Genomic DNA, 72,089 nt, shown 5'->3' on the forward strand with positions numbered 1-72,089 from the left:
GTTACAACCCCAGCCCCTAAAATTTTTAGTTTTGAAAGCAGGAAAAAAAAAGCTTATCCAATGCATGTCTTGGAAACCAATTTCTATATTCAGTAATACTCATTTGAAAGCTAAAACCTTAATTCAAGTTAGTTTTTCTTTTTAAAAAGAATGTGGTTTATGACATATTTTATGACACTTTGGATTATTTCTGAAAGGCAGAAGGCCCAAATTTTTACCAATCTTTGTTCTTTAGATATATGAAGCTTCTGTTTAGGAGGCAAACTAAAATGGTCATATTCATTTGAAACTTTAGAATAATTGTAATATCCAAGATCTATTGCTATATTAAAAAATTCACTCTCCTTTGCCTTAAATCACCATCATTGTTATCATCAAAATACCAATTAAGTATACTTTTCCTTGACAGAAGATATAAGAAGATCTGGTTAGTACTTAGTTTTTGTTGAGACTCTAAGAATAACTGTGATTTCTAGAATGAGGTAGAGGTGTGTGGGTATTTTTTATAATTCATCTGACTGCCCATGAACATTTAATGATTCAAGAAATATTTATTGAGCTATTGTTAAAGTGAGATTGCAATAAATCACCAAGTGGATCTTAAAGCAGGAGACAGAAACCTTATTCATCAGCCACTGGTTCAGATCCACTAGCTGGCAGGCCAAGGGGTAGGCTGCAGGTCTATACCTTTTGACTCCCTCCTGGGATTTGAGGACACTTTTTGTAGTCCAAAACTATACTAATCATAAGTAGCTGTTGCTATGATTCCAAACAAATGTCATGAGATCTAAAATCATAAGCAGAAGGGGGAGTGGGTCAAAATGTCCCTAGTTGAGTACAAGTTGAATGGTTACTCACATTTAGACAATCAGTCTTGGAGAGGGTACATTGTCCAAGAAAAATGAGAATCAAAGGGAGAACAATTTTACATTGTATAAGAATTGCCATTTTGTGTTGCCAGATATGCTTTGCTAAGCAACTATTGATGGATACAGAAGTGAGGCTTTCCCACAGGAGAAGCAGTTTTTACATGACAGGGAGTCTCAGGGGAAGATGGAGTCTGGTCTTTGCCTGTATAACGTGGTCTAGAACACTACCACAAGCCAGGACATGCTGTCAGTCCTGGTTTTACAGTAAAAGACAAAAGTGACAAAAATTTCTGCCTTCCTGAATCTTAGTCAGGAGAGACTCCTGCTTCAGTAATAAACCAAAGGATAGTTTTATAGTGGTGACAGAAATGATGGAGAAAAACCAAACAGGACAGGAGAATGGGTATGACTGATGGGCTTGGCACTTAAACTAAGATCGTCAGACATGCCTAACAAGGCAGGGAAAAGCTTTCCAACTGAGGGAGTGAAAGAACAGAGGGTTTTCAACCAGCAGCAATGTGACCCATGGTTTCATGTGAACTGAGCAGGAGGGAGAGTAAGGAGATAAATGAGAAGTAGGTGAAGGGAGGAGACAGCAGACCATGCAGGGCCTTGGAAGGCACTGTAAGGATCTGGGCTTTTATTCTGAGAAAGGCATTGGAATCTCTTGAGCAAATCAGACTACTGTTAAGACTTAGGTTTCAAAAGGCTGACTGTGTAGAGAAAAGATTTGTGAAGGGGCACGATGGGTGGGAAGCCCATCAGGAGGTATCATGCAAGGGGTGGTAGAGGTGGAGGTGTCTGGATGAATTCAAAGGTGTAGCTGAAAAGGTTTGCTGACAGATGCAGAAGATGTGCTTGGGAAATGACTGCAGTTTTCCAAGGATGCTGATTAGTGATTAACTAAAAGGGCATGCTGAAATTTGAGGGGGAGGGCTGATTTTGTGTTTTGACTTTGTTGTATTACTTGTGTGTGTAATATTTGGTGACCAAATATCTCATGTCACTGTATCCTCTTCCCACCAAAGCCATCTGTGGAATTTGAAAGATAGGAAAAGGAGGGTTCCTTATCCATGTAAGAAAATAGGTATATTCCCCTTTAGATGCTGAAAAAGCTTTTGTGTTCTTACATCAAGGGTTATGGAGTATGAAGGTGGCTTCAGATCTTGAATTCTAGTTTAATTCTAATTTACATTAATGGATGTGGCAAGGGAAAATATTGGAAGGAAACAGGCTGATTCTTACCAATTAGTGTCTGCCCTATCATCACCCACCTCAATACAGGTGATAGCATGGGATCTTTGAGGAGTGAAGCCAGATAATTTACTTATTCATTACCTATCCTTTCTAGTTGCCCACTCAGATCCTTACCTCCTACTCTCAAAGCTTTCTGCCTTCCTGTTTTACTGAAATACTTAACCATCATTAATGACAACTACACTCAAAGACCCTGGACTTAGTTTATGCTTCCTTGACCTCTTGCCTATTTAGTGCCCATTACCCACAATAGACTTGGATGCTTGCCCTGTTAGGCTCTTGGGTGTCTCCTCTTTCTACTGGCTCTTTGTTCTACTCTCAAAATATTCTTTTCAAAACCTTCTCTGGCCCCTCAGGACTCCTTACTAAGGAATACTCTATATTAAATTATTTTCAGAATGTTTTTTGCTTGACTTTCTTAGTCATACCATTCCTACATGTACATCAGATAGATTTTCTAAAGAAAGTTTCTCCAGTGTCAAGCCCTGAGCACTAGTGAATTTTCCAAGAATTCCATGGCATGTGCATGAGGTTTGCAGTCATTACTAACTCAAGGTTACTTCACAGACTTGGGTTTTTGTTTGCTGGACTCTTTGAAAATGCAGACCTTCCTTTCCTCTGAACGGAGCTTTCGCTGCCATGGATGAGATGGAAAGCCTTCCAATATGCTGGGCCCATCGACCTCGGATTGATCTATTTTGACCCTCAGCAAGCAGCAGATGCAGGAGCTGGAGGCACACTTCCTGAAGGACCCCTTTCCATCCCATGGTACCACGGTGAGCCTGGCCTCCAGCCTCGGCCTAGAGGAGCAACTGGTGCAGAATTGGTTTACGTGCAACAGAAGATATAAGTCTGAAAGAGGCTGTCACCCATTTGCACGACGCCTCGGGAGGCCTCGCGCTCATCCTGGGCACACTCCACCTGGGCAGGCCCATCCTGGTCTAGCTTCTGTTGTCCATGCCCATCCTGCAAAGATGTCCACTACCCAAGCCCAAGAAGAACCAGAAGCTTCTCCATTCAGGCCCAGGAGAGTGCCTGGCCCCTCATGGGAGAGGATGAGGAACTAGAAGCCGCCTTGAATAGACTCTTCACTGCAGAGCCTGAGGAAGGTGACCTTGAAGACCCAGACAAATCATTATATCCAGCAGATTTCTGAGTGGATGGGAGTTCTGCACCTGCCACCTTCCACAGGTCCCACAGGTCCTCCCTCCGGCTACTATTCCATCTAATTGTTGTTCCCACCTGTCATTTGAGTCACCTGGAAGTGTCTGAGTCTCCAGTCCAGGAGTGGAAGGGGTGTTCCTGGGTGCATTTCCTTCCCTTGATGCTGACCCCGCCCATAGCCAATTTTATCACTCTTTCCTAATTTATGGGGATCTTTGCCCTCAGCCCAGTGCAGCAGCTGCCTGCATCTCCAGGAATGAAGGACATCTGCTTTCCCCAAGGATTTTCCCACAGTCCTCTGCTGACAGCCACACCCATATCAGATCCCATCCCCCACTTCCATCTTTTAGATACCATATCCAATATAATTTCATCATTTTGAAATAGTTTGGAGCTTTGTCTTAATTTAGGTATTTTTACTCTTATTTCCTTTTAGTCTTTGCTTTGTTACTTGTTTGAGGTTATTTTTCTGTTGGATTTTCCATAAATTTTCTACTTTTGCTTCAGTGAAAAAAAAAGAAAAAGAAAATGCAGACCAGTTAGACACTCTAGGTTGGGCTATTTCAGAGTCTTGCTAATACTGTTTTAACTGGAATCCTCTTTTATCCTCCCCTCCCAATTCTAATCATCAGCATTAAATGATTAAATGTGTAGATCACTTTGGGTCATATGGACATTTTAACAATATTAATTTTTCCAAAACATGAAGATAGAATGTATTTCCATTTATTTGTGTTCTTTTCAATTTAGTTATCTCTCTCTTTTTTTCTTTGAGTTCCTTATATATTCTGGTATTAAGATCTTGTTGGGTGAAGAATTTGCAAATATTTTCTCCCATTTTTTGGGTTTTTTTTTCTTCACTCTTACTTATAATCTTTTGCTGAAAATGGTCTTTTTAGTTTTATAGTATCAGATCTTACATATGTAAGTCTTTAATCCATCTCAAGTTAATTTTTGAATGTGGTGTGAGAGAGGAATCTAATCTCATACATCTATGTGTGGACATCTAGATTTTTCAACAGCATTTACTGAAGAGGGTAATTGCCCAAAAGCATGATCTTGGTGTCTTTGCCAACAATTTGATTTTAAGTGCATGATTTTATTTCTGGGTTTGAAAAATCCTATTTTATTAGTCTTTGTCTATATTTGTGCTAGCACCACAGATAGTTTGAGTCACTATAGTTTTATAATATATTTTGAAGTTGGATTGTGTGATGCCTCCAGCTTTGTTCTTTTTGCTCGAGATTGGCTATATGAGGTCTTTTGTCATTCCATATGAATAGGACTACGAATTTTAGGATTTTTTCCTATTTCAATTAAGTATGACTTTAACATTTTAATTGCATTCAATGGATACATCATTTTGGATAGTATGGACATTTTAGCACTATTAATTTTTCCAATCCATGAAGATGGAATGTCTTCACTTATTTGCTATGTTCTTCAGTTTCTTTCACTAATGTTTTATGGTTTTCAATGTAGAGATCTCTTGCTTCTGTGGGTAAATTTATCGCTAGGTATTTTTATTTTATTTGTAGCTACAGTGAATGAGATTGACAAATGATCTGAGCAGACATCTCAAAAGAAGATTACAAATGGCTAACAATTACCTAAAAAACTGCTCAATATTACTGGTTGTCAGGGATATTCAAACCAAAACCACAATGATATCTAAAAACCCAGTTAGAATCACAATACTAATAATAGTAATAATAATAATAATAATAATAATAATAATAAAAATACTAAAAAGGCAAATGCTGATGAGATTGTGGAGAATAGAAAACTATTATACACTATTGGTGAGAATGTAAATTAGAATAGCCACTATGAAAAATGGCATGGAGTTTCCTCAAAAAACTAAAAGCTGAACCAGTACATATAATAGTAACCCCATTACTATTAGCTATATATACATCAAAAGGAAATGAAATTAGCATATCAAAGAGATACCTACACTTTCATGTTTACTAAAACACCATTTACAATACTCAAATATGGAATCAACTGTGTCCATCAATGGATGAACTGATAAATAAAATGTCAAACGCACAAATGAAATATTATTCAGCCATAAAAGAAAGGGATTCTGTTATTGTGGCAACACAAATATGTTGGACATCATGTTAAGTGAAATAAGCCATGCATAAAAAGACAAATATTGCATGATTTCACTCACTTATGGAATCTTTAAAAAGCTGAGCTTATAAAACTAGAGGGCAAAATACTGTTTATCAGAGGTTGGGAGAGTAGGGGAGATGTTGAGGAGGAGAGATTGGTTAATGTGTACAAAGTCACAGCCAAACAGGATAAATATAACTACATATCCTTAGTTATTTAATACACAATGTATCAATGTTCCAAACACCCATAAAGATGTACAATTATAATATCAGTAAAAAGAGCATAAAGTAAATATAAAACTACAACAAACCCAGTCTAAATATTCCTTAATATTTTTATGTAATATTTCTCTAACCCACAGAGCATTTTCTTCCTATTACTATTTTGATTTCTTTATCACAATTATGTACATCTTGTTTTCATCACTAGACTATCTCGTTTGAAGGGCGGGTATGTCTTTAGTTCATTAGAGTACCCAACACGGTGCCTAGGACAAATAGGATCGGTACTCTGACTATTTTGAATCGATAAAATCCAAAGGAATATGAAAATGACCTACCATAGAATTTTAGGGTTGTATAATGTAATAGCCAACTCAGAGATGATGCAGTATCTGAGGGGAAGGGGGCTGTGGGGAGTGTAGTTAAGAAAATCATTTTATGGCAATTAACTGAAATCTTTTTTTCATTTTTTTCCCTAAGAAAACAAAATACTCCTCACAAATTTTAGGACAAACCATTCTCTGAGCAGTCAGTATTTTAATAATTTTAAATACTGATGAATTTCTAGGCCATGAAAAGTTATGAGAAATTTATGATTTATAAATCTGAAAATAGGACTAATCTGATTATTATACATCCTATTCACGAAACACATAACACTAAAATTTTGGGTGAGTAATCAGTGTGGATACCATCATAGACCCATCAGAATAAGATTAACTTTTGTATCCAAGTGCACCCTGCTTGACTAGTACCCTCTGTGCCTTATTTTGAAACTTCAAAGATTTGTCATGTTACTATTTTTCTCTCTGATGGATATAATTCCTCCTACATCCTGTGTCATGATCAGTGAAGCAGATTTCCTACTTCCCAAAACCTGCGTGCTCCCTAACAGAGAGATGATGCTAAAAACAGGAAGTTTCAGGTGAGGCTGTATCCATGCAAGTTTCTGTATGGACTGGTAACTGTCGTCTACATGTAAACTTCATTTTCTTTAAATTCTACTAAAACTACAGAGAAGGCACAAATCTCAATTAGGAAGTAAACTTCCAAAAGAAAAACACAGAGAACTCTATCTAAAGCTTTTGGGGACACGTCATCCCCTCATTACTTGGCATGTTCATCTCAGTTATTTAGATTTTATTTTTGGAAAGTGACTTCTGGTTCCCTTCATGCTACTTTTATTTCTTCTTCCTCCTTTTCTTTTTATTTTAGCACGAAAGAGGAGATATACATAAACCATAAATTTCAAATTCAGAAAAACTTATATTTTACTACTTGTGACAATTAAAAAATATTTAAAGACCATTCATTCAGGAATCACTTTTCAAAGACAGAATTGCATTCCACTATAATGTATACTATGTGGATGTTGAACTTTAACAACATTTTAGTTTCAAACCATATTTTTCCAAAAAGGAACTTTATGGACATAGATATTTCTATGATTATACTTGGAAACCTACCTGTGGAAGTGGATGATAAAGACCAAAAATTGTCTCTACATGTTATTTCATGAGTTATAACTGTAGTTTTCTCCTTGCATAAATAAATAGGTCAAAAAGAGAAGTAGTCTTGAAGTAGAAGAGAAAGAAAAAGAGGGCAGAAGAGGAAAAAGGGATAAAAGGGAGAGAAGCAGGAGAAAAACCTGAATCAGCCAGAGAAGCAGGAGAAAAACTTGAGTCAGCTTGTCTTGAAGTGGCACTCTATATATTTTATTTCCACCAGTATTATATCTACCTTTTCTAAGATCAGTATATTCTTTTATTTTTTTAATTGTCATTGGACTCTGAAATATAGTTTTACATCATATATTATTAACATTTATAAGAAATTCTTGAAATCATTTCATTGTGATCAGATCAAAGTATAAATTTTGCTCACAAGACACACTGTATATCACCTCATAGATTTATACATTGTATGATACAGAGTTAAAATCCTAACATGGTCACACCTCAATGTAGTTTGTCTTTAAAAAAGGAAAAAAAAACAGTATTCATGTAAACAGTACATTATGAGATGTAAAATTTGATTGATAACTCATATAACCTCAAATATACACAAATTATAAGATTATTCTACATGATCATTCATTTTACATGTAAAGAAAGAAGACAATATTATAAAAGGCAACATTTGTTAAAAGGCCACTGTGGCTAACTTGGTGTCACTGGAGTCAGTACTGCAGCCACTGTTAATTTCCTGGATGTCTTGAGGTTAGGAGTTGATTCTGTCAAGCCAAACATCAAGTAATTCAACTTTGTCCAGATGACTGAACAGCCAGATTCCTTAACAAATTCCTCCAAATGCACTGTTTGGGTCAGGTTATTGTATTGCCAGGTCAGAGAAGGCATCAGAGACCTCTCTGTGGACCTGCATGGAAATGCTTGCTCGTGTGACGTTGAGGTAAATGTCATACTGCTGGTCCAGACCAAGGTAGCAGTCGCTCATGAGTTAGAGAGTGTAGATATACCTAGAATAAGAAAACAGAACAAAAATGTAAAACGGTTTTCCTAATCAGAGTCACACTTAATTCTTTTATAACTCTAGTGGTAAGATTCTGCTTACCTTCCATGTATTTCAGTGGTGAAAAAAGAAAGGGAAGCAATGTGATGATTTCGAACATATCCTACTCATCTTAAAACAATAAGTTCTCTCTTGTCCACTTCTCCAATATCAAGAACCATCCTTCATCTTTTGATTTGGGAAATGGAGGGGTAACTGCAGAGCTCTCTCGCTTTCCCTATAAACCACAGAAAAAGATAAACTATTGACTACTAGACGTAGTAAATAGATAAACTATTGACTACAAACTTTTCACATGGTTTGGAGGTGGTTAAAAGGCAGTGCTCAGGGCTGGGATTGTGGCTCAGTGGTAGATCGCTCGTCTAGCTTGTGCAGGGCCCTGGGTTTGATCCTCAGCACCACATAAAAAAAAATAGATACAATAAAGATATTATGTCCAATTACAACAACAAAAAAGGCACTGGGGTCTTACTGGAAGGCCATAAAAAAGAGTTCAGCACTTCCATCTGGGATGTCTTTAATTCCCTTCCTTTGTGGTGATTGATATGTTTTTGCATGTTTCTTCTGTACATACAGACAACCCTTTGAGCTATTACTACGAGAATATTTGGCTCAGAAAGAATAAAGCTCTGAATCCTGACATCAAATTAGTAAAATCTCAAGCCATTCCTCCAATTAACATTAATACCCCACTTATAGACAAACAAACAAAGATATAGCCATGTGAACCAAATCTTCCCAGTCTTATTCACAAAGAACTGATGCTTAGGAAAACAAACAAAAACCAGTCAAGACTAGACTGTAACTCAAGATAATAAACAAAATATCAGATCAATATCTTCTTTCCACCCAAGAATAAAATACACATAAAAAAGCACATAGTATATCAAAAGTTCCTTTCTCTGAGGAGTGAGGAATGATAAGTCATGCAATTTGTAACACACAGGAATCACCACAATTTAACACTAGCACCAAAGTTGGAGCTGGGGGTTGTAGCTCAGTGGTAGAGCACTTGCCTAGCTCGTGCAAGGCCCTGGGTTTGATCCTCAGTACCACATAAAAATAAGTAAATAAAATAAAGGCATTGTGTCCAACTATACCTAAAAATATATTTTTTAAAAAAAATTAAAAACAAAAGACTAGTACTAATGTAATGACAGAATCTGGAGTCTTTATCTTGGACCAACTTTTACAAAAACAAGGTTATTGTAATGTGTCTTTAAGACAATGACTTTATGGCATAAAACATATTAATAATGACATGTTCCTATTGAGATTTCACTCTGTATTCCAAGGGGAGATGCTTCAGTTATAGCATTTTAAAACAGAGCCAGAGAGTAATAAAGTTCCATAGCAGTTAGGAATAAAATCTACAATTTTTTGAACATGATTAAATCTAATTTTAAAGTAGATTTTGAAGGTTAAAAAAAAGAAATCTACCTTTGCTCCATGATTTTATCTTTATTATTATGATTTTTATAACTATTTCTATGATTAGTTTATGATTATTATTATTTTTTGGAAGCTGGAATTTAGTAAGTCATCTAGAAATGCTAATATTGAAGCTCTGAAATGCTAGAGGCCTATCAGTTCATGTTCATATTGGCTGATATTTAGTATTAGAAATGAAATGAAGTGAGACCTGTACTGAAAGGACATTGTAACAATACACATGACTATTCTATGAAAACAGAGGGGCTTACTCATCGCAGAGGGTTACTCTAGATATTAAAAACCCTGAATCCACTAGAATAAAAAGAAAAAAAAGGACAAATTCTTTCTTATTTCAATTACTATGGTACTAAAAACCAATCAGCTCACGCTATGTGTACTAATATTCTTAGAGGACTAAATAATTAATTTTGGTGTCAGAGGCTAAAGAAAAGAGCATAGTAATTTAAAATAAAACTACTGTACATTTTTGGTCTGTATGAAATTGACAAAGCTCTCTCATGTGCATTATAATGAAGGAAGCAGCTAGATGTGGCAACTGAGTCTCAGAAAAGCTTAGCTTCTTATTCAAATTCAATAGAGCTAAGAAGGAAAGCTTCAATTTCATCTGCATCTGGCCTAATGTGGTTCCTATACCAAAGTACCTCTAGTGCAGTACTTCTCAAACTTTAATGTCCTTAAAAATCATGTGTACATGGGGGGACTGAGGACGGTAGAGCATTACCTAGTATGTGTGAGGCCACTGGATTCAATCCTAGGTACGAGAAAAAAACAAACCAAAACAAAAAAGGATCAAGTGGGGCACCAAAAAGAGCTTCAATTTTGCGATTCCCTCTGACCCTGAGATTCTGATTCAGTCATTCAGGAGTGGGGCCAAGAATCTACACTATAAAGGCACTCCAGGAAATTCTGCTAGACTGAGTGTGTAAAGCACACTTTGAGAATAGTAGTCCAGGCAATATATAATTATGTAAGGTGGATATTCTGGGGTTGAAAAATGACACATGAGAACTGACTGACTACTGTCAAAGACTGACTCTTGCTGGTTAAGGCCAGTTGAGAAAGCAGGATTCATGAATGACACAGACACATTAGTAATAGAAAAGATATGTGTGGTGGCTCATGCTGGTAGTTGGTGCCAAATATTTGAGAATGGAGACCAAATACTATACCTTGTGGAACGCAAAGTGGACTCTCTGCAAGCTGACTTGGAGCACATACTCCTGAACAGCATGCAATCTGATCCATTTGTTGTCATCTCGTTTGTCTGTAGTCAGAGTTGAGACAGAGTTCATTGTGTCCTTCAGCTAAGTCATCCCATGAGCCTTTAACACTTTTGCCAACATCTATCACTGGCAAATGAGATAAAAAATTTCATGCCTAAAAAGAAAAAAGGGAAAACAACAAAAACTGTCACATGGAGTAATCAACTAAGAAATAGTGTAATTTTAGAAAAAAATCAAACTTTTAATTTTGAGATTAATTCTGAATTAAATGCAATTGAAAGAAATAATGGACATCTTTTTGCATCGTTTACCCAGTATCATGCAATGGTGGCATTTTTCAATACCAGGATACTGACATTGACACAATCCACTGATTATTCAGGTTTCCCTAGTTTTTCTTGTACTTGTACATAGGTGAATATATGCAGAACAGTGCTTTTTAAAATCCTCTTTAAGTTTTTTTTTTTTTATAAACCAAAAAATTATTATCTAAACTTTTAACTTATTATAAATGCCTCTTCATATTGAGTGGTTATTGACTGTACTAAAAAAAGAGGGATTAAAAGTGTTTATTGCTATTTTTTTAAAGATAAGCATCTATTTTAACGTTTATGTGACTTTTAAGGTAGAAAACATTACTTAGCGATATAAAGGAAATCTGAAAATAAATCTGTGATGCAATTGTTGATGTCAGTATAATCCATTGACACTTGTTATATAACACAGGGAATCCTGTAAGACTAGGGTTCCTTGTAGAAACAAATAGGTTTTTTTGGCGTTATCATGCTGAAAGTACCAGTTAAAATCACACATATTAAAAGAGTAGAAATATTTTACCAACTTTATTCTTGTCTTTTAAATTAAAAGATATTTTTGAGTAATCAGTATTCCAATAGTACATGCTTAACAATGCTGAAAGAACAAATGAAGGAGTGAATCTTATATCCACAGAAAGTATATAACCCAATTAACTTTAGGACTAGGTAACTGTAACCTTTTTTTAACATTTACAATTATGTGGTAATGTAACTATTGGTCAAGATAACTTCTTTTTTAACATTTATTTATTTTTTAATTGTAGTTGGACTCAATATCTTTATTTATTTTTATGGGGTACTGAGGATCGAACCCAGGGCTTAGCACATGCTAGGCGAACGCTCCACTGCTGAGCCACAACCTCAGCCCAAGACAACTTCTTAATAGCTGTTTTATCAGTTGTTACCTTCTAAGGTCATTTTAAAGTTACACAACAAGTTTAATTTTAGTTTTCCTTTTAGTTCTTTTATATATGATATGGATTTCCTTATAAACTTTAATTTTCTGTTTGCTAAGACTTTAGTGTTGCTGGTATATGTAATCAAATGCAGTAGCCCTGATGAACCAAACTATCACTTAGGAATTAAAAAAAAATAAAGATAAAAAATAGATCCAATGCAAAATTTCAATTCAACTCCAATCCTGTAACTTGTCTTGTGAATTTGAAATTATGCCTACAACTAGACTTCTGAAATTGAAATTGTCAGGCTACAAAATGTACTTCAAGTACAAATGATGGTGTATCTCCTACTAGAACCAAAAGTCACTGAGTTCAGAAGCTGCACCAATTAATATTCTAATATTGGCCGACACAGAAAAGTGGTCGAGGGAACACTTAAATATACAATTTCTGCAAAACATTTAATTTTGTGAAACAAAGCAAGTAATATTTACCACACAAAGCAGGACTTCATATGCTTTTGTACTCATACCATTAAATTAGTCACCAATATGAGGTTTTCTGATATTAGCAACTCACTGATATTTTTCTTTACAAAGCTTCCAAATGTCTAACTGGCTTATATTTACATATGACATCTTTTTGTAGGACTTATTATTATGTTTTAACTTATAATGTGTACACATATATTTATTTGGTATATATGTATATTTATGTATATAAAACATGAGCTTTTTTAAAAGAAACTGCTAAGATATTTCAATACCAGCCAAACATATCTATCTGAGGATTAATCTTCATCTATTGAATCAGGCAAGAGCACTGCCATGCATACAATTATTTAATTAGCAGCCAAATCCTCTGCCAGTCAGCAACTGTTCCAGGCATACTGATGGGGTAGGAGATGCAAATCTCACAGTTGTACTGCTTTTTCTCATTACTACTGCAATTAGCACTTAAATTGATGCTTTAAACATACTAATTTCTGGAATAATTCAGGATTCTATGTTACCTGGGATCGCCTCACTGCAAAGCCAACACCAGATTGCTCTGCAAATTGAAGAACTTTTGAGCCAAATAACCATCATCATATCAGACAGAGCCAATTTGCATTTGGTTTTAAAGATAACAGAATGGAAATTTATGCCAATAAATTAAATAAGTTTACTTGTGAATTCTCCCTGAACTAATTATAACAAGTCTTGTTCAAAAAAAAAGTTTTACTTGGAAAGATAAAGAGACATGCTTTAAAAGTTTCTTTAATATGTGTAAATACAAATCAATATAATCATGTTATAAATCCTGAACATTCACTTTGACACATTTAGGGTAAAACTGCTTAAGACTTAAAAGGCTAGAAAGCCAAGTATCTGGCATTGTTCATTTGGTTTTTGGCCTTCCAAAAATTGTTTAGATTTAACTTTCCTTATAAGTTACATAGTGAACAAATAAGGGGTTTATTTGAAAGAATCTCTTTGAATATAGGAATAATAATGTAATTAAAATAAGAGTGGAACATAAACAAGTAATTGAAGGAATTAGATGAAAATATACCCTACCATAAAAAGGGCAAAACTCCCTAGAAGAGTTGGAGTAAGGCTCATGGGTAATGCAATCTGGTGATGGAAAGGCTAAATGGAGCCTTCCAAAGTGAGCTTGAAAGCCTTATGCTGAACAAGTTCTCATAATGCCAGTAATGTTATTAAGCACTATTACTATCATTTGTTCAATTATTATTCTATGTCAAGAACTATATAAAGCAGTTTACACAATACTATTTTGCTTAACTTTCACAAGAATGTCATAAGATATATATAATGTTTCCATGGTTAGTAAATGGCAAAGACAGAATTTAAACACAGGTGGGACTGACTTCAAGCCCTAAGTTAGAAAACTCTTGGTACAACTTCACAGAGTAAGGCGGCCTTACCTGCTTTGTTTTGGTGGCCTGTAGCTCCTTCTCGACCATGGAGCTGAATATATGGTCTTTCCCTACACAGGCATGAATCAGTTCAGGGAGGCACTCAATGGAGGTATGGCACCTAGCACGTGAGCACTTTATAACTGGTTTCCATTTCCTTAGAAATTATATCAACACCAACAAAATAACTCTTTCAAAGCACAAGTAAGATGTTCTGATAACATTGGTGTGTATGATATTAACAATTGTTAAAAAATTATGATATAACTCTTTATAGGCCATTATATTAAGTTTTAAATATTGGCTAACATTCTTTATATCAACCTAAGGCAGTATCACTATCCTTGTATGAAATCTGTAAACTGTAAATAATGTATCAGGTTCAGTAAATACTTAAAAGAGTTCATATGCAGTGGATGTCTTTCTATAGGAAGCACTGATGTGAAACAATGTTTCCATGGAGATAAAAGTGCGGATGTGAAACCCTGACATGATTTTGGTGAATGTGTGCAAGTGTCTACTATAATTACTTGAATAAAATTTTAAATTTTAAGTTTGGGGAGCACAGAATTTAAAGTACACTTTGGAGATCTTTGAGATAATTTTAAGTTGTGCCAGATCACAGGAACACGAGCCACCTAAATGTTATAGTAAGAAGAAAATATAGTCGAAATTATATTAATATTGAATTTTTAAGTGTGATAAGAAAATTGGACCAAATCTCCTACACCCTCCAGCAGATTCCCTCATAGATGATGCTGTGTGAGGTTGTGCCTTTAATGTGCTTTCTATACTGCTGAAATCCAACTCACATAACCTTCAGAACCTTACCAGAAGAGCTTCTGACAAGTTGTAGATATATCTACCTTCTCTCCCTGTCACCTGTTGCTGCTATGGCTCACTCTCTGAATGTGTCTGTTAGTTTCCAGGGACATCCTATGGTAGGGACTCAAGCATATCTGTCACCCTGTCACCCAGTACACTTGATTCAAATTAGGGATTTTTCTTAGGGGACCCCAGGTGTTCCTGAGGTTTTTGTTGGCATCTGTACTTGGATGGCTTAAATAACTGTGATCCTCATGCAGCTGACAAGAGGTAGAGGGTGCATGATGGCAAGCCAGACTATTTTGGTTATCTCCATAACTTTGAAATAACATTCTGGCTGCAAGGTATCTCAACTGCTGTGAAACATTGGTGTGAAAGGATATTTTCATTTAAACACTTTCAATCTAGCTTGTAATGTTCTTTTCCTTGTTGAAACATTTGCAGCCATGTATGTGAGACCTAAGTGTTAAATTATTTGATACTATTATAAACTCAGTACAGATTATATCTTGAACTACCACTACACCTGACTATCTAGTTTTGGACATTTCAGATCCATAATTTACTATTTTTTAAAAAAACATTTTCTTTTAGTTGTCATAGGACACATATCTTTATTTTATTTATTTATTTTTCTGTAGTTCTGAGGCTTGAACCCAGCACCTTGCATGCGCTAGGTGAGCCCTACCACTAAGCCGTAACCCCAGCTCCCCATGGTTTACTTTGGACAATGGATTTCAGATCCCTCAGTCTCTTCTACTTAACAGAAGCTGCCAATTTATCTTGGTTTTAGATCACAAAGCACTTAATAATGTTTTCTTAAATAAAGCTGATAATGTATAGAAATAAATGCAGTTAAAATAGAAACATTTAATATTGTAAAGGGAGAACACACAATTTAGGTAGGAGAAGGTTAAAATGAATTGTGGTTCATCTTGGTACTGAGGGCAGGTCTCCTTCTGGGAAAGGGGCATTTTTACTCCAAAGAATCAATATTGTAGGCACCACACGAAATTCCAGTGTCTATATGTATTTTAATAAGGGAATTTGGGGGAATCTGGGGGTATAGCTCAGTGGTACAGCCTAGCATGCATGAAGCCCTGGGTCTGATTCCCCAAAATACCCACTCCTCCCCCCAAAAAATTCATTAAAAAACTTTTAAAAAATTACATTGCAAATTAAGACAATTACCTGAAAAGGTGAAGATGGTGCTGTTCTATGTTTGGTAGGTAAGAAGAGAAGAATCTTTTAACCACCAGCCCTAGATCAACATCTGAACGAGATTGGTGGTATTCAGGGCAGTCACCAGCCAACCTTGGTTTGCAGCCACATCCACCATTGCCTGAATAGGCAAAGAGCACATGTTACAAGAACATCAAGGCATTCACCCTCTCCCATTGGAAATCTTACATTAGCTTTAACAAAACAAACAAAAACAAAAAATCAATCATTTTATCACTAAATTACTATTCATCCAAATAAAAACAGAATAAACTACAGTTGGATGAGGAAAGCAAAATGAATTTCCTGTAACATCCTACAAAAAGTCAAACCCTAAGCTAATTTTAAGAGTAAAACCTCATTGTACTTTGAAAACAAATACTTAATAATTCACTATATCAAGAATACTAGTAGTTGCATTTCTTCTTTTTTAAAACAATTCGTTTTAGTTGTTGATAAACCTTTTTATTTATTTATTTATACACACTGCTGAGAATTGAACCCAGTGCCTTATGCATGCTCGGTAAGTGCTCCACCACTAAGCTACAACCCCAGGCCCTTCACAGAGTCTTTTAAATTTGAAAACTATTTATGATGGTAAGGAGAGAGAAGGTTTTCTTGTGAAATACTCATTTTTCCCAAAAAGCAAGTTAAGAATAGAGTCTTGTTCTCAATGACAATAATACACCACATCCTAGGCAGAGGGGCAATTGCCAGTGGTACATGTGGAATGATGGAGAGCTATTCATATCAGTCTATACATTTAATCCAAAGTTTTATGAACAAACAAAATGCTGCATTTGCTTAAGGCAAAACTAAACAGTGAAATCTTATTAGTTTAAACAGTGAAGTCTTAGAAGTTTACACAGGCAAAGCCATTTCAATTAGATTCTGGAGAATGCTGTTTTAAAGACACATAAGTTAATATTATGATCTTAGGCAGTTATTTCATACAGTTTTAAGACTCCACTCTCTTATTTTTGGATGTACCTAGCAAAGCATTACAATGATACTTTAATGGTAAATATCTCACTGACAGCAAAATATTTAAAAAATATTGAACAAAAATCTATTAATTTTGAAATAATTTTAAGCTGTTCTAGTAAAATCAATTTCCTGTACTTCTAAGAATTTTGACAGAAACACATTCTTCTAAGTTGCAAATTTCCAATTCTGTGTTTTCTAATTTACAAAAAGTAAACTATTTTAATAAATTTGGTTAAACTAACCTATGATCTCTTTATATACATTACAGGGAAATAGAATAAAGTTTTTGCATACCCTAATTAGTGTTAAAGGATGGTCAAAATGATTTTTAGTACCTGCTAACCTGCTAGTTATACATCATAAAGCCTGAATGTTGGTGTAATAAATATATGTGTCTTGGGCTGGGGATGTGGCTCAAGTGGTAGTGCGCTCGCCTGGCATGTGTGCGGCCCGGGTTCGATCCTCAGCACCACATACCAACAAAGATGTTGTGTCTGCCAAGAACTAAAAAATAAATATTAAAAATTCTCTCTCTCTCTCTCTCTCTCTCTCTCTCTCTCTCTCTCACTCTCTCTTTAAAATAAATAAATAAATATATGTGTCTTTATGTTCATGTATGACTGTGTGTACACATATGAATGTACATATTTATGAATCCAGAGAAGACATATTTATATTTTTTTTTAAAAAGAAGAAAAATGCACTTTTTCTGTGAAGTATAGGAAACAAGCAGGTTATGATGAATATATGCTACATACAGAAAAAAGTAGTTCACTAGTTGTAACTTTTAAGACTTGCTAAGGGAAAAGGAAAAGAAAAATGAAAAATTATACCTAATTCAATATCATAACTTGTAATGTGGAGTAAGTATGGCAATTTTATGTGTGATTTTACATTACAACTTGACTGGAAATAAATTCCAGACCAAAAATTCACATACTAAGACAGCTGGATGAATGAACCATATGTTCTTAACTTTGAAGTTTTGACGATAAAGTTGAAAGATTGCATAAAATTTATGAGTCTTCCCCAGAATTTTTTATTTTATGATCTAGATGTGAAAATGTAAAAAAAAAAAAAGCAAAATAAGTGCTTATCATGTGGAGTAAATGAACGGCCATATCACGAATTGAAAAACTATTATCTTTTATTAGTTTACAGAAAAGGCAGGTGGGTAGATCAAGAATCCGGGATGATAAAAGGTTTTGAGGCTTGTGTGGTAAACCGAATATTATTCCCCTTTTCTCTCTGATCACCCCGCCCTGGTGCTCCTGTTGTCTCCTCCCCACTACTTGATACTGATGCTCCTGTCTCTGCTGAAACATTATATAAATTTCCTTTATTCTCAATCTCATAAGTTTTCTTTAATTTGTACTTTATATTTTTTTCAAATTGAATTTGTAAAGGGGTAAAACTGGTCATGTCATTCTCCTGCTTAAATTTCTTCAATGCCATCATTTGGTAAGGAGAACAAAACTAACATGTCTCTCTGCATTACAGATGGTCAACACCCCACTATCTATTTGGTCCTTGATTTATCTGGTCCTTACTTTTCTCTCTGGCCATCCCCTCACATAGAGCACTAGAAAATTACTGGTATTTTTTCACATTTACCCTTGCTTTTATTTATTTATTTTGTAAAACAAATATCATTCCTTTTGTTCACCTGAGAAATTCCTATTCATTCTTTGGGTCTAGCTTAAACACTACTGAAACATCACTGATTCTTTTTTTTAAGAGAGAGAGAGAGAGAGAGAGAGAGAGAGAGAGAGAGAGAGAGAGAATTTTTAATATTTATTTATTTAATTTTTTTAGTTTTCGGTGGACACAACATCTTTGTTTGCATGTGGTGCTGAGGATCTAACCCAGGCTGCATTCATGTCAGGCGAGAGCGCTACCGCTTGAGCCACATCCCCAGCCCTTCACTGATTCTTTCAGATGGATTTAGTCCTTTCTCTATGCCTTTGCTGCTTTTGAGGAATGCCATCATTATTATAGCATGACTTTTTGTTTACACATTTGTCCTTTGAACTATAGGTTCTTTGATAGCAAGAATCTGGGATTATTTTCTATAACTCCAGCCCTAGCAAAGAACACTCAAAAAATACCTGTTTTACTAAAGAACACTGGAAAGCCCATGGTACATGCTTATAATCAGAGTGGCTCAGGAGGCTGGGGCAGGAGGATTTTAAGTTCAAAACCAGCCTCAGTAATGTAATTAAGGTCCTAAGCATCTTAGCAAGACCCTGTCTTAAAAAATAAAAAGGGCTGGGTATATGGCTCAGTGGTTAAGCATCCCTGGGTTCAATCCTCAGTAACAAACTAACAAACAAAAGAATATAGATTAAAAAATTATAAGAATTATAATAAATTCTGCCTAAGTTACTGTACAAAACAGAAGATAAAACACAAGTTTTGATGTCACACACAAACACAGATTTGTATCCTAATTCTGTCTCATTTATAACTAAGGAAGAGTTATACTTCTGAACCTAAGCTACTGAAGCTAAGCTCCTCACTAATAGAAGGGTATCATATTTCACCTCCACATGCTTTCTTTTCCAAGAAGCAAGATACTTGCAGCCCTGCCTGGCCTAAGTGGACAGAATGTCACATTCTTTAGCAAACTATCTGTTAACTGCCAGAGACCAGATTCTGAAACTTTGAGAGATTAAAAAAAAAAGCTTCCTTCTAACCATAAAATCTGTAATCCAATTGGAACAGGTCAGCATGGGTGAAGGTGATCTGGCGTTGCCATGACAATGGAAACTTGAAAAATTCAAGAGGTGAACCTGGCCCCAGGAAGCCTGGCTCTTGCCCCTGGCAAGAGCCCTTGCTATGACACTCGCAGGCCTTATATTCACTCCTTACATGTTAAACTGCCTGGTCCAGTTTGTAACGTCATGCCTAAAAGCAACAAAACTAAAGATGGTCCTGACTTCTGATCAGGAAGACCTTAAATATCCAGCTTTATAACACTTTATAACACATATAATGGCTTATATGATACAGACAGGCATCAGAGGGAGAAATGAAGAAGAAACATTGGTTTACATTACATTACATTAATTTACAGTTTTGGTCTTTGTAAGAGTGTTACTTAATTACTGGTCCCTGTAACAGTGTAGTTTAAGTGCTAGTTTTTGTTTGTTTGTTTGTTTTTTAATATAGCTCTTAGAAATGTAAGCTTACATTTTTTGAGGAAACTGCTGCCTGTGGTGAAGGTCACTTGTGATGTCGCTTGGAGGTATTTCACTGCATTCATTCTGCATCTGTGTACTACTTATTGAAGAATTCCTGTGCAAGATTCTTGGCCACACAGTTCAGTAATTCAAACTCACCAATGTTGTAATGGTTAAAAGAAATGATATCAAATTTCCTACAAAAGTTCCACGTAACCTCAGCTCGGGGCCCAGAATTTCAGAGCACTAGCTCATCTGGGTATGCCGGAATCATGAACCTGAGTTCTCCAACAACAATCCCCCCCACAAAAAAGGTATCATATTTCCTTTTAGGTGATCTATGAGCGTAAAATGAAATGTTCTACTTACTATATTAGTACCTAATATACTATGCTACAGAGTGGATACTAATGGACAAATGACTATTTTAAAGTTCCTCTATTATAAGATGAACATCCTAAATCAACCCATTCTTTCTAACAGGAATTTTCTTTGATCTTTTTGTTGTTGATTTCTACACTGGGCAGTAGTAGATGGGCAAAGGAGATGCATGGGATGGAAAGTATAGGTCCATCAAAAGAGGTGTGCAGTTATAGGAAGGCCAGGAGAGAAGGTCAAAATCCGATCCTACAACTTAGGTCACACTGGAAGGTGGGGGCCTTCTCAATTCAGTGGGCAAGTTCATTTTACTCTTCAGAAGTGTGTTAACTAATAGGAGGTAAGGATGGGGGTGGTCTAGGTAAACAAGCTGGGGATCCTGGTAGCATGTACCTTTATATGACTGAGCCTACAAGGACTGACTCTATCTCCTTATCTTTATAGTAGTCTGTCTGGCAGATAAGTCATATATTTTAGCTGTTCCAATTTTATAAAATACATTATTCACTAAAATAGCACTTGTTTAAAAAATGTCTCAAACTAGAGTATTAACTTTTCCTTTTGATTTTTTTAAATATATGACAGCAGAATGCATTACAATGCTCCACCATGTTGGCTTAGGACTTCCTCAATAAGATTCCTAAAGCACAAGAAATGAAATAAAGAATCAATAAAAAATCAATAAAAAGTTTCTTCACAGCAAAGGAAACAATCAAGAATGTGAACAGAGAGCCTACAATATGGAAGAAAATCTTTGCCACCAGCATCTCAGACAGAGCATTGATCTCCAGGATATATACAGAAATCAACAAACTTAACCAAATAAATAAGTAAATAACAACAACAACAACAAAAACAAATAACCCAATTGACAAATGGGTTAAGGAACTAAACAGGTACTACTCAGAAGAAAAAATATGAATGGTCAAAAAATATATGAAAAAATGTTCAACATTTCTAGCAATTAGAGAAACACAAATCAAAGCTACACTGAAATTCTATCTCACCACAGTCAGAATGGCAGAGGTTCATTTATACATTGTTGGTGGGAGTGCAAATTGGTGCAAACACTCAGAAAGCAGTCTGGAGATTCCTTAGAAAACTTGGACTGGTTGTACATTCTGTGTCAAAGGAACTGCTGAGCTAGAGTCAACACTATAAATACAGAGATTTGATAAATTGTGGTATAAAGGTGTATTAAGAATCGTAATACAAAAAATTATGAATGTATTGCACTCCACTATTGTCATGTATGTAAGAAATAATTTAAAAAAAGTAAACTTGGAATGGAACTACCATTTGACCCTGTTATTCCACTCCTTTCTTTATATCCAAAGGACTTAAAATCAGCATACTACAGTGACACAGCTACTTCAAAGTTTATAGCAGCTCAATTCAAAATAGCTATGATACTAACCTAGGTGCCCTTGAAGAGATGAATGGATGAAAAAATTGTGGTATATATACACAATGGAATATTACTTAGTCATAAAGAAGAATGAAATTATGGCATTTGCTTGTAAGAAAATGGAAATAAAGAATATCACGCTAAATTAAATAAGTCAGTCACAAAAATCCAAAGGCAGAATGTTCTTTCTGATACGTCGATGATAAGTCACAACAAAGTGGGGGGGGTTCAAAATTCACTGGACTAGGCAAAGGTAAATGAAGCAAAGGGAGGGGGTGACTGCAATAGGAAAGACAGTAGAATGAATATGGAATATCATTCCTATACTCATATAAAAATGAATGACCAGTGTAACACTACATCATGTACAACCACAATAACAGTATCCTAATTGTAACAAGTTACACTTATTCTAGGTATGTATAATATTTCAAAATATACTCTACTGTCATGTAAAAAATAATAATGATAAAAAAGAAAAAAACCCTTTCTTTTTCATAAGGTTATAGCTGAAATCAAAGAATTCTAGAATTTCAGAAATGATGGGGACTTTAGAAATGATTTAATACAATTTTTTTAGGAAAAAGTTCCAGAGAAGTTGTGATATCCCTTGTGTCACACAATAAATTGATAGTGGGGGTAAAACAAAAACCTGATTTTCTTTCTTTGACAAACTGTGGAAAAATTTGGAAGCCCCTGATTGATTTCATGTAATGAAATCATTATGTTTTCTTTGGAGTTTTATTTAGTTAAATTAAGTTTGCCCTGTTCCTACATTTATTCAAGGAGTACTGACAACAACAGAAAATATTCCTCAACAATGAGAACCAGAATAAGTGTGTGCAATCATAGTTCATCTATTTCACCAAGGAATAAAGGTCCAGTGAAGTTGTGAAACTTGCCATCATAAAGAATAAAAAAGTGTCTACCCATTCTGGATCACAGTCTCCTTTTCCACCTTCCACTTTCCAGTAAAGTAGACTTTATTATAATCTGAGACACATTATGCTGTTTTATAAGCATATAAAATAAAATTAAATGTTTAACTGAAAAAAGTAAGAAACTACTCAGAACAATCTTCAGATTCAATGTAATCCCTAACAAATGCCAATAGCATTTTTCTTAGAGATAGAAAAAATCTAAATTATTAAGGAACCATGAAGAACCAAAAAACCAAAGAAATCTTGAGAAAGAATAAAGTTAGAGGCATTCTACTTCTTGACTACAAATTATAGTACAAAGCTTCAATAATTAAGATAGTATGGTGCTGGCACCAACATATACACATAGACTAACAGAACAGAATAGAGTCTAGAAATAAACACACATCCTGTCACTAATCTGACAAGAATACCAAGAAGGAAAAGGATAGGCTTCAATAAATGGTGTTGAGAAAACTGAACATCTACATTTAACAGAATGAAACTGGAACCTTGTCTTACACCCTATGCAAAAATCATCTCAAAATTTACTAAAAACTTAGATGTAAGATATGAAACCATAAAACTCCTAGAAGAAAACAGGGGAAAAGATCTTGACACTGGTCTTAGCAATGAGTTTTTGAATATGTTCCCAAGGACACAGGAAAAAAAGGTGCAAATAAACAAATAGGGGTGCACCAAAGCTACAAACCTTCTGCACAGAAAAGGAAGCCATCAATGAATTTAAAAAATAACATATGTAATAGGAGAAAATACTTGCAGATGTTAGTAAGGTGTTAATATCCAAAACCTATAAGGAACTTATATTATATAGCCCAAGAACAAAAAGGCTAAAAATTCTATTATAGAAAAAAAAGGTGGAGGGACAAATGAGGCCAATAGATATCATTCTGTTGAAATACAGAATGGCTAAGAGACACGAAAAGGTGCTTACTTTCACCAATCATTGCGGAAATGCAGATCAAAATCCCAGTGAGGGCTGGGGTTGTGGCTCAGTGGTAGAGCACACATCAAGCATGTGAGAGGCCCTGGGTTCCATCCTCAGCACCACATAAAAATAAATAAATAAAATAAAGGTATTGTATCCAACAACAACTAAAAAATAAATACTTTTTAAAAAATCACAATGAGTCAACACCTCACATCTGTTAGAATGAATATTATTAAAACAATGAAAGTATTGGCAAGGATGTGGAGAAAAGGAAACTGCTACACACTGCTGGTAGAAATGTAGTTGGGGAAGCCATTATGGAAAATGCACATGGACAGCATTAAGAAATTACACATGGAAAACATCATCATCATCATAGGAATTCTACTTTTGAACACATATCCAAAAGAAATGAGATAAATATCCCAAAGACATGTACACTCTATGTTTATTACATCATTGATTAGAAAAGCCAAGATAAAGAAACAGTCTAAGTGACCCAAGATGGATGAAAAAAAGAAACTGAAACACAATGGGAGATCTTTCAGCTTTACAAAAGAAGAAAATCTTGCCATTTGCAATACTATACATGTGTTAAGAGAAATAAGCTGAAAACAACAAAGCACTGAATAATTTCACTAACAGGTGCAATAATAAAAAGTCAAATTCATAGAAGCAGATTAAAATAATGGTTAAGAGGGGGTGAAAGTGGGGGATATGAGGAGATATTGCTTAAAGGATACAAAGTTTCATTTATGTAAAACAAGTTCTAGACATCTAAGGTACAGAAGGGTGACTGTATTTAATAATATCGTATTAATAGACTTGAAATTTGCTAACTAGATATTAAATGTTCCCACTGCAAAAATATGTGATTATCTGAAGTGATGGATATCTAGCTATCTTGATTCTAGCAATTATTTTATAATTTATATGTATATTTAAGTATCATATTGAACACCTCAAATATAAATCATTTTTATTAAAAATAAAATAGTATTGGGGAAAATTTACTAAATATCATGTTTTAAAAAAAATTAAAAATCAATACTTATTTGATTCTGGTGTTATTTGACATTAATTGATAATATCAATATTTGGAGGAATGTAGCATAAATTATGTCTATATTTCCTGTGTATAATTGAAGTGTTTTAAAGTATTAGCATTTCATTCATATCCAAAGAATGATTATGAATCATTATATACCTAACAAGTACAGCTAAGAATTAATTATCTTATAAAAGAAGTACCCATGAATTATAGATATGAGGATGTGTGAGCACTATATACATGAGAAATTCACCTAGAAGACTCCAAAGTTGATATCAAGTTTTTTGCAACAAATTATTCTAATACTGATCTGGCCGCCTGGAAAATTCACTGAGAGTATAACAAAGCTATTCACCAGGGTATGTCAGGTTATTTGGACCTGGCTAGTTTAGAGACATTAACTATCTTTTCTAACTGAATATAATAAGCACACAATATGTTCAAAATACCTTTGAGGAGGGATACTTGTTGAAGACTCTGAAAATAGCTAATTCAGCTGCAACAGTCTTTCTTGATCCAGTGGGTGCTCCAACTAGGACACTACAGTCTGTGTGATACAGTGTATAAAATATCTGTGTCTTCACAGGGTTAAAGTGGCTGAAGTTGTACAGGGCTTCAAATGCATTACATCCCAAAGCCATAATTGGCAAAGGCTGAAGATCCAGTAATTCTGAAAAGATCCAAGAGGTACTTCTGAAAAAAAAAAAAACTGAAAAAACATGCACAATACTGAATACTGTATTTTAAAGAATAACATTTCCTAATTATCTCTAGAGAAGAACATATTTAATATAAGTTCTTATACACCAGTGACACATCTTATTCAGTCACTACATTTAACATAACTGATAAATAGAACACTTTTATTGAAGAATCCCCTATAAACCAACTATATATTTCTCTTCCAAAAAGGGAAATAACTTGAATAAAAGTACATGAAAGTATGTATGTTATGGTACAAAAATAAATCAATGAAAACCATTTGTAAACAGCAGTATTGGAAAGGTCACTAACAAGAGATTTGATCTGCTACACACTGACCAATCCTGAGTAGCTGAGGGATCTTTTGGTATGGCCAATGGAAACAAAAATGAATTTAGCATTATTCAGGAAGGAACAAGGATAGTAGTTTCAGAACACAGCATGACTGAGTAAAACAAAACAAAACAAAACAAAAAACTCTCCTTAAAGGGTACAGGTCTTCTTACTTTCACTAATCATTGGGGAAATTTATGTCTGCAAAGTAAATTTATGTATTGAAAGACACTAGATTTGGTTGCTTCTCATAATATGGACTGGGTGCTGAAGAAATTTGATAATTATTACAAAGTTTAAAAAAGAAGATATAAAAAATCAGTTAAGAGGACACCTTGATCTGACCTTTATAGTATGGTTGCAAAATGAAAAATATGGTAAATTTTCTTCTAAAAAATATACTTAAAATAAAAATTAACTTAGTTGGGCATGATGGCACAGGCCTCTAATTCCAGCAGCTCAGAGGCTGAGACAGAAAGATCCCAAGTTGAAAGACAGCCTCAGCAATTTAGTGATATCCTATCTCTCAAAATAATAATAATAAAAAGACTGGGGATGTGCTTCAGTGGTTAAGTGCCCTTTGGGTTCAATCCTGGGTACCTTGTCCCTAAAGGAAAAAAAAACAAAATAAAAAGATGACTTTAAGAAGTTATCTTTTCCCCACCCATTGCTCTATTCTATTACAACGATAGCTGAGAGCTAACTTCATACTCTCTATGTCTGATTATGATTGTTTAAATTTTCCGTAGCTCTGGAAATCCAGGAAGGAGGAAGACATCGCATGATAAGGCATGCAATGTTAATCAAACATATTTTTTTTAAATAAAAGACTAAAAATTAAACATTGTACAATGTCAAATGCACAGTTATTGACAATGTTAAATTAAGATGATCTATTACAGTGATTTTACCTAGATGGTATGTTTATACTACATCAGCTAATTATATAAATACGTTGATATGTATTTGGTTGCTTAAGAAAAAAAATTATTAAATTGGCATTAACATATAATGCTAATGTATGTGGAATTAAGTATTTTAATGAAAGAAAGAAACCTAGCAATGATATTGGAAGCATATATTTTAAGTTAAAACATCATCACGTCCACATATTTTGAACTTATGAGATTCTAGATATCACATAAACACATTTGATGAAATAAGACCAGAAAGACCCTCTGCAATAAGTAGATTACTAGATTATACAGTCTCAATATCATTCTATTTTGATAAATTTTTTTGGTTTTGCTATGCCAAGATATCAAAGAGAAATTGAGATGTAGTATAAAAATTATCTCAATGAATAATATGAATAAGGTGTACATTTGACAAAATGAAAGATTATAAAGTCATATTTAGGTTTCCTTTCACTTCTGAAAGGACTGTCAAATAGCATGCTATTTAAAGTAGTCAGAATAACATTTTTATTCTGAAAAGTCAAGCAGTTTGTCTGAAATATACATGGGAAAGAAAATTTGACTCCTAATTTATGTCTGTAAAGTAAATTAAGGACCTCTGAAAATCAATACTCATCAATTATGAATTCTCAAGAAATGAAATTGGTATACTAGTTTCAAGATGTTTTTGAAATAGATTTCAGGGGTACTTGAAAGTATCACTGCAAAGATTTATTCATGAAATTTTGCTTTTTTAATAAATCAAAATAGAAAGGCATTTGTTCATTTTATGAAAACCTAGAGTTTATACATTACAACAATAAAAAATCCTGCTGAATGCTCTTACTATATATCCCTTTTAATAATTTGTTATATATATATATATATATATATATATATATATATATATATATATATATATATATACAAACATTCCAAAATCTAAAAAAAAAAAAAAAATGTGAAATTTGAAACACTTCGGGTTTTAAACATTTTGGATAAAAGATAACCTGTACTAGAATTAAGTTTATGTGAATTGGACTAAATGTAAGAAAAAAGAGATATCTCAAAACTTTCACAGAGAATACAGATTAAATGATAAATGACAATTGCAATGAAAAAGGAAGGCTATATGGAGAAATAATGATTATATGTACAGATGAAAGTCCAGTAACACAGAAATAGTAACTCTCCTCATTACTATGATTATCAGAATTGACTAAGCCTACTTTAATGCTTTTGGAACTTAAATAAACAAAAATTAAAGGTCCACAATTTGACTATCTACATATACATATTTGATTTTGAAAATTTTGAACATACAGTTTAGAAACAATTTTGTCAAGTAAGTTGGACTTTGATTCAGAATAAAACAACTTTATACTTCTCAACATTAATTAAAATAACAATTTGGGGAAGTCAATAATTCACATCAACACATTAATGTTCAATTTGTTACCTGTATGGGGCTGATGCCTGTCTGGTAGAATCAGATGTTCGAAGTTGATAATACAAACAGCCTCTGCTCCTAACCATCTATCAGAAACTGTTCGGATATAGTATTGGGAAGGCAAAATTTCAAAAATAGGGATTGCAAATACCAGTAGTTGAGCTTCTTTACTAATGACCTAATGTGAAATAAAGTCTAAAATAAATAAAGTTCTTAGTAGTCAATTCTTAATAGTATCTATACCAGATGTAATAAAAATAAACTATGTTGTATTTCTAAATAGCTCAGATATTCAGGTACTACAGTAACTTGTAGGTGATTTCCTTCTGAGGATTATTTGACATAACAGAAGGTAAAAATTTATACTAACTTTATATTATTTATATATATGTTATCATTATGACATGTTACCAGTTTGATTCATTATCAGAATTTCCCAAACATGATTCATGCAATTATTTCATGATTTCTATAAGTTCAAGTACCATATTATTATTTACTTAATATTTTTCTTTAAATCTGTTCAGTATCTTAAGTGGAATATCTGAAATCTCTTAAAATATATAGGTTACATGGTTATCAAGAAGATAAATGCATGAAAACAAAATATTGCTATAAAATACTATTGCTATCTAGTCAAGATTTTCAATCAGAAGCTTGCTTTCTCTTTGATAAAAAGAGAAATTACAAATAAAACATGAGTTAAAGATATAGCAACAATTGAGTCTTTACAGATAATTTTACAAGGAATGATCTTTTCAATAAGCAATTTATTATTTTGCAGGAAATTATTTTTACCCCCCTTATTTTATATATTCCACGCCTCTAGAAGCCATGCCTTAAACCATGGTAAAGATTATAAATGAATTTCTTGAACGAGGATCAGACTGAATAATCAATATTGTCACACTGAATCTCTGTGTTCCTTTGAAACAAAACAGGAAAACAGAACATAACAAAACTTTCATGGCACTGTGAAATCAGAGAGATAGTAAAAAACAAAAATTGTTTATATATTTTTTTATGATAGCTAAATAATAAGGTTATATTCACCTGTTTTTTAAGAGCTAGAAAATACTCTGGATGATAAATATGATCATTTGTAGGATCTTCCACCCAAATCTACCAGGATTCTCCTACTGTCCCATGGACCTAGAAGAAAAATTATCCTAGTACTATGAAAATCATAACTCAAGTAACAGTAATGTTTACATATCAGCACCTATTAGTCTAACAACTTTTTTGATATATAATTTTTAAAACAAAGTTCACTCATTTAAAGTATACAGTTCAATGGTTTTAACATATTTACAAAGTTGTACAACTATGAACATAATCTAATTTTAGAACATTTTTATCACCTCCATGAGAGTACTTATATTCATTAGAAGTATGGACATGGCTATTCTAAACACTTTGTTAAATGGAATGATATAACATATAATCTTCTGTGACTGGTTTTTTAAACTTACCATACTATTTTTGTAGTTCATCCATGTTTTAAACTGCATCAGTACTTTGCTTCTTTTATTGTCAAATAATATTCTACTGGACACATATATCATATTTTGTTTATATAAGCCAATCTCTCTTTTTTCCTTATATGGTCCAATACTGTTCAGTATTCACTTCTTCCTCAGTGAAAAGGAGATCACTCATGAAAAGGAGATCACATCCCAATCATTTCTCCTCCAAATCTCCTTGCACTATCTCACATGAGTTTTTGGGGGACACCACATTTAAACCATAACACCTGGGATAATTTTGATTCACATAAAGCCAATCAGCTCATGGCATTCTCCAGACAATATCTATAGTAAAGGAGAAGTCCATACAAACACTTGGCATAATTAGACTGGGGGGGGGCATGTATTTGTGGGAAGAGGGCTTACAGTTTATGTTGTGGGCTGAGGAAGTGGGTATGTGTTCCCCTTACTCCATTAACAGTGAAAGAGAAGCAGGAAAACATTTGGGAACAGTGTGAGCAGAGCAAAGAAGTGGAAAGATCTTGGGCCTTGAACAATACTATTAACCTCAAGACTGGACCCTCCTTAGGGCCCATCTGATCTGTGGACCTTTTATTGTACAAAAGGATATGTTACCTTACGTAAATCAGACTGAGGCAAGTTAGGTTTTACATTCTTGAAGCTAATAGCATTATAAGAGAGTTAATTATAAAAACAATCAAGTACTTTCTCCTATTAATTAATAAAACTAAATTAGGATGTATTATGAATAGCAATAGTAGAAAATCATGTGCAAAAATAATGAAACTTCCATTCCTTTAAAAACAATCAAAAATTTCAAATATGAGCTTATACTTTAATATAATTTTATATTTTATATAAAATTTCATATTTATAAAAATATTAACTGTAATTTGGTGTTATCAACTAGTGCTCATATACTGTGAGAAAAATAGGAATTAGGAATACTTTAGGAATTAAAGGTCTGAATGCTTTAATGACAATGTGGAATTAAATTAAAACATAGATGGGTGATTTTAGAACACACTGCTGAACAAAATTCATTTACATTAAAGATGTACAAATGTTAACTAATATAGGAAGTATCCAAATACATTTAACTAGAATTTTATAAGACTACTTGATGTAAGCATTGTTATATACAGTTTCTGATTTACTTGCCTTCCCCAGTTAGTTTTTTGAAACTGAAGACTGAGTCCTATTTGCCTTTTGTATGTACAATTTCTAACACAGTAACTAGTCAAAAGATATATCTGAAAAACTATTGATAGAATAAGAGGATACAAAGTAGGTTTTTACATGTATGTTTACCAGTATGTTGGTAAACACATATAAGATATTGAAGATCATCTAAGTATTAAAGCAGGAAAAGGAGGAATAAAAGTAGAAATAGAAACATGATAAGAATCAAGAAAGGACATTCTAGGGAAGAGCTCTGTATAAAATGCTATCTAATCAGAGAAGAAAAATAACTGAAAAATCTGCTGGTTATGGCAACTGGTCAATCAGATATTAGAGATCCTTGAGGAAGTGGTCTCAGCAGAAAAGAAACTGGTGACAAGAAAGAAAATATAGAATACCATCTATACAAGTCTAATGTTTAAGAAAAGGAGAGAACAGTATTTTGAGAGACATCATGATTTAAAAATGAATTTTTGGTAAGCAAAAATGAGAGTCAATAGAGAGGGCAAAAATAAATGGCAAAATTCTCATGGATTTGAAACCACTAAAATAGTGTCCAGTGATGCAATGTTAAGTTCTCTAGGCTCTCTGAGGAAAGATGTAGGGAGGTGTAGTAAAATCTGAGGTACAGACATTTTAGTTTAATATAGATATAGATATTTTCCACTTCTACCTGATCATTCCATATGAAATCAGGGTAGATGCGGACAGTCCGTGTGATAGGCTGAATGGATGCTTCCATCATAACAGAAGGAATCTGATGAACACATTGTTTGACCTTTCGTCCAATATTCACGATGTAAAATGTGACCTGAAAGAAAAATATCACATAGAAGTAATGTGTCCAGACAGTAAAAAAGAAATATAATCTGACTTGTAAGTGGGATTTCATAGTAGGTGATTTTATTGCTTTTTTTATGATTTGCTATGTAGAATAGATGACATTTTTGACCTGGCATTGTTGAGAGCCACAGCCCAGTCAGAATGATGCCTGGCATTTGCCAGAGGGAATGTTTGAAAGGTGATGCCAGAGAACCATTGAGATGATGATTTGAGTTAAGCAATACATAATTGCTGTGGATTGATTGAGTTGTATATTTGACCTTTACTGTCGGGCAATAGGGTGGCTCTTGCTGCCTTGGGCAGCAATTCATAGCTCTGGAAATCAGTATCAAGGTTCCTTTAGGTATTAATAGGGTTCTGAGCCTCGATATTGTGCTTAAACTACTATAAAAGGAACTACTTCTTTTTGAGTTAGTTTAGAACACATACAGAAATATTTAACATTTTATGTACATAGCCACTGGTTTATTCCCGGTCTACTTTAGAACTCTAAAATCATGAGAAATGCTTCAGGAATTAAATACAACTTAGTTGAATTAAATACAACTCATCCACCCAGGCCCACTTCTAGAAAACATAAAATAATCAGGTTCTGGAATGCAGACATGTATGGGAATACCAAGGGTAGAGGCTGTTAAAAAACAAATGTGACTAACTTATCTGAGCAATTAGGTGGAAATAGATCATATTTTAAAGCATCAAGTGTGCAGTATGTGTACAGTCAACTTACTTTGTTAATAGTCTGTCTTTCTGCCCTTTTTCCTACTCTATCTTAGAATACAAATGTAATGACTATCTCAGCCTCTCTAAACATCTTTGGAATTATTTTTTCTTTTTTTTTTATTCTCTAAAATTTATTTACAGTTAATAAGTTAAAAAGCAAAGTACAACCAAATTGTAAATCTTAATCATATGCACATTAAACTGTCCAGGGAAACACTTCAGTTCCACTACAAACAATTGCTTTCTAATGCAATTAAGACATAACAGTTTATCAAAAAAATATTTCAACACACCAATAAAGCAAATGTTAGGTATATATAATCATTAAAAATTATCAATTTAAAGAGTGCTATGGCAACCCAACCCTTAAAACAACCAAAAAAACCTTTTGATTTCAAAATTGCTGGTTGTTAGGAAGGAATGTAAAAAATACCAAAAAAGATTATTTGTTGTGCCAGTCACATTTAGGCACCCAAAATTCAAAAATCAAACAGAAATATATCAAGGTGATAAAATTCCTCCTAGCTTCCTCCTCTACTTGTGTCATATGAGATATAAATGAAGGCAAGAGAACAAACAAATGGGACTTCTTTAAAAAAAAACTATACACAAGCTAAGCTACAGACTCACTTCTGAAACAATTAATGGATGCCACCATAAAGGCCACTATGCCAAGTTTCTTTTCACACTCTGCCCAAAGGTAATCATAAAATAATTTCACTTTCCTATTAACATACTAGTCAACTATATCAGATGTTTCTCCACATTTTAGAAGTTGCAACATAGGTTTTGCTAAAGAAAACTTGGCAAAAATATTTCTTACATCTTACTTCACAAACTAGAAACGGCATTATTTAATAGTCCACATGAACCATATTGACTTCAAGATGGGCAATCAGATTCAAACTGAAATCAGATAACCCAAATAAGCCAAAAAAGCATTTACACACATTCAAGTGCACTAAAGTAACAAGGCATAAGAGGAAAAAATGTCAAGAATATCAGTTAAAACAAATGCAAGGTGTCACTGGTTATGTTTCAGTTGTGTGCTGAGAAAAGTTATTCTCAGCTAATTTCAAAATCCTCAGGAAAACTATCTAGATAAGCTACATGTTGAAATTACATTCTCATATGGCCATTGGATTTACTTTAAAATGATTATAAAACTATATACAATAGTGAAATGGTACAATACATTTTTTTTTCAGGTGCTAGTTAGGTATAAAAGTTAACAATATATTTTTGGAAAGAAAACTCCTATGTGTATGAAATACAATTGGCAATGGAAGCTAATAACCAAAAAATGTCTCAGCTTCCTATCACATAACTATAATTTAACACTCTCCATCTTCTAAGTAATTATTCACTTTTTTATTTACCCATATTACAGTGTTTGTAAGGATGCATCATCATTGAGTAGTGAATAAAAGACTATGAGGCTTACTGGGAAACTGTCATAAAGTTATATATATATTTATATATATAAAATTTTTTTTTTCAAAACAAGAACACTGAAATGAAAGTCACAACATTTCTACTATGGACTATTAAACTTAAAATAATTATTTCAGAAATCTATGCCATTTGAATTCTAGGAAAACAGGAGTAAAAATCACAACTCTCATTATTCTCCTAATAAGCTGCCAAACAGAGATAAATCTTTGTATTGAGGGTTTCACATGCCAAGTTCCAGCCCAGTATGGATAGTTCCATGGCAGAATACTTGAATTTGAAATAATTGTGGTACAAAAACACTACTTGACCCTTTAGGTATTGCAGTAAAAGCTGGCTGTGGCATCACTGTCTAATAACCAGTAAGTCTTGCTGCCACCATTGACCAAAGGCACTTGGATAATAAAGAATTCCACACTAGGCCATATGGTATACACACTATTACAAAAGTGTAAAATAAGGGTCAGTACTCTGGGTGGCTTGCCTGTTTGATTTATGTGGCCTTCAGCTATCAAACAAAGACTGCAAACGTAACTATGAATGGAAAAAAAGAAAATTCACAGGACAAAAAAGTCAACTAATTGTCATAATGTTTACAAATGTGATGAATACTAGTCTTGGCATTTCTTGTTATCCAACAATAAAAACAAAGGGATCTATTTTGCCCAAAGTAACTTCAACCAGTTACTTGATACCAAGAAATGCCCCCACCCTTCTCTATAGATCCTGTTGAGGTTTCTAATGGGTATTCTGTTTGTCACTTTATTCACAACGTTTACACACATTCATCTCTCCTATGTGACTTCAATATTAAAAATTATTATCTTCTCATTAACATTCTTGGATTTTTATGTTTGACCAGGACATGTTGCCAGATTATCTCCAATTGAATTCCAGTCATTCCTGCAACACCACCAGTTCTTCACGATTCTTTTTCCCCCCAATCACAAGCCATGTGGTTTCAATGCACTTCAATTTTTATTCAATTAAAAAAGAATTCAACAAGTCAACTTTTCATAAACAAAACTTTGTTTGAGTATGCTACCATTTGCTTTAGGAGCTCAGTAAATATAAACATTAAACTTCAATATAAAATCTTTTAGAAACACCTTTAAAACGTTAAGCAATTGGACTTTACATCTCTTTTGTTTGTAATCACTGAGCCCATGAAAATCAAAGCCATATAAATTCTTGCATTACTAACAGTCAAGCTAGAACCTCTCAAAAAAAAAAAAAATCCTTGGTCAAAGCTTTGAAATTCAGTAAAAATTCAGAAACAAGTGGGATTCAGAATACCCTGAGCACAAACTAGTACAACACCACAAAACATGTTTGATCTTCCATCCAGAAAGAGGGGTGGCAGTCAAAAAGAAAAATGGAGGCGGGGGTTAAAGAGCAAGCAAATTCTGGCTTTTATTACACAAGCACGAAAACAAATTCCTTTGGAAAAGAATGACTTCTTCGGAGGACTGCCAGACCAGTGAGGTAGAGTCCGAAAGGGAGAAAACCAATCTGCCCCTATAGTCCTGGAGACTTGTCAATCTGGGGTTCCGAAGCAAAGGGACCTCCCCTGTTAGTCCTGCAGGCTCCTCCTTCGCAGACACGGTGCGAGGAGGCGGCAGAGGGTACACCTGTCCCGGAGTTCCAGACGCGGGGACGCATCCCGGGGCTTGGGGCAGGGAGGCCATCCCGGGACTTCCTCGCGCGCGTAACGTGCACTAGGGGACACTCCTGGTGGAGTCTGTAAACACTCGACTGACACTTGTTCATTTCTCCAAGCAGAAACTCCATCTTGGGCCGGGGACCTGCAGGAGGCGCCCTCGGGGCGGCGTCTCAAGCCCGGGGCACCGGGAAGCGGCGGAGCCTCACCACGGGTTCCAGGTCCACTAGCAGGACTTGGCGCGCCTTGCAGTCGCGCTGCCGCCAGGCTGCGCTCGCCCCACACGTCGCCGCCGAAACGGATGGTGGGGAAGGTGGTCAGCGTCGGGGTGGCTGCCCTCCAGATCTCCTCCAGGGTGCGGCCCCCGAAGCAGGGCTCCGGCGCTGAGAGCTTCTCCAGGCAGGACTCCTCAGGGGCCGCCGGCGGCGGCAGCAGCGGTGGCGGTGACGGTGGAGGTGACGGGGGCAGCCGGGGCCGCCTCCTGCCCGCAGCGGCCGCCCGGGCTCCGCGGCGCCTCCTCCTGGCGGCCGCGCGCGGGGCTGGCCGGCGCGTCAGGCCGGGGGCGGTAGGGGGCTCCGGGGGGTCAGGCACCAGGGCTCGGCAGGAGGTGAAGCCGTAGACTTCCTTGCTGAGCAGGATGTGAGGGGAGAACTGGTGCTTGAGGCTGCAGAGGAAGCTCGAGAGCTCCGCATCCGAGCTCATGAACTCCGTGCTGCGGGACATGAACAGCTTGAAGGTATCGCCCAGCGCCTTGGTGCTGTCGACCGAATACACCACCTTCTCCTCCCGCGCCTCCAGCCCGGCCCCTCCTCCCGCCACGGCCAGGGCCGGCGCCCAAGCCTCTTCACGCTGCGCGGCATCGGAGGCCACTCGAGGCCGCCAGCGCTCGCCTAGTCTTGCTGTCGCCGCCGAGCCCGCCCGAGTCTGGCTTGGCTCAGCTGTGGTGGCCGCTGCTGGTGTCTCCAGCCCGGCGCGTCTCTCGCTACTTTTCTCGCCTCCCCCCCCCCTTTTTTTTTTTTTGGTACCAGGGCTTGAACTCGGGGCACTTGACCTCTGACCTACATACCCAACCCTATTTTGTAATTTTATTTAGATACAGGGTCTCAGTAAGTTGCTCAGTGCCTTGCTTTTGCTGAGGCTGGCTTGGAACCCGCAGTCCTCCTGTCTCAGCCTCCCCAGCCTTGGTATTCCTGGGGTGTGCCAGGTAGCTCAGTTTCCTCTTTAGAATTCTGGCCAGCAGTAACCCTCCTCCTTACTTGTCTTCAGAATGACTCTTTTCATGTGTAATGTCTATCCTCTGCAGAAGTCAATACTGTCTAATCAAGGCATTATACATTTATTCCATAAATGCTAGGATTTGTGAAAATGTATGTTTAGGAATAACTTTTCAATATTACACAAAAAGCTGGACACTGAATACTATGTATGTACTGATGACAACTGGGTTTAAAGGCATCTATGTGTGATTAAGCTTGTTTAAACTCTGGAGAATGTAGAGCTTATTGTTCACTTAAACTTTTACTGTAATACTGCTGATATACATAACATATCTTTGAAATTAGTTCCATATTAAGAAACAAAATGAGAATAAATATCACTGAATGATTCTTATCATTTATGGGTAGGATCTACATTTAAAATACTTAAAAATTTGCTAATATAAACTATTTTAATTGCTAATTTTTTTGGAGCGGGTAGTGGTGGTTGAACCCAGGGCCAGCAGCTAAGCCACTAAGCAATATCCCTAGCCCATTTATTTTCTTTTTTTTAAATTTTGAGACAGGGTCTTGCTAAGTTGCTGAAGCTGACCTGGAACTTGTGATCCTCCTATCTCAGCCTCCAGAACTTCTGGGATTATAAGCATGTGTGCCCACATCCAGCCTTAATTGCTAATTCTGCTAAATAACTTCATAAAATTTGGAGTGATTTTTGCTCTTTTGCATAAATAAAGAGATGTCATATGTAGGTTCAAAATTTATGTTGAGTTATATGCATTCATGAATATGTCAAAATTAACAATGTAAACTATAATATACTAAAAACAAATAAAAAAGAAGAGAGAAAATAAATTTATGTTAAATAATATGAAAATTCACAATACTTTTATATCTGGTAAAATACTTTATTTTCACAGAAAAATTCATTTAAGCACTTTTTCCCCCTTCTTACCTATTTCATCTTTCCTCATATCTTTCAGCTTATCTACAGTAAGATTTTTTTCTTCTAATATTGTTAGAATGTGTGGTGGTAACACTGCGAGGCTGAGAAAGGATGATTTCATGTTGAAAGCCATTCTCAGCAATTTAGCTAGGCCCTGAGCAATTTAGTAAGACCCTATTTCAAAATAAAAAAAAAAAATAGAAAGGGTTAGAGATGTGGTTCAGTGATTTAGGGCCCGTAGTTTCAATCCCTAGTACTAAAATAAATAATTAAAAGAAAAAAGTAAAAAAGGACTGAGGATATATTTCAGTCATAGAGAGCCTCTCAGTTCAATCTGTAGTATTATGAAAAACAAAACAAAACAAAGAAAAGAAAAGAAATGAAAGACAAAGAAGACAAAAAATAACTTACTTTATTTCACATGATGGTTTAAATATATGAAGATTTTTTTTTTTACCATAGCAGTTTTTAAAAGTTATAAATTAAATGAGCTATAGATTTAGGGAACAATTTTCTTTCAGTACTCAATATTTAAAATCAGAGACCTTTCATACTGGAATACATATATTAGGCCTTATATAAGATAGATTTGTTACTAAGCCAAACAAACCACTTACTTTCACCCCCAGTCCTGATTTACAAGCACAGGTTACATAAAAGATGTACAAATCAATATCTTTAATTCTAAGGAGAAACTGTAGTTCATAGAATTTCTCAAAGTAATGTATTCACAGAACAATAGAATTAATTCCTTGGTCTCTAGAGATAAACAAAGAAGAGAAAATGGGGAGTAAGATTCTTACCTGTGCAACATTTGCAGAATCTGACATAAGGGAGAAACTATCCGTCTCTCCTTGGCTGATGGAAGTTTGAAGTAAGATGTTTATTTTCCCATAACTATTTTCTACACCTCCAGGAGCTGAGAGTTGACAAAAAATTTTTAATAGAGCATCTATCTCCTCTATTTCTTCTTCTCTGACCTAGAAGAGTCACTATTTTTATAGTAATATTTGGTCTGATTTATTTAAAAACACATTGCATGTTTTTAAGGTTGCCTTTTAGTAAAATGTAATATTTTACTCTTGTACAGCTAAAACCCAGTAATTTTCCCATAGGTAAATTATATAATATGAAATTATGTTGAGGCGGGTACAATTATATTTTATTGTTCATCACCAATATTAAAGTTGCCATTGACACATAAAAATTTGATATGACACAAAAATTAAGTCATCTGACCTCACCATCCTTCAATTGATGAGGTTTCATTTTTTATTTGACCAGAGTAAAACCTCTGCCCAGACTGATTAGGGAAAACTTGATCATCTTCAAATGCATTCCTTATAGTCATATATTTTTATATGGTATAATGCATTCATAGCTTAAAGTTGTGAAGTACTATTTCAAAGTATTAAAGTTTTCACTGTTAATAACATTAAATTATAAAATGAGTAATACACAACCTATTTAAATTTCTTGACTTGGGATACAAAGCAAAACATGATGTTAGGTATGCTGTGATATTATTATCTAGAACACTGAGTTTTCTTGTACAATAGAAAACACTGCTGATACTCCAAATATGCCATATGGCTTTTTTTATATTGTATCAGGAATAACAATTAATTTCAAACTTTCATAAATAAATAAATGTACATACCTGAATGAAACTTCAAGTAATCTTACCTTGATCTGATCAAATTATTCGGCTTTGGAGACTATCTCAAATATGTCACCTTCTGTTTTGTGAGCATCGAAGAGTTCATTAAAGGTCTACCAAAGTAAGTGTCACATTTAATTAAAATAGAAGATCAAAAGATATTATCAAATTTATGAAAGATTAAAAAACACTCCTAAACATAGTTAAGAAAGCCATTAGAACCAAAAAAAAAAGATCAGTAAAATCATCTAATGAAATCTATACTAAATGTCTAAAAATGTTCAACATAACATTCTGGTCTTGACCTCAGTATAGGCATATGGAAATCTGCATCACTTACTAATTATAAGCTCACATACATCATATAAAATTCAGAGGGAAATAACTAGACAACATGCAATTCAAAGAGTCTCAAAATATGAATAACGAGAATACACAGAAAAATCAGTTAAAGGCCATACAGAAAAGACAAAGGTACTACACGGCTAGAGTTGCTGAAAAAGAACTGCAAAAAAGAAAGTGTTAGGGTGTAGTTTGGCAGCAGTCTACTAGCAAGAGGACAAATGAGAAAGGCTGTCTCATGGAGACAATGAGATGAGAGTAGGTGATATAAGGAGGAAGGACTAGGTCTGGGATTGAGGAACCACCAAATCACAGCTCTGAGATAATATATAAAGAGGTCTTGCAGAAATCTAGTGTCATACAATAGGTTATTCTGAAAAAATGAGGAAAACCCAGTAAGCACATAAAGGTGTTTTTCTGAAACCTGTTTTATATATAAGCAAATATTAAATCTACAAACCCGAGATTTCATATAAACTGAGTTTTTCTTTTTGATGATTTCTATTCTCCTATTTTAAAAACAACTTTATGTACAAAAGGCAAAAATGAATTTAAGAAAAAACTCAAAACACTATCTATTGAAAAAAGTATAAAAATTCAACTTAACCTATTTCAATCTCTTCATATTTAAGTATTCTCCCAACAGGTTATCATTGTATTGACATGTACTGATATATGTACATGAAAACACATAAAGAAATGTATATGCTTTTTAAAAGTAAAAATATTAAAGTATCACATCATCTTAAACAGGACATTGTTAAAAAGCAACAAATCCTCTTATAATTGTATGGTCAAAATTGGCCTTAAAAGTTCCTTAAATTAACCATCTAGTACAAACAGGCTGAGTTGGTAATTTTAGTAGTTTCTTAAACTCTTCTTTAGTGTTTCTTACTAATATGCAATTAACTTTTCAACTTTTTATTCAAGGAAATAATTAAGCTATCAAGTCCAGCTTAAAATCATTCTGGCACACACTCTGTAAGACTCACCAATAGGCTTCAACTATTTCAGGTGTATGTAGTGTTTAGGATATGTTCATGAAACAGAATGGCAGAAGAGCACCATTGCTATCTAAAGTCATTTTTTTCTTGTCATTACTAAAAGTATATTGCTGAATTCATATAAACTAAATGTATTTGCTCATAAGTTGCTTTTGTTATTTGGCATCATTAATATATTTTGAAGTCTAGAAAGTATTTGACTGTAAAAACAAACATTTTTGCATTTGTTCCTCTTAGAATATTACCTCAATGGTATTGTATTTAATATAATAGTGGCTGGCGGTTCAACCCAAATCCGTTGAGGAAAAATAATCAGTTCTCTCTTCAAAATGAATCATCTGAGCTTTGTCTAGTTTTCGTCCAACTTCAATGACTAACTGTTCTCGATGCTTTCTTAATGTTGGGTCAATCTACAGGAAAGAAATATAAACACTTGATGTTTTAATTAAACTTTTAAAAACTTAATTTTGAACTGGTACTTTGAAGCATAAAATTATATGTATCAATGGTGTAAAGGGATTTTTCAATACAAAAATATATTGTGCAATATTTAAAACAGATTAAATACAACTATCTTTCAAACATTTATCATTTATTTATGGTAAAAACTTGGTACTCATTGATCAGTCTAACATTTATCATTTATTTATGATAAAAACTTAGTACTCATTGATGAGTCTCTCCCCATCCCTCTCTCCAGCCCCTGGTAACTACCATTCTATTTTCAACCTCTGTAACTTCAACTTTTTGAGATTCTACACATGAATGCGATCAGGTGGTACCTGTTCTTTTGTACTTAGCTTATTTCACTTAACATAACGACATCCAGTTCCATCCCTGTTACTGCAAAGACAATATATCAGTCTTTTTTATAGCTGAATTATGCACCATTTGTGTATAGGTATTAGATTTTTCTTTATCCATTCATAAGCTGATGAACACTTAGGCTGCTTCCATTTCTTTGCATGGATAGTGCTGCAATGAACACAGGAGTACAGATGTTCTTCAACATACTGATTTCATTTCCTTTGGGTATATACCCAGTATTGAAGCTGCTGATCAGAGATTTCTCAATTATAAATTCTGAAGTACATTCTATACATTTAAGAAACAACTACAAAATATTTTATTTGATTAAATAAAGAAAGCTTTAAAATTCATTAAAATTATCAATCTACATAGTCTTTTTGGATAATAAAACTATCAATCTGTACAGTCTCTTTAGATACCAATATTATTCTTCCATGGTCTTATAATCTTTAAGGTTATAGACACAGGGAATCGGGTATAAGGAAAAAAAATACCATCTTCTAATTCCCACACTTAAATAGGCACTTTAAATTACCAAATCATACTTCTATTTTATCAGTCATTTGGAGATATGATGGCAAAAATGCTTTCCCCTGTCAAAGGTAAAATAAATGAATGGTTATCCCCTTAAAAATACAATTCTATTGTTTTAGTAATTTTCACAACTGTTGGTGGAAAAATCCATTTTGTCTATAATAATAATAGAAGCAAAGAATAAAATGAAGTTGACAGTGAACTTTTATATAGTTTTAAAACTATTATAATTTTTTCTAAGTATAAATTGATATTCAATACAAAATACTAACAAATATTCTTTTTGCTATGTATATACATGCACAACCATACTGTACAAGTGCACAACCATGCACATCTAAGTCTTGAAGATTAATCTCTTGTTATGAGCAATAATATAAAATATGACCTTTAATGGGGTGTTGGAGAAGTAGTAAACCTCCTTAGAAATCTAATGAGTTAATACTTCCACCATTTGTTTTAACTTAGATCTTTATGGCAGCTTAAAAAAGTTTTAAAAATCAGAAAAATTAGGCAAAAGGAAACCAACCGCAGATAAGTAACATAGCATCAAGAGTATTATCAGCAAATATTTGCTATAAGTGATACTATATATATCAGGTCCAAACTACTTGATTTGTTTTTGTCTATAAGAATTCTATAGATACAAATTTACAGAGCAACAAAATCAAAACATATAAGTTAAAAGAAAAAGTTAAGATATAGAACTGTAAATTCAGTAAAACTATGAATCCTGGAATGAAACAAAATTCCTCTTTCTTAAATACCAGAAAACTATGTTAAAGTTTTCATTATACAGCAAAAAAACTTTTGATATTAACCTAATACTTAAAAATCAATTGATGTGTTTATCTTATTCCATGGGATATTTAACCCATGAAAATACATGTACTTGTTTAATTTTAGTGCTTCAGAAAATTTTCATTGTACCTTTGACTATTCTCACAACGATCATATTTGTGATGAGAACATTTAGAGACACATTATTTAAAAAGTGCAAGGTCTGTTGGGATTGCTGGGTCACAGTAGCACAAATCACAATAGTCAAGTTATGTAACCAGTTCAGGTACCCATTAACATATGAACGAATGGAGAAAATATGGTATATGTACAAAATGGAGTTTTATTCAGACATAAAGAAGAATGAAATTATGGCATTTGCTGGCAAATGGATGGAACTGGAGAACACCATGCTAAGTGAAATAAGCCAGACTCAAAAAGTCAAGGCCTTATGTTTTATCTCATGTGGAAGTAAGAGATAACTAAGGAACTAAAAAAATAGAGAAAGGGGGTGGGCAATGTCCCATGAAAATAGAACAGAGATCAGCGAAGTAGATAAAGGGTACAGAGGGAAGGGAGAAGGGATGGAAAAGGGAGGAACTGAGTGAAGAAACTGACCAAATTATTCTATGCACATGTATGAATAACCCACAGTGATTCCCACCTTTATGTGTGTCTGTAGAGTACCAGTTAAAAATTAATAAATATAAAAATGTATGAAATCACAGATTATAATGCAGTTATAAATTGCTTATAAAATAAGACATCCATTTGAAGATCAGCACATATTTTAACTGAGAAGCAGAAAAGTAGTGGAATTCTATGTAAAGAAGACCGAAGTATGAAAACCTAAGAATTTCAGATTACCAGCTTCAGAACTAGTTGCTACTACTATTCTTAATGTTTCCCCCCTAAGTCTTAAGTTTAAACTCTTCCATGGCAAAATCTACTGTACAAGAAAAGGAAAAATGAAAGAAAACCGCCAAAAGTTTGGCAATTGCTTTGATAACAAATGCACATTATATATATATATTTACCAATACATGCACACACATTCAATGCATATGTATGTGTATTTATCAATACAATATTTGTGTGTATATATATTGGTAAATAGAGAAAAACTATAATTTTGAGTTACACTCAACCTCTTTGATAATTTTGACTCAACAGAAGTAAATATCCTATGAAGATGGTGAAATAATGTTTTTATTACATTACAACTGAATTTTATCTCTAATTAGGAAGCATTTACAGTATATAAAGCAGAGTTCTAAAGAAAAGACAAGATCTGTAAGCCACATGGACCACACAACTATAAAGCTCATAGGAAGACCTGCTATCACGTGTATGTAATTCTCTGTCTATGCACACACATTGAATCATGAAACTGACTTTAAACTTTAAACTGTTAAGACAATAATGCTTTAATGCTATCTTTAATTTCACTATAGGGCATAGAAGGGACATGACAGGAGGAGTAGATTGTATATAACAAGCCTATTTTTAAAAATGGTCTATATGTTTCCTAATATCTGGCTATTTCTAAAACTAAATGTACCAGAGTAAAAACTCATGGTGAAATATTAGCATCTAACAGAAATATTCTGAAAAATAGAATGATACAAATATCAACATTATTAATGGGAAAAGAGATTTAAATAAAGGAAAATAATTACAAGAAACAAATTTAATTTTTTTAGTGTATTTTAAAAAATGATTAAGGATCTTTATTTTTCTTCTAGGTCCATAACTCTTTTCAGATGAGGCAACAGTAGCAAATATTTATCCTCACATCATGAAAGGATTACAGAACCAAAAACAAGGCTTGAGGTTTTTTTTTTTAATAAATGAGTTTGAGTTTTCTACCTGATAAGATTTGTGACTGATGCCATACACTAATGGATTTTCTCTCATCCATACATAAAGGTAAGTGTAACTTATCCACTTCACTGCTTCTTCCACGTTTGTGACTGTTCCCAGAGCAATCTGCAAATCAAAAATATAACAGAAATTAAAGGAATGCATTAAAGTCAAACATAAACATTACAGCAAAGGCCATTCTGCCAAAAATTAAGTTTTCAAAATAGATCATTGTGCCACATTTGAAAGTAGGTAAGCACAATCATTGAAATGACTTCGCAGTTAATGAAAACAGCAGTCCTCTTTATTTCATTGAGAATAATACATTGGAAATGCTATCTTCCCAAACTGAACTTACTCAATGATGACATTTGATTGTTTTTCCCTGTATGGATTTTAATTCTACATAGCATTAAGGACATTTTTGACATTTGTTAATTCTTTTTCATATTCTGTATCCATTTTGTTTTAGTTTCATTTTATATTTATAAAACTACTGAGTATGTTTAAATTTAGGTGTACCAGAATAAAAATAACAAAATATGTGGCTGGGGTTGTAGGAGAGCACTTGTCTAAGCACATTTGAGGCACTGGGCTTAACCCTCAGCACCACATAAAAAAATAAACAAAATGAATAAAGATTAAAAAATAAAACTCAACATTATTTAAAAAATAATTAAATAGTAATTCTGTCGATCTTTATCCTGATTCTGCGCACTGTCATCAATAAAACCATAGAAGGTACAATGGTAGTTTTTACCTTTAGAGATACTCATTTAGAGGACTGCCAGTATAAACATACAATATGTGTATAATGGAAAATGCAATTATTTCTGCACAAACCAAAGCAAATTTATTGGTATTTAGACATATTAATATTTATGCTTTCAAAATCATACAAGAATAGGGTGTTTTTTAAAATTGGTAAACTTTAAAACAAGCAATGGGAAAATATGATATTTAAACATTTGAACCAAAGTAATCATTGGATGATTGTTTAGATTATATTCAGAAAGGAAATATAATGTTTAATATAGCATTTGAAGTGATTTGTAATATATTTATTAAATAAAAACAAAGGTTAATAATTTAGAACACAACAATAAATATAAGATCTGTGTAATAAAGAGAAAGACATGATTAGATAAGAATATTAATTCAGAATTATAATGAGATGTATTCTTAAAATAGTTCCTTAGGCAAGGGAAGTAATTCTGTTTTTACTTAAAGTATCCTTTTTACTTTAACAATTAACCAAAGTTGTGAAACTTGACAGCTATAAATTTGTTCCTGAACCCATTTTTTTTTTACTCACAGGAGGGGGAAAAAAGGAAAACAAATGGTGCCATTTTTGTACTAATATTGAAGAAAATAAAAATCTTCATGTTTGATTTAGTCACTGTATTATAATTTTTAATTCTATATAACTTTTATTGTGAAATAAAAATGTAGATGGACTGGGAGTGGTACAGTACATGATTAGTATGCAGAAGGTACTAGGTTCAATCCTGAGCACCAAACAAAACAAAATACAACAACAAAAAATTGTACATTTAGCTACTTTGAGTGAATTGAAGATGAGATACAGCAGCATATAATTTTCACTGTAATATTACATCATAGTATTTGTTATTTAAAAAGTGGGACAACCAAAAGTAAAAAAAAAAAAAAAAAAAAAAAAAAAAAACATAAGAAGATTCTGCCTATTTGCTTCTAAATTTATACTAGTTTACTTAAAAATGACCAAGCCATCCATACTACCATACTATAAGTAAATAAGTACATATCCTAAATGTAAACTGTAAAGCTTTTCAGAAAATGAAAAGCAGTAAGAATTAAAATTAAGCCAATAAGAGAGTTGTGTAGGATGTTTAAACAGTTTTTCCAGTCTGCTTAGGTAAATAAAACTAGTTTGATGATACGGATAAATAGCTGAGAGTCTCACCTATTTCTGATTTTATTATTTGCAAGTCAAAAATGTATTGTCATATAACCCATATATTCCTTTATAGTGACCTATATTCTCTTATTACTTTACGTTATTACTTTAAAATAACAACCTATATTCATTCCGTTTTGACCTTATGATGCTCTTTTAAAATACTATACAAATCTCAAGAGACAAAAATTTTATAAAGGACAATTTAAAAATCAGACTTATCAAATAAACATCAATAATTACCTATTTCTATTAGTTATAAGATTAGAAGAAAAAGTAGGTATCAAAAATTAGATCATGTAATGGAAATCTTCTAAAAATTCATTAAAAGGGAAGAGATTATCCAGAAAAAATAAATGTAATGGTACACCTTACTTTGAGACTAATCCTTGAATGCCAACTAGTGACAAAATTAAAAATTTTCTTGAAAATATTTGCTGTCGCCTAGTGGCTGTCTGATACAGGAGCCTTTCATAAAACAAATATTTTTTTTCCATACTCTCGCTTTTTGAAATTTATTCATTTATCTCCATAATCATAACAAATCACTAAAAAGCCTGTATATAATTTAAGGTACAATGGGTATGGTAACAAATAGTATGGTCCCTGACCTCACTTCTCTAGTCATGGAGGTGAGACATGTATAAGTAATTAAGATGACAAATAGAAGCCCAACATCCACAGAGTCTAGCACATACCAGATACTCAAAAATATAACATGTAAAAATGACATTAGTGTATAGTGTATTAAAATTAATTCTTCCTTAACAATAATAAAATCAACTCCAAATTTGGTAATTCAGAAATCAGATTCAAGTGTCACTTAATATTTATCTATTTAAACTTTAGTCTTTAAGGTTATCTTATTTATTTTTACTATATGTGTGTTTTAAAAAACTAGTTAAAACCATTCATATAGTTTCTATCAACTTTATATAGTTTTTAGAAACTAAATAAGCAAATATAATCATGAGTATAATTTTTAATTATATATATATATATATATATATATATATATATATATACTGCTTAAGTAGGGATACATATGAAGGGATCATCAGAAAATAGTGATACTATATTGCTTACCAACTTGGAATAGGCACTTATTGAATTTTCACAATGAGAGCATCTATATTTCATAAAAAAGAAAATTGGGCCTTTCTAAGTGAAGTGAGTAGAGTAATAGCTTCCTAGGGCAGAAGGCCTATGTTGAGGAGTAATGAGAATCAGAAGTGGGAAGGGTAGTCAGACTGTGGAGGTTTTAACTCAAGAGCCAGTATAGGTACAACATCCTGAAGAGACAAGAACTCTGTGTACACAAAGAATGTATATGTTAGGATATAGAATAATTAACAAAGTTATAAAGTATGGAATATAGGGATTAGAACAGAGTATACACTAAGAAACATGAATACATTTTAATTAGCCTGAAATACATATATCAGTGTTTCTCACAGTGCAAAATTAAGTGGCTCTTTATAGGAAAGGGATTTGTTACTTCTCAACTTTAGCATTATGAAGTCAGCCCCATTAGGCATCAATCAGCAAAGATGTCTCATAAAATGTTTGCATTAAATTATACTTCATAAAATATTTTCTCCAATTTTTCTAAACTCATGGTCAAAATTGATATTCATGAAATCAAATATATTAATAAAGGCAACACTACTATCCTAACATAATCTTTATGTTGATTAGTGATATTTTAGAGTCTTGCGAAGATTTTTTTGCAGGCTAAGGACTTACAAATCTATTATCTTAAGAATGCAGCACAGATTTATGTTATAAACCAATTTCACACTTGATGTGTACAGATGACTAAGTTTAATTTCACATTCAACTATAATTTAAAGGAGTTTGTTTCATTAACAGGAAAATTTACTGTAACAGGGAGCTCCTCCAGTAAACCAAGATATGAGCAAGTTTAGCAATGGCTATACTTCATAATAATAACTAAAAATTTTCAATCTATATGTTCCAATATTTAAATGACCTTTATATCACTAAATGGAATTGTGCTCAGAGTGTGTTGATATTTCTGAAAATGACATTTCTAGCAAGTACTTTAATTAATATGAGATGAACTTAAGGGCTATTTTTGTATGCAGGGCTAGATCACACAGTTTAACTGGTGCTACTTTTTCGTCCCCAGGAAAGAGTTCCCTGAGGTAAAGAGCATTGTTTTACTTACTTTGTGTCTTCTGCATAATAACATCAACACATTGTGACTACCACTTACAAAAACTATCAAGAACCAATTCTAGGTGTGCTAAGATTTAGTATTCCTTGACATGCTCTTTAAGCTAAATTTTAGAAAAACAGGATTATTTTTTCTTTTTTACTGTAAATGTTAAGAGAAATTATGGCTACCATTTTGGAAAATGTTTAGTTCAGGTTTTAGAAGAAAAGAAGGGAGAATCTTAATGTAGGGTAATGTATTTTTTTTAACTTATTACATTTTTAATAAGATTACGGAAGTCTTAAGCAACAATGAAAATATCTTGGTTAGAGCTAAATAGACCACAGTTTGAATGTTATTTCTAAAAATTATAACTTAGTGACCCTAGGCAGTTACACGTCTCTCTGAGTATAATATCTACTTAGCAGGTCTGACAGAATAAGAGAATGTACATGAAGCACCCAGCAGTTTCTAGCCTATGCTACTATTACCATCACTTTAGAGTAATAGATTTTATCCCATTATAAACACTCTTGGCCCAGACCTAATTACTTACACCATGTCATCAGGGTAGGCAATGAGGACCAAAATTGAGCTATGATAATATTTTCTTTGGAGTCAAATTTTATTTTCTAATCTCTTTTTGTTGTCCTGTAATTTTGTTAAGGTAAACCAGTGCTCTTCATGCTTTTTTTTCTTACTTTCAAACTTATCTTCCAAAACTTATCTATCCTCTGAACTCAGACTAAGTTTACTATCATCATGAAAAAAGCCTTTTTTGATAGCCCCAGTTCAAACATATTTTCTCCTTCTACCAAGTACTTCTATGGAAGTTGTCATTTTCTTTCCATGTCTTTTTTTCTCCTTTTGGACTATATGCTTCTTTTTTTTTTTTTTTTTTTTTTTTTTTATTGTTGGTCATTCAAAACATTACATAGTTCCTCATACATCATATTTCACAGTTTGATTCAAATGAGTTATGAACTCCCAATTTTATCCCGTATACAGATTGGACTATATGCTTCTTAACAGAAGAACTACATAATGTAGAGTGTGTCTTTCATTCTCCATAAAGATTCTTGTAAATAACCCGAATAGAATATCTATAGGCTGTTTAAGAAGTACACCAGATAGACATACACACAATAAGTAATATTTGATTGTAAATATGATTGTGAATATTTCATTCATTTATTCAATATTTACATCTTAGCTAAATTACCTAAATTATTTGAGTTAACTTTAAAAAAAAGGATACTGAGGTAGGAAAGTGTTGAATACTTGTGCAGTCATTAAAAATGTCATGAAAACATTGCACTTAATTTTGGACATTCATTTGAAAGTTTGATATATATACTCTAAATTGTAAAAATGTTTATTTTCTTTACCAGTTGAGATGTTACCTATGCTTTCCAGGTCCATTATTTAAATCCTATTATTAAAGTCTCCCCTCACACACTCCCACATGCCTACACACACACATTTGAAATAAAACATTATACTCTTGCTCAATTTAGGCAATCACATTTTACATAACAAAGATAATCAAATGACCTAATAAAGACAAGAAAGCTTCATAAACCTTAGAAAAACTTCATACAAATATTAATCATCAATTGAGCACTAAACATATCAGTTATTGCTATTTCTGTTTCCCTGATTTGTAAACTTTGGATTGTATTTCTGATCTATAGCAAAACCTCATAGATTGCAAGTGTGATCATTTAACAATGAGTTCCTGTCAGTATTGTTGTCTACATTTATACTGCTGTGAGTTAATCAACAATATTGCCCCCCACCACCCTAGCCTCTTTTGTCTTATGACTATATAGCATAATCTGTATACCTAAATACTACAAAGCAAAAACCAACTCAACCTTTATCGTTATTCTTAAAGCTGACAATTCTATCCCAACTTATGGCTGATCAGATCTTACCTCTGCATTTAGGTTATCTGCAAGACTTTCCAGAAACTGACTCTTAATTGGGTTTTGTTCAGTGAGCAGAGTGAGGTAATGGCTGAGTTTATCATGTGTTGTTATAATGATTCCTTCCCCAAATTTGTCAAATTGTGGTTGTCCAGCTAGGCCAAATATCTGCATGACATCTAAAATTCCAAGGTCAATAAAGGAGCCTCCTTTTGCAGCATATATTTGTGTTCCCTAGATAAGGAAAAGTTAATAAAAATTTACATAAGTATACATAAATATAATCCTGAAGAGCTGAATACTGAAATTGGGCAAATACAGTAAGATCTCAAAAGTGTACTTTAACTAATCCCTTCATCATCTGTGATAGTTACATTTTTACAATATAAACTGAATTTTATTGGAGAAAATATTTTTTCTCTTATATAAATTAACATTCAAAGAAACAGCCAAATCACAATATTTTTTCTAAATAAATCAATCCATAGGTTTGTTTTAACACTCACACGAATCTGTATCAAAAGAAGGTAAGCTCCTACCTTAATAATAACAGCGTGAGCAGGGAGATTGAAACCCCAGGCTAATGTAGCTGTACAGACTCCAGGTAGTGTCATCAATCCCCATATATACTACCAGAAACAACAGCACAAACATCCCCATTTCTGGTTAAAACCTCCTATATTTCAAGTTTGCCAAACTAATGTTTCTTCTCTTTTTTTAAAGAGAGAGAGAGAGAGAGAGAGAGAGAGAGAGAGAGAGAGAGAGAGAATTATTTATTTATTTATTTATTTACTTACTTACTTACTTATTTATTATTAGTCATACATGATAGCAGAATGTATTTTGACATATAATACATTCATGGAATGTACATACATCAATCATTTTGTCTATTCTATTCTGCTGTCCTTCCTATCCTCATTACCCCTCCCCTCCTCTCACATCCTTTCTCTCTTTCCAATGTAATGTGACACACTTTTTTTTCTTTTTGTCATTACAACATCATATATGTATTGTATATAATAATGAGGTTCTCTTTCCATCTTCCATGCAACTCCCCTTTTCCCTTTTTCCCTCCCACCTCTCTTCCCTATTTAATGGTAGCCTTCTTCTCATGCTCTTCCTCCCTGTCCCATTTTGAGTCATCCGCCTTATATCAGAGAAGACATTTGGCATTTGTTTTTTAGGGATTGGCTAACTTCACTTATCATAATCTGCTCTAATGCCATCCATTTGCCTGCAAATGCCATGATCTTGTTATTTTTTAGTGCCGAGTAATATTCCATTATGTATAAATGCCCCATTTTTAATCCATTCATCTATTGAAGGGCATCTAGGTTGGTTCCACATTCTAGCTATTGTGAATTGTGCTGCTGTAAACATTGATGTGGCTGTGTCCCTGTAGTATGCTCTTTTAAGGTCTTTTGGGTATAGTCCAAGAAGGGCAATAGCTGGGTCAAATGGTGGTTTCATTCCCAGCTTTCCAAGGAATCTCCATATTGCTTTCCAAATTGGCCGCACCAATTTGCAGTCCCACCAGCAATGTATGAGTGTACCTTCCCCCCTCCCCCCCGTGCGTCCTCACCAGCACTTATTGTTGTTTGACTTCATAATGGCTGCCATTTTTATTGGAGTGAGATGGTATCTTAGAGTAGTTTTAATTTGCATTTCTCTGATTGCTAGAGATGGTGAGCATTTTTTTATGTATTGGTTGATTGATTGTATATCCTCTTCTGAGAAGTTTCTGTTCAAGTCCTTGGCCCATTTGTTGATTGGGTTATTTGCTTTTTTGTTGTTTAACTTTTTGAGTTCTTTGTATATTCTAGAGATTAGAGCTCTATCTGATGTTTGAGGGGTAAAAATTTGTTCTTGGTTTGTTCTTGGTTTTAACTCTTGTGCTATAGGAGTCTTATTAAGAAATTTGGGGCCTGCCCCCATGTGATGAAGATTAGGGCCAACTTTATCTTCTATTAGACGCATTGTCTCTGGTCTGATTCATAGCTCCTTGGTCCATTTTGAGTTCACTTTTGTGCATGGTGAGAGAGAGGGATTCAATTTCATTTTGTTGCATATGGATTTCCAGTTCTCGCAGCACCATTTGTTGAAGATGTTATCCTTTCTCCATTGCATGGTTTTAGCACCTTTGTCAAATATAAGATAGTTGTAATTTTGTGGATTGGTCTCTGTGTCCTCTATTCTGTATCATTGGTCCACCTGCCTGTTTTGGTACCAGTACCATGCTGGTTTTGTTACTGTTGTTCTATAGTATAGTTTAAAATCTGGAATCACGATACCACCAATTTCACTCTTCCTGCTTAGAATTACGTTAGCTATTCTGGTTCTCTTATTTTTCCAGATGAATTTCATGATTGCTTTTTCTCTTTCTGCAAGGAATGTCAATGGGATTTTGATGGGAATTGTATTGAATCTGTAAATTGCTTTTGATAATATGGCCATCTTAATAATATTAATTCTACCAATCCATGAGCAAGGTAAATCCTTCCATCTTCTAAGGTCTTCTTCTATTTCTTTCTTCAGGGTTCTGTAGTTTTCATTGTATAGATCTTTCACCTCTTTTGTTAGAGCCCACTTTTTGTCCTTAATTATACCTAAAGATCACAATTTTTCTATTTTCTTTCAATTTATCAGCTGTATTACAGTAATACCCTTCTCCTACCCAACTTGGCCTTTATTCTTACTCTTTCTCTAGCTTAGATAGCAGTGCCTAGTGAAAAACTTTGGGTTTTTCAACTGGTTTTTAAAAACTCTATCTACACTAGACTGGGGATGGAGTTAAGTGGCATAAGACTTGCCTAGTGTGTGGGAGAACCTGGGTTCTATCCCCAGCATGGCAAAAAAAAAAAAAAGATTTAACCCTAATAATTATATTTACACTTAAGCACCTTGGTGAACTATAAACTTTCAAAAAAAATCATCCATAACTGATTTATGAAAGAGGTATATAATATTGTACTGAGCAAGATAATGGTTTTATCTTGGAAGAACTTAAGTTATGATGGAAGAGGCTGAGACTTTCACAAAATCTATAAGTTAAAATGTATTTTTCTGTACTGATAGAAAGATAGACTACAAATAATTTTTCTCATGTCTTAGTTTTTTATTCCACACTTTCACAAGCATTTTAAATTTCTTTTCTTTATAACTCTTCAAAACAAAAAAGAATACTGGGAAAGAGACGAAGGGGTTAAAGATGTAAGTAAGCTATAAAACAATGCAATATACTCGAGAGCAAAGTATAATCAATACAGAAATATGGCAGCTTTAGTGACAAAATATGTAACATAAAGAGACTTGGACTAGAGGACAAGCTGGTTTCTAATCTGCTATGTATGAAAATACAGGTCACTTGATTAAAAAAACATTAAAATAAATTTTATAACAACAAATTATAAAACATCAAATTGATAAATATTTTAATTCCTAGTTTTTAGTTTGAAATATATTAAAATATTGGGGTTCTATGTTTATTTTGCCATCCTTATTGTTCTACCAACTAGGTTCCCAAAACTTTGCAGAATTTTGCTTCCTCATCTCAACAAAAAAATTTAGGAAAGATTTAAGATTTAAATGTAGAAAACAAACTTTAAATCTATCAGAAGAAAAATACAGGAGTTCATAAACTTGTTATACACTAGGAATTCCAAGAAAACATAATAAAACAAAAAAGGTACAAACCATAAAGGAGTTGACAAATTTGACTACCTTACAATTAGTCTGCATGGCAAGAGCAGATGGAGTTGGCTCATTTCATCTTATTCTTGCTTATTACATGTAAAAACTCTAGAGAAAATGGATGAAATGGACATCAGGAAGCTCTAAAAAGTGGAAATGAAGTAGGACTATATGAAGACCTCAGGACTCCAGAAAAGAACTGGCAGTGAGTAGCTGGCTTTGCTTTCTTTGCTGCCTATATATCCCAGACTGGCAAAGCAGCTTACAGCTCAGAATGTCAATGAAGTGGTACTCCCTCCTGAAACAATCCAAAAAATATAGAAAAACAACAATAACAAGATGAGACTGCTCTCTCTATACAAAGGAAAAGAGAGGACAAACCCAATAAACACAATCTGTGTGACAAGAGCCAAAAACCATAAAAGAAAACAGTGGTCCTTCCCCAACTGTGTGCAGACACTGGCACAGTGGGGTAGGAATAGGTACAGAGTCCTAACCACTGTCTCACCTAGGTGGTAACAAGTAACAAGATTTAAACACCAACTAGACTTTGATAATGAAACTAATACTGAAAAGATCCCACAATCAACTTAAAATAATGTTTACCAAGAATCAGGAAAATCTCAACTCAGAAGAAACACACAGTAGATGCCAATATGAGAGACAAAGATTTTGGAAAAATATGACAAGACTTTCAAAGTACAAAGACAAAAGGTATAAAAAGTTCTTCAAGGATCCTTCAAACACCCTTGAAACAAATGAGAAAATAAAATGTCTCATCAAAGAAACACAAATATAAAAAAATAGAAGTTTAGAATTGAAAAATTTAATAACCTAAATTAAAAACTCATTAGAAGTGCTCAAGAGTAAAATGTAGGTAATAGAAGAAACAATGAACTAAAAAAGAGATTAATACAGGGCTGAATGTAGCTCAGTGGCAAAGTGTCTGCATCACATTCACTTAGCCCTGGGTTTGAGCCCCAGTTCCAAAAGACAAAAAAAAATAACCCCACCAAGAAAAAATAGAAAAATAAAAAAGAGAACAATAGAAATTATCCAAACTGAACAACAGAGAAAAAAAGAAATCTCTCGATCCTGTGAGACAACATTAAAAGATCTAATAGTCTGGTCAATGAATTCAGTAAAGAAAGAAGAGAGGGTGATGAATTCAAGAAATAAAGGCTCAACCTTTCCCAAATCTGACAAAAGAAAAATTCACAGAAAAACAATCTGATAAAATCAACAGATTCCAGAAGCTAAGGAAACACCAAACATGGTAAGCACAAAGAAATCTATAATAAGGCACACCATACATAAACTTCTAGAAACTGACGGCAAAGAAAGGATCTTAAAAGCAGCCCAACAGAAACAACATATTACACATGAAAGAACAACAACTTTAATGGATTGGGTTTCTCCTTAGAAACTATTAAGGCTCGAAAACAGTGACATTGCATTTATCAAGGCTTGAAAGAAAAGACTGACAATTCACAAACCTATTTCCAGAAAAAAAAAAAAGTCCTTCAGGAATAAAGATGAAATAAAGACATTCTCAGATTTTATGCAGAAAGGTAGCAATAGTAAGTCATTCATACAATATACAAATATCCAGATAAAATTGCAACCTGAACACATGTAATATTAATCCAACTCCATTTGCCCTAAGTACCATATATACATATTCTCAGAGAAATAATCAATTGACTCTATACTAAGAAAAAACCCTTGAGAGACAAGGAAATGAAAGCAGTGTGACATCAACCTCGAGTGTGACCTGAGTTTATAAGCACCAATGCCACCCATACCCTCACAACCAACGTTGATGGAGCTCTCTCTAGCAGAGTAATACAAAATAAATTGGAGGTTCACTTACTTGTTGCTCAGGCACTTAAGAGATTGAACATAATCACCTTCCATTCCCAATCAAAACAGAAACAAAATCAAAACCTTAAATAACCCATCTCTTCAACAATGAAAACAACAAAAGCTGTGGAGATCAACAGCACCAATGTCAAGCAAGCAAATATAAAAAGAGAATAAAAATTTCAAAACTCAGCAAATGTCTTGCTTTGACACAGAGGACAGGAGAAATCATTATTCTAAAGTATATGACCAGTGTTTTATAACTTCAAAATTAATAGCAGAGAACAATTAAATATAAGAAAGGATCCTTATCCTTATATAACACGAATCTGAAAAGTTATATCCATGTTTTTAGCAATGACAAATTACTGAATTTTTTCAAATTTGGTCAAAATTACTTTTTGGCTGAACACCAAAAAAGTATCTGTTGTCTGTATTAACTGTTTCTCCTGATTATAACTCTTAGAATTATATAATTATGTCTCATAAAAGAAAATTGTATATTCAAGTCTCAATACAATCATAATTGCTGCCAGACCCGATGGTCCCTTTTGAACCACAAAATAGATCACATCTCATATTACATTGAATTTATACAAGATTCCTAACAAGCTAGGTAGTTGGACTTAATTCAATAAGCAATAAAGAACCAATGAAAGTCTAGGAACAAGGAAATGATATGATCAGAGCAGCATGACAGAAAATTTGCAAATGAGATTAATTTGCCTTCTCATGTTTACAAGAAAAAAGGAGGGAGGGGGGTAATAGTATCCACACGGATAAAATCAGAGGAAAATTTAAAATATATTTAATTTAGTTAAATATTGGGAAACTTACCAAAAAATATAAAATGGAAATAATTTTAAAAGCTAATAAAATTACAAAATTGAAAAAAGTAGGAAAAAGCTGGTTAAAAATAAAACTTGAATGTGCGTTTTTTCCCACATGCTTTGCTTTACTTCCTGCTTTGTTCTTTCTATAGCCCAATCCAAAAGGCCATGATAGCAGTCTTTCCATCTGTTAGAATCTACAAGATGGACAGATGGAAAGGATAGAGGTTATTGACTATGTAGTTTCAGTTCATCAATGTTTTCTTCACTTTTTTTCCTCGCTTAATAGATACTGGAGATGATGAAATAGAGAAAGCTCTATTAAGACTGCTGAAAACAGAAGAGTTGCTTGACTTGTACTGGAGCTACAGGCTGAGATAGATTGGATTATTGGCCATAGTCTGCCCCCTCCCTTGGAGCACCTGCAGGGTGCCTCCCACTAAAGATGGAGGGTCCTCCCTGTCTCATGACTTGGAACTCACCCAAGACACATGCTTTGGATTTAGAAATATGACAAAGTAGAGGCCTGAAATGTGTTTGCTGTGTACCTCTGTCATGATCATTAAAACAATATGGCCCTGCTAGCCCACTAGTTCCAGAAAGAGGACCATGGAATTTTAGTTCAGGAATCCCGGCTGAAAGATTTGCAGCCCAAATCAGAGCTTCCCAGTTACACCTGAGCCTAGAGCTTCCTGATTGTGATACCTCAATGCACGTGATCCCTTGAGGGACTTTGAGACATTGTGGCTCTTTATTACACAATATTATGGAGGCAATGGCTAACATGTACACAGGCCACTGTGATGCATTCCTTAACTGGACATCTTATGTAATTTTTGTGTTTTAGTTAGTGAATTACTGCTCTAAATTAAGAGTCACAACAAGGGGGGACAGTTTATCTACACCCTCAGTGGTGTACCTGTGAGTTAAGTTCCCTAGCCCTGAACCTCCTCTTCCCACTTCCCACTTCCCACATCCCACATCACCTCTCCTATCTGCCAACTCAAAACAGGGCACATGGAGCCCAACCCACACAGTGCGAAGTTTAGCAGCCAGCGGGAATATCTGACCCAAGAAGAACAAATCAGAGGCTGTGTTAAGTGTCTTTCTAAAGAGTAGAAAATGATGAAGAGGTGGGGAAGTCCTGTCCCTGGAACTGAGAGCTCTGAAACCATAAGCCAGAATAGAAACCTTCCTCCCTTAAATTGTGTATGTCAGGTATTTTGGTCACAGCAACTAAAACATGACTAATAGAATCGCTTCTATTCCCTTATACTTTTAAACTGCTATGTCAAACTTTAAAATCTCATTATAGAGTTTTTGGTCTTTTTTAAATCTCAAGCTATAACAGATTTCATTTACGTGAAAATGCATACACATGTTCATCCATAAAAATTAATGAATACCACCACTTTTATAGGATGTAAAAGGTAAAATGTCTTCTGAGAAAATCTTTAACTCATGTGACAGAATAAAAACTTTTTAAAGTGCTCTGTGCATTAATTACCTTCAGAAATTCTATTTCAGCAAACTTAGAAGGCTTCTCTTAGAAGTTTCAAACAAGGAAAATTTAGATTTGCTTCTAGTGTACTGCATACCATAGAGTCAGCACTTGCTGATGCCTCCTGGAGGATTTAAAAGCTGATTGGCCCACTGCACTATACATTTTATTGTTATACACACACAAATAAAGAGCAGCAGAGAAGAGCTTGAGTAAACCACCAACTGGTAAAATCATCTCAAGTAATGAAAATTCTAAGAATAAACCCTGGGTGAAGAGAAAACTAGCAGGAGGAAAACAACTAAATGTCAAAAGTAAAGAAACAAACAATAAAGAAATTTATTGTTTTTTTAAAAGGTGTTTTCACATGGGATGCTGTTTTGTAACCTAATTCTCATTGCTGAAGCCTCTGAACTAAAGTTTTTAGTGGAAAAACTGTATGACAAAAATCATATACATTTTTAAAAATATTTCACTTTGAAGAAATCTTTCAATGGCTAAAAAAGTGTACTCTCCTGATAGAAATAAAAAATGGTGCAGAATCAGATACAACACCTTTGTGCTTATGCAAAACATGAAGTTAGACTCAGAGTCATGGAAAAGACCAGATTAGTTTAAAATGTTTATTGACTACTTTGAAGTAACATGGTTGACTTTTTGGTCCAATACATTCTTACTCTTTCTCAATATGTTCTTGTGCCTACCTCACTATCAGTAGGATGACATCAGTGGATGATGTTTTTTTTTTTTTTTGGATTGGGGATTGAATGCAAGGGAACTTAACCACCAAGCGATATTCCCAGCAATTTCTCCTTTTTATAGAGACAGGGTCTCACTAAGTTGGTTAGGGCCTCACTGACTTTTACAATCCCTAAGAGCCATGGGATTATGGTCATGTGCCATTGCACCTGGCAGCAAACACATTTTCTTAATTTTTTTTTTTGAGAGAGAGAGAGAGAGAATTTTAATATTTATTTTTTAGTTTTCGGTGGACACAACATCCTTGTCTGTATGTGGTGCCAAGGATCGAACCCGGGCCACATACATGCCAGGCGAGCACGCTACCACTTCAGCCACATCCACAGCCCCATCAAACACATTTTTAAAAAAGAAAAAAAAAAAAACAAGGGTGCTGGGGTTGTGGATCAGTGGTGGAGCACTCTTCTCACAGGTTTGAGGCCCTGGGTTCGATTCTCAGCACCACATAAAAATAATAAATAAAATAAAGTTGTTGTGTCCAACTACAACTACAAAAAAATAAATATTTAATTTAAAAAATGAAGCATCTCTTATCACTTATCCTGGTGTTTCCAAGGCAAAATCAGGAACTCACTTTTCCTGATGTTATGGTTGAAATATACTTTTATGCATGTTTGCAGAAATAAAATTTCAATTTAAGGAGTGTATATCAGCAGCTTTGATAAACAAGAAGTTTCCAGAATTAATTATTCAAAGAGCAAAAACTGTTATTTCTTGAATTATTCAGGATTTTGTTCTGGGTAGTTTTAAATGTTCTTATTGAAGAAGAGTATTAAGGAATGAATTAATCTATTCAACAAGAATTCATTGATCTTTCACTATATCTAAGGCCTTTGCTTGCTGCTTAGAATATAAAATTCAATCAGAGCCAATTCTAAGTGTTCAGATTTACTATCTTGTAGTACCCATCACATAAACCAAAATTCTAGTACAGGTTGCAGTGGTAGAAATCTATCTAGATTCATTAGGAAAACACACACACACACACACACACACACACAGGCAATAAAAGACTAATCCTTTGGACTTAATCAAAATATAAAACTTTTTGCATCAAATAAAAACATTAAATAAATGAAAAAAAAAACCCTACAGAATGGGAAAATAAATTTGTAAATCTTGTGTTTAACAGGGACTTATATTCAGGCTCCATAAAGAATTCTCACAATTCAAGAATGAAAAGTAAATAACCCAATTTAGAAAGATGGAAAGAATGTGAACAGACTTTTCTCCAAAGAGGACATATGAATGTATAAAGAACGCATGAAAGATGTTCAAACCATTAGTTAATAAGGATCTGAACATCAAAATCAATGAATGAATAGTTATAATCCAAAACAGAGATCATAGCAATGTTGGAGAGGATTTGAGAAACCTGAAAGCCCCTCATCCATGATGACGTGGTGGTTTCTAACAGGCTTATGCATCAGACTCATTGGGCAGAGTTTGCAACATACACATTCCCAGACCAAAGCCCCAGAGAACCTCACTTACCAGGGCCCCCTGTAGGTGGCCAGGGCCCGGGCAAGTGTGTAGGGATGGCCATGGGTGTCAGGAAGACCCCAGCCCTGTGATTTGAGCTCCTCAGAGGCCCAGGTTAAACAGGATAGGAGAGGCTCCCTGGTGGATTGCCTTTGGGTACTAGTAGGTTCCTCAGCAAGCGACATGTCAGAAGTACTAGAGCTGCCTCATCAAATGCCACTCAATTTTAAGACAAAGAAGGCTCCTGTGAAAATGTCTTGCTATACTTACAATTTAGAATCACCAAAAGGGATTCCAACATAACAATCAAACCTTCCTTCCTTTGGCTTTAAGAGTTGCTAAATCACTAATGCCTCAGGGAAAACATTGTACTTTATCATTAAATAGTATAATGTTGCCATTTCTTAAGTGATGATATATATATATATATATATATATATATATATATATATATATATATATTTTTAATTCTAAATGTTAACTCACTTTCCTCTAAAGATGCTGAGAGGTACCTGTGAATGTAAGCCACACAGGAAGTCATTCAACTCATATAAGGGATAAATGCCATCGCTGACAATTCACCTGATGCTGACAAACCCCACGCTGTTTGTGTAGGAATTTATATGTCAGCTCACTTTACCAACAACTATTTTCTTTTATCTTTGATTTGTCGCCTTCTGGAATCTGTATCTGAATACTTAATTATCCCCTCGTTTCTACAAACTATTCCATCTTGTTTCAGCTAGGATTATCTGGCCCCTCCTGGTACATATTTACATTCATTAACTGGATTATTAAGCAAATATTGATAGATTACCAACAATGAACAATTCACTGAGATAGGTGCTCCTGAACACACAGAGAGAAAATGAGGGTCAACATGGGCAGCTCAGTGAATGTATTAAAAACCACTGCAAGGTAAGGACCCTATGACAGGGTAGACCTTATGGTATTAAAAAAATCTTAAAAAATAGGTCCGAGGGCTTTTTCAATTCATGTTGATAGATTAAGTAGCTAAATCTTATTTCATTTAATTTGCTTGTATTGAAATCCATGGCTCCTTGTAATAGGATCTCCCTTTCTGAGTTTTTGCAAAGACTATTTTCAGTAATCTGGTGTGGAATACTGTCAGGCTCATGGGTCTACATAATCCATTGGTGCTTCATTACTTGGTAAACAGGAGCATTTGCTTTTCACCAATCATCTGGAATTCTGCAAATTTCTGTGTCATGCATCTCTATATCACAATGAATTCCACTTTTATATACTATTATAATGCACCAATTAAAAATAATAAATAAATAGAAGAAAAAGAATAGAGTCGAGGAAGAAGAAGAGGGAAGGTGTGGGTAAGAAAAGGGAAGCACTGGGTGGTTGAAATCATACAAATTATATGCATTTACGAATACATCAAAATGAACCCCACTGGTAGGTATAACTATAATACACACACACACATTTTTCACACACATACAAATATGACTATATGTGACCATATGTATACATTCTTTCTACTAAGAAACACTTTACAACTAAGATGAAACATATGAAACAATAAAACATTGGGAGAAGACTGTAGCCATCACTTCCTCTATAAGACTCACAGACTACGAGGTGATAACACAGGCAGTCACAATAAATTTTAGTGTTGTTCAGGTTGCTACAATTATCTCATCTGATACTTCTAAATAAAATTAGTTCCAGTCCAGAATTAAGTTGTAAGCTCATATCTCTGATGGTCTGGGTTAGTAGGGAGCTGTGAGTAAAACAGATTTTTCTAACATTCCCCTCTATTATTACACCACTTATTCTAATTTGTTGAAATAAGAAAAAAAATAGTTTAAAATCCAAGGTGTATGGTGCTCATTATTTTCTATCCCATTTTTCACCTTTCACCTGGCTGCTGTTGGAAAGGACTTTCTTTTTTTTTTTTTAAAGAGAGAGTGACAGAGGAGAGAGAGAGAGAGAGAGAGAGAGAGAGAGAGAGAGAGAGAGAGAGAGAATTTTTAATATTTATTTTTTAGTTCTCGGCGGACACAACATCTTTGTTGGTATGTGGTGCTGAGGATCGAACCCGGGCCGCACGCATGCCAGGCGAGCGCGCTACCGCTTGAGCCACATCCCCAGCCCTGGAAAGGACTTTCTAAACAGGGTTGCTTCTTGCTCACTATAGATTTCTAAAAGAAGGCATGAGTGCTGCATGATACTCTTGAGTTGAAATCTTGGCTTTGTCCCTTTCACTTGTTTGATCATGGAAAATTAGTTAGCTTCCCTGGGCCCCTATTTCTACATCAGTAAACGTGAGGTGATTAAAGTACCTACCAAGTTGTCTTGGTATATTTAAATGAGATAAGGGATATCAGCACCAAGGAGAGCCTGGACCTCTAGTGCTGCTTAAGGAGCTGCCGTTGCTCCAGTGTTACTGAGTAGCACACTGCTCAGGGGCACAGCACACACAGGTAGGCCGAGAACACAGTTAAGGAAATACAGCACACAGGAATACCTGGCAATCTTTTCTACAAATCCAGTCCATATTCTAATCTCTACATCTCTTTTTGGATAAAATATGCAGCAGTTGGTGAAAATAAGATTAATCAACATAAAAAGTAAATAATAGGGAAAACATTCCTCATGCTACCTTGTTTGAAGCTACATCATGGACATTCTGATTTGAAGTATGTATTGAATTATTATTACTTCACTAAAAATAGATTTAAACCAAATCTTCCTTTACACCTTATTGAAAATAAAAACATATCATCTTGGTAAATTTATAGAAAAAATAAATCGTTCATACAATGAGCTCCTTCCTGTTTTGTTCTTTTGTGTATTTTCTAAATCTTATACAATAAAAAAGCTAATATTTTGGAAAAAAAAGGAAACCAATATAAATATGTTAAAAAGTAAAGCAACCAGGTATGAATCTTTGAAAAAAATATTTGGTAAATGAAAATCCATTAGAGTAAAGACTCCAAGCATTTGACCCTAGATTAAAAGAACCAGTTTTCTACTTGTTGTAGCTGATGATGTTCATCAAGATAGAATTTCTCAAAGTCTATTTCCACGTCTGTAAATGTGAATGTGATCTGCATTTTCTTTTCCCCTGAACCACTGCAAGGATACAAAAGCACTCACTTGGGAGCCAGTCCAGGCTGTGGTGTCAGTGACATGAGCACGAGCACCTCACAGAAGTACCACACTCGACACTGACAACACAACTCATGTGGGTCACCTGCTGCTCGTTAGGAAGAGACCATTTACTACCTGGGTGACCACAGGATCCTAATTCATCAAGAGTTGTCCCTGATTCCTGGAATATGTCTCAGATAGTTCTGAAGGTAAAATGACATCCTGTAGCAGTCTTTATGAAGGGATCTCCTTTGGCAAAGCAACCTGCATGGCCTTTAGCTCACTGTGTCATTACTGTTGATTTCTCTTCCACTGACCTGTCATTTTTAAATCAGGCCTTTTATTGTCATGCACTTCCTGTCATGACATCTAGCAAGTGCTCAGGAGCCTCTCTGGTGTCAGGCTCAGTCCTGGGTGCTCCAGATTCACCAGATATGAAGGACAAGGTGACCCAACATGAAAATGGGGTACAGCAGGGTGGGTGGTGTTGGTGCTGCCCCTTTCTCAGGAAGGCTTTCCTTCAGGGACTCTAACAAAACAACTCCCCAGGTACCCCCATCCTTCTCCATTACATCACTGTGCTTGGTTTTATTCATAAAAATGTTCACTGTCTGTAACGATCCAATTTACACATGTGTTTGATTATCTCCAATCTCTCCCCATGACTGACACTCCCATAAGGGACACATGATGCATCTAATCACTCCTAGATTCACAGCCCTGGGACAAGGTCTAAAGAGCCGAGTTTCTTTTTCAGTCTTTACCTAAGAAATGAATTGCGAGAACAGCTATTTCTGTGTTGCTCTGCTGGCAGGTATGGGAGGCAAGGTGACATCACATCAGTTCCTCAGCTGCATGCACTCTAGAAAGTGGGGGAGCCTCCAGAGGTGCCTGCCACCCTCCATAGCAACTCTCCTGGAGTTTCACCTCATTTACTGTTGGTGCTAGAAGAAAATCTCTGAAAAGCCATGAAGAGTCCACCTTTTAAGGAATTATAAGTATGCGCCCATGTAATTAGAATTAGAACATAAGTATAGGCATCCAAGTGATCCAATATTGACATGGTGTATAAACATTTAGAATAAAATGGAAGTCCTTGTCAGCTAACTCAGAAGCACACCAATAGTGTTTTAAACTAAAGAATGATCATGGGACCTGTGATGATTTCTCTAAAATTTTAATAGCAGAAAGATATAAGGTCCTGAGCCCCAAAACCCACAACAAAACTTTCACTTCACTGGGAAATGAGATGCCCACTCTGAACACTGCAATATTCGGAACCCTAACAGCACATGGGCTTTGGGGTTTTGTTGTGTTGGCTTTTTAGTAATTGCTTGTATTAATGCAACTGCAGTAGTCTCTCGTGAAGGGGCACCTGGCTCAGTGACCGACTAGGCTTTCCACCCACATAGCAGAACCTGTCTATTCCCTCAGCTTGCTAGAGTCCTCAAGGATGGTGGAGAGAAGGGCAAAAGCCACGGTGTTGTTCAGCAGTCTCCCACAGGTGGCACAATCTCGCCTTCCTTCTGGGAATTGGAACTGTTCCTACTCTATAGGGACCCCGTCAGAATTCAGTGAGAAAATAGATAAAAAATCTCCTGCACAACATGGGTTGTGTAAGTGTCTAATAGTTCTATGACAATACTATGAAATACAGTTTCATCGCTTATACAGGATAGAAAGCTAAATCAGAAAGAAGTTAACTGAAAAAACTGAATCCTAGTTTTTCTGTCTCCAAATCTAGTAGGGATTCCATTGCCTTGTTTTAGGGATCAACTAATAATTCTAAGGTTGGAGGCATCAACAGCCGATGGTAGAAGCAGTCCACATGTCTATTGGATAAATGAATGTGATAGATGTGTACAGTGGAACATTATTCAGCCTTAAAGAGGAAATAAATCTGAACACTTGTCACGACATGGATAAGTTGAAGACAAGTATGCTAAGTGAAATAAGGCAGCTATAAAAGAGAGCATGATTCTACTTTTACAAAAAGTAATTAGGTTCATGGAAACATAAAGCAGAATGGTGCTTGCCAGGGACCGGAGGTAGGAGGAAGTGGGAAGCTAGTGTTCTATGGACAGAGTTCCAGTTTGGGGAGATAGAATATTCTGGAAGTGGAGGCAGTGATAGTTGCTGAGCAACATGAATGTACTCTGTGCCACTGGACGAGACATTTAAAATTGGTTGAACTAGAAAATTTTGAGTATGTATACTTGACAAGATTTTTTTTAAGTCCATGCCATGGCCACATTTTCACCATTTATGTTAAACAGGGACAAATGAATGAAAATGGGAATATTAACTCCCCAAATCACTGCAGGAAAGCCAGCTATGTCCTTCCTTGACCATTTCTAATTGGCAAAGGTGTTCGTTCTCCCTTAGGAAAATGTGGAAAAAAATCGGAAGTCCTTGTCAGCTAACTCAGAAGCACATCAGTAGTCACTTGAACTAAATAATCATCATGGGGCCTGTGATGATTTCTCTAAAATTTTGATACCAGAAAGTTGTAAGGTTTCTCCCTTAGAAAACTAGGCTGATAAGATTTTAAACATTGATTTTAGATAGCAGCTGAAATCACATCCTGTGCCCTCCAACCACAGCACATGTGTATCAAGTATCTGATAAGAATTTAATTTTAGTGGAAAAGCAAAACACTGATGTAGACTTGTCTAATAAAGAGACACACGCCTCATACATGGACAGTATATTCTAGCTGCATAATGTGACGCTCCCTTGGCATATTCATGGCTAAAGTATTCTAAGTCTGTGGAGTGCCAAACACAATATTTTTCTTTTGTCACCTTGCCAAAGTGAAACTTGACCATTGAAGTCTAAGGACGTACAACAACAAGGCACAAATAGATGAGACTTTAAGTTCACTCCAGGAACGTTTGGGGCCACAAAAGCATGGAGAACATGATTACCTTAAAAAGTACAGTTTCCAGAAATTCTCTTAAGAATTCCTCAGCAGGCATTTGGCTAGAAGCCAACTTTCTCTTTTTCCCAAAAAAAAAGAAAAAAAAAAAGATTTTGGATATTTTCCTATTGACATTTTAGCGAGGCTAAGGCCTTGCCAAATGCCATGTTTGCATGTGATATTTTTAATCATACCTTTTAAAATCTTCCTTTGCATTCTGTTTGGAGTCTCAGAATCAGTAAAATCTCAAATCTAATGGAAAGAGTTCATGTTTTTTACCCAATACCATGTATATATAATATATATTAATTTTTTTTTCATTCTAACTAGAGAAACATCACAGACTTCATGGCTTCCCTCTAAAGACTCTACCAGTCAGGCTTATTGGCTCAATTCCCATTCTACTCAAACATCTCTCCAGTTTGCTTTTCTTTGCCTCTTTCACATTTTAACTACACTGATTGTTTACTACTGATGCTTTGGCATTTCCCTCTGAGTGAGTCAGATTAAAAAGCAGCCTAATAATCACTAAGTGATACTGGAAAAAATGACTTGCTCCATCATACACTTCACTTCCACAAACCCGCAGCCCCCTCTACCAATCTGGATTTGCACTTGAGTCTGTTCAAGTTCTTCTGTACAGTGAAAGGCCAATTCAAGACCCTCTATGCTCTTGGCCAAAGCTTCTGTCTATAAATGCTTAGCACCTCATACTGGCTCACGAAAACTCATTTCCAAAGTAGTAACAAATACTAAATGGCCTATTTAGAAAGTCCCATAAAATCTGAAACAGAACAGGGAGAGTCCGGACTGGTAGATTCAGTGTTGCATGCCATCTGGTAGGAAACTGCCGTTTCCGCCAAGGCCCCCTCTACCTACCTGAGACAGGCGGGCTGCCACTCACCCGCTGTTTCCCCTGATTGGAAACGATGGTGACCTTGTTGGTGAAGACCACTCAACCTAACTTGTGGACACTGCCTTTGCAGCCACTCCTCACGTGCAGATTAGGGACTGTGGAGGTGCACGGGACGCACAATGGCAGAGGTCACCCTGGCATTTCCCTCAAGAAAATGCCTTCCATGTCAGCCATCTCTCCTGGAACTCAACCCACTCTGAAGAAAGAAATGACTTCTTAGCTATGTTGGGGGCCTGGTTTTAAAGCAAGTTGCTGAGTGTGCTCTTGTCCCCTGCCAGACATTGGCACTCTGCATATTTAAATATTTGCTTGGATGCATTTCTCCTGGAGCCCTTGTTCTTAGCACAATTAAGAGGTGCTCAGAACATGCCCAGGGCCTCAATTTCCTGGAGGACGGTCCAGACTCTGGAGCCAGAGCGGTTATAAATTGTGTGACGTTGGGAAAGACATTCCATACCATCCATATTCCTCATTTCCTCATCTGTAAAATGGGATAATACAGGGGCTTCACAGAATATTTATAGGTATCAAATGGTTTCATACATGTGAACTATTTAGAAAAATGTCTGTCAAATACACATCCCTAGTTCTATCTAAGTTGTTTCATTTTCATTTGAAAGAAATATTATGGCCAGCTGAAGGTATGGAGAGCAGAGTGGTAGAATAAAATGTCATTTGGTGCATAATAGCAGCTAAGAGGAAACGGAAAAAGTCCTAGTCTGCCTGTATGCAAGGGCAATCCTGATGTCTCCCTGACTAGTTTAATCAAATATTGATTTTCCACCTCCCTGTTCTGTATCCTAAATCCCGGGGGTGTCTCCCTTCCTTCTTTCCCCACAGCCAAGACTCTCGGACAAATGACAGTGCTAACAGGCATAGCCCTCCTGGCTCCCTGCACTAGTTGATGAATCTTCTGGAAACCAGTCCCACCACCCTCGAGTATGAAATAGTTCTGGTGAAAGTAACAAGAACCCAGTAAAACTACTGGAACTAGGAAAGGTGACGTGAATAAGAAAGAACACAGATCCAGGAGCAGTGGCACATGCCTATGATTCTAATCCTAGCAACTCGGGAGGCTGAGACTGGAGGATGACGAGTTCAAAGCCAGTCTCAGCAATGGCGAGGCACTAAGGAACTCAGTGAGACCCTGTCTCTAAATAAAATACGAAATAGTGCAGGGTGTGGCTCAGTGGTGGAGGGCCTCTGAGTTCAACCCCAGTATCCCCAAAAAATAAATAAAAGAAAGAAATAACACAGAGAGAAAACTGTCAAGACTAGATGATTGACATGTAAACAGGAAGAAAGAGGGAGGGGTCCAAGGACAGAATCGAGGTTCTGAGCTTGCGGTGACCATGTTTAATCTGTGGAAGACATGTCTACACTCAAGGGTACTTGATGAATACTACACTCAGAGCCAAAAAGCAAGACTGCTCTCTTGGCTCCAGAGCTCATAACCATCTGCCTGCTGGGCATTTCCACTGAGCTCACACTGCTCTTTCATTTTTTTATTTTTTATTTTTTATTTTATTAGTTGTTTATTTTATTTTATTTTATTTATTATTATTATTTATTTTATTTTATTTTTTTATTTTGTTAGTTGTTTAAAACATTACAAAGCTCTTGACATATCATATTTCATACATTAGATTCAAGTGGGTTATGAATTCCCATTTTTACCCCAAATACAGATTGCAGAATCACATCGGTTACACATCCACATTTTTATATAATGCCATATTAGTAACTGTTGTATTCTGCTACCTTTCCTATCCTCTACTATCCCCCCTCCCTCCCCTCCCATCGTCTCTCTCTACCCCATCTACTGTAATTCATTTCTCTCCTTGTTTTTTTCCCATTCCCCTCACAACCTCTTATATGTAATTTTGTATAACAATGAGGGTCTCCTTCCATTTCCATGCAATTTCCCTTTTCTCTCCCTTTCCCTCCCACCTCATGTCTCTGTTTAATGTTAATCTTTTCCTCCTCCTCTTTCTTTCATGCCTCAGAGTGCACATTCCCCACCCCAGGGCATTTGCACGTATTTTTCTTTCTTCTTGGAACATGGCCTTCAGACCACTGAACTGTGTCTAACTAATGTTAAGTGAACCTTCAGGTCACAACTTCACATCACTTCCATAGTGATTCCTTTACACAGTCCAGTTTAGGTTCCAGCCCAGTCTTTTCTTAAAGTATTCTGTTTCTTTTTCTTATCATATGTTCATCATAATTTATTAAAATGCCTTTTACTAATTGGATATCTCAGTAGACAGTGTGTTTGTTTTGAGAGCTAAATTTTCAAGTTGAATTTCCAGTGCATGGCAGACCACAAGGCCTAGGAGAGGAGAGGATTGAAGAGGGACTGATGTAAATGTGCAATGTTGCAGGGCCATGAGGTGGTGAAGGGGGGAGGGCGAGGCAGAGAGAGTCCAGGGAGAGGGCTTTGAGAAATCCTGCATCATATCTAGCCCAGGAGGGAAGACAGGGAAGGTGGGGGGTGGAGGGAGAATGAACAAGAAGATTCAGAAAAGTAACCAAAGAAGAAGCAAGTTTTAAGAGAGGCTGGAAATAACAATGGTTTGTGCTCACTATTATATCCCCGATCTCCAGAAAGAAGCCTAACACAGAGCAGATCCTAAATGAATATTCATCAAATTAATAGCAAGGGTTAAAGTCTTCTGGAAACTAGCAACAGGAAATGGATAAATCCAATGTGACACCTTCCTGCTAACTAAATAGTCATGATGAAATAGCTAGTGAATATAAGTGAATATAGCCCAGCTCTCGACATTGTAAAAACAAACAGTGCTTTTTCTTTCTTTTTTCCCCATTGGTCCTGGGAATTGAACTGGGGGGGCTGAGGGTTGGGGAGTGGCAAGAGGGCTCCTCCCCAGAGCAACTTCTCTCTGACATTTATTTATTTATTTACTTGCTTGCTTTTTTGTTTATTTTTGAGACAGAATCTTACTAAATGCTGAGGCTGGCTTTGAACTTATGATCCTCCTGCCTCAGCCTCCTGAGTCACTGGGATCATAGGCGTGTGCCAGCATGTCAGGTAAACATTTTGCTTTTTGATAAGCTATGTTGCTATAGAGGTGCAAAAATGAAAAGGAAAACAATTGAACTAGGTAAAGTGATGTGTTCATTCTATAACTGAAGTTTTTGTATCCCACTCCTAGTGTTTCACTGCAAAACAAGATTTACAGCTGAATATGAATAAACTTCTACTTTCTCTCAAATTAAGAAATAACATAAATATACAGAGGGACTCAATTTTATTGCTCCGTTGCAACTGAGAATATGGCTGAAAAAACATGTCACTGACACATCTGAAGTCACTTGTTCCTGTGTACCCAAGGGCACACATAGATAAGTACATTGTTTTTTTCTTTGCATAACAAACGACTATTTTCCTTTTCACCTGATCCCAACAGCTGAATCCTCCCCTGGAGCCTAGAACTCTGTTAATGGTAGTTCCTTCACTTGTCAAGCTCTTCATTCAAAGAAGAATTCATGCAGGTCGATTGATTCTTGGCAAGTCATATTCCATCAGGTAATAAAGGTCAGATAGTAACCTTGTGTGTCTCCAGCGTAGCTCCTGAGCTGAAGGCTTCTCCATTTGCACATTTTGGAAAACTTTACCTTTCTTATCCCTCTTAGTAAAAAAGGGTTCTTTTCTCCTCTCAAAATCAAACCACCCTAATTCCCCAAACACTTGGCACAATAATGTTCCCATTTATTCTTTCATCAAATTTCTTTCTCTTTTTTAATTTTCACTTTGAGACAGGGTCTCACTGAATTGCCCAGGCTGGACTCCAGCTTGCAATACTCCTGCCTCAGACTCCCAAGAACCGGGGATGATAGGTGTGTGTGCCCATGTGCCTGTGAATGCTGATCAGTGAACACGGTGACAGCTGATGGATGTGATGGAATCACAGAAGAAACCTCCGTGGTCCTGCCAGGGTCATGAATCTAGAGAGCAGCCCAGTGTCCAGAAGGGGCCTGTGAGAGAGGACAGCCCAGCACTGCGGGGTGAAAGGAAAGCTGCGAAGGTCCCTCAGTGAGAAGGCTTGATCCAGATCTGCCCGTGGTCAGTCAGGGCAGGGAACAGAAAGTCACACTCAGGATGCACAGGGCGACAGTCTACCTCCACAGTGGAGTCCTGACCT

General features: G+C 34.9%; 2 pseudogenes; both read right to left on the reverse strand.

Moving 5' to 3' along the window:
• Window positions 1–7,963: 7,963 nt before the first annotated feature.
• Window positions 7,964–51,444, reverse strand: LOC144252162 (activating signal cointegrator 1 complex subunit 3-like; annotated as a pseudogene).
• LOC144252106 (coiled-coil domain-containing protein 71L-like) lies at window positions 35,728–36,912 on the reverse strand (annotated as a pseudogene).
• Window positions 51,445–72,089: the final 20,645 nt, after the last annotated feature.

Source organism: Urocitellus parryii, unplaced genomic scaffold (genome assembly GCF_045843805.1).
Source record: "Urocitellus parryii isolate mUroPar1 unplaced genomic scaffold, mUroPar1.hap1 Scaffold_37, whole genome shotgun sequence".
Taxonomy (NCBI): domain Eukaryota; kingdom Metazoa; phylum Chordata; class Mammalia; order Rodentia; family Sciuridae; genus Urocitellus; species Urocitellus parryii.